Source organism: Amblyomma americanum, chromosome 1, assembly GCF_052857255.1.
Source record: "Amblyomma americanum isolate KBUSLIRL-KWMA chromosome 1, ASM5285725v1, whole genome shotgun sequence".
Lineage (NCBI taxonomy): Eukaryota > Metazoa > Arthropoda > Arachnida > Ixodida > Ixodidae > Amblyomma > Amblyomma americanum.
In genome coordinates this window covers 160,125,422-160,196,365 of record NC_135497.1, presented here as the reverse complement: position 1 = coordinate 160,196,365, position 70,944 = coordinate 160,125,422, and the positions used below count along the sequence as shown (strand labels likewise).

The 70,944-nt window shown below is 51.0% G+C and overlaps 3 protein-coding genes across 3 annotated transcripts; all 3 read left to right on the top strand.

Annotated features, from left to right (window-relative positions):
- Positions 1 to 7,098: 7,098 nt before the first annotated feature.
- On the top strand, positions 7,099 to 26,398 carry LOC144114058 (uncharacterized). The gene is made up of 9 exons (XM_077647515.1): positions 7,099 to 8,652; positions 9,139 to 9,390; positions 13,426 to 13,609; positions 14,367 to 14,624; positions 15,155 to 15,325; positions 19,563 to 19,709; positions 21,357 to 21,481; positions 21,696 to 22,967; positions 24,963 to 26,398. The coding sequence occupies exons 1-9, from the start codon at positions 7,099 to 7,101 to the stop codon at positions 25,209 to 25,211; spliced, it is 4,212 nt and encodes a 1,403-aa protein (XP_077503641.1). The 3' UTR covers positions 25,212 to 26,398.
- Positions 26,399 to 42,967: 16,569 nt separating this feature from the next.
- On the top strand, positions 42,968 to 70,179 carry LOC144114492 (uncharacterized). The gene is made up of 9 exons (XM_077648274.1): positions 42,968 to 44,521; positions 45,008 to 45,259; positions 49,298 to 49,481; positions 50,241 to 50,498; positions 51,029 to 51,199; positions 64,553 to 64,699; positions 66,347 to 66,471; positions 66,686 to 67,957; positions 69,756 to 70,179. The coding sequence occupies exons 1-9, from the start codon at positions 42,968 to 42,970 to the stop codon at positions 70,002 to 70,004; spliced, it is 4,212 nt and encodes a 1,403-aa protein (XP_077504400.1). The 3' UTR covers positions 70,005 to 70,179.
- On the top strand, positions 51,501 to 53,292 carry LOC144116390 (uncharacterized). Its single transcript, XM_077651156.1, has one exon. It carries the CDS (start codon positions 51,796 to 51,798, stop codon positions 53,290 to 53,292), a length of 1,497 nt encoding a protein of 498 aa, XP_077507282.1. The 5' UTR covers positions 51,501 to 51,795.
- Positions 70,180 to 70,944: the final 765 nt, after the last annotated feature.

Genomic DNA, 70,944 nt, shown 5'->3' with positions numbered 1-70,944 from the left:
GTTTGACCACCTAGGGTTCTTTAACATGCAATGTCAGCGCATGTTAAAAAACCCCAGGTGGTCAAAATTTCTGGAGCTCTTCACTACGGCGTCTCTCATAGCCTAAGTCGTTTTGGGACTTTAAACCCCATAAACAAAACCATTGCACGCATGGAGAGGCCGCTGCAAAGGTGCGATGACGTCGTTTGCGCCGCCGAAGGTCCTCAAGGAATGCAATCAGCTTTGATGGGAAGGCCTCAAGCATCACTTCAGCTTGCCACCTCCTCCAACAACCGCACTAAATAAAGGAAGCCCGGCGTCTGGTGACACCGCACCTACTGCCTCTGATATTACATGGCCAAAACTATATCGAAGTCTTGCACGCCCACAGGGTCAGGGACGGTGCCGCACTCACATCATCAGACGCGTATACGACTGAACTAGACAAAAGCCACGATCAGGACCGTGGCCAAGGTCTCCAAGTGATTGCGGTGCTCACATCCTTTATGAATGCATGCGTGCTGTGCTTGCTAGTACACAACGAACTGCAAGTACTTGGTGCGCTACATCCAGTTCTTGCGGCTCGGCTGTAGTTGAGTTCATCAGCCAAGGATTCCCACATGAATGGGCACTGCGGTACCAAAGAAAACCGCACTGTTTTGCTACCTGAGAGCGACTGGCTTGGGGTTCACTTTTGACTGCGCTCCTCACGCCTTCTCTCTTTCCCTTTTCAATCTTATCATTCCTCTTCCCCAGTGCAGGATAGCCAACCGGAACACCCTTCTGGTTAACATCCCTACCTTCACTCTCCTCTTTATCTCTCTGCCTCTAGCTGCACAAGGTTAAAGAAGTAAATCGCGCTTACCAGATAGGTCAAAGCAGGGACAAAATTTTTGTGTTGACTTGGATTAAAAATAATATGCCTTGACGCTTGCTGCCCTTTAACGCAGCGACCTATGTGCATGTGAGCCGCCTAGGAGAAAAAAACACGCCTAGGCGCGCAGCTCTTATCACTAAGAAGATGAATGAAGGAAGAAGATATTAAGTAAGAAAAAAACGAAGCTTAATAAAAGAGGACCTGGGGTGAAGAAGAAGAAGAAGAGGTCCGGACGAACGCCATTGGGGCAACTGCCGAGGTGACGTTACTGAAAGGTGATAAATACGGGCCTTTTCTGCAGGTTATTCATTTACTGACGCCCACCAGCGAGCGGCTGAAATTCTCGGAGGTGAGTACACCGCGCCCACCAGTTGGAAGCGATTTTATGTTCTCTTATTACCGAGCTGGCTGGTTAGTAATGGCCTTTTACGCGGCCTGCAGCGCCGGAAGGGAACTGTAGGTATTGAGGGACGCCGAAGTAGTGGACCCCGATCTTTTTCGACCATATCGAGCGTGTGCCGGCACCTCGACACACGGGCGTTTTTGCATTCCAATGGAGGCGATGTGCGAAAGCAGCCGTGTGCAGAGGCAGGCATACGGGGTCGCCTGATGGACTAGGTGATGGCTTTATTAGAGCTGTGGGTACTTAACCCTGACTAGGCTTGCTCTACGGTTTGGTGCCCGTGCGTTGCTGTCAGCGTCGGTAGCGGTAAGCAGGCGCTTCGTAAAACCGTGAGAAACGGTGGAAGAATGCACGCTATAGATGGACCCGCTCATATCGTTTGCCTTCCGGCACGTATTTTACTAGCGCGGTGCACGGGCTTGCAATTATGAGGCGTTTTTGCGACCGATGAGGCAAGTGCACGCCAATTGGTCGAGAGTGCTTAATCGTGCGACGGTTAGCGCAGTGTGGTATATCTCGCTTCGCGCTTCTTAGCGCCTCTCGAGCCGTTCAACCCTGCTTAGACCAACGCCGCCTCGTCGCCGCCCGCTTCTGGGACGGGCACCTTGGATATAAGCGAATTGTGGGGCTGCCACGCTATACATCAACGGACGACGCCCAAGGCAATCCACCATTTCCCTCGTTTTTGCACATCTATATCGCTTATCGCGTTACGGACAGCGTCCTGAACAAGCGCCACTGGTGCGCCCTCCTCCGCGTCGCAGCGTCGCCGAGGTTCATATGACCTATAGAACAGCGAACATCGCTACCTGCAGTTGTTGAAGTTGCCGCATTGTACACGGGACCTCCTTGCTTGCGAGTTCGAAGGCTGGCCTGAACTCGGATCTCCATTCCCTGGGCGCTCCTTCGCAGCTCCGCTTTCTACCCTACCTACCACGACCTGAAGCAGATTTGCTGTGCTGCCTAGGCCTGGCGTTGCGTTCATGAACCAATACTCCTTTTCAATCGGTATTGCGGATAGCCCTGCCGGCGCTAGCTACAGGCGTGACGAGACTGTACAACACGTATACATTGTGCTATAGCCTTGCACGTATTAGCGAGACGATCGCTATGCTGTGCCACGGACCGTTTTTATCCTTGCCCGCTGACGGAGACGATTCTCGGATCGTGGCCGCAACGATTGTCGGCGCTGAAAGCTTTCCATGCACTGTCCCGTTTCTTGAGCGATTTGCGCCCGCACGATACGCTATATGGCTTTCCCGTAGTCAATCACGCTTGTCTCGAGTGGCTCGATCGGCGCCCTAAGCTGCGCCTGCGATGCCTGGCTGCAGCCACCGGTTTCGAGATCGGTTGACCCATTAATGGCTCCACAAGCGTGTACATTGTCGGCCGACAGGTACAGGCCTGCGTGGTTCGCGGGCACCGGCTCTTTTCCCCTGAAAGATCACTGCCGGCTGAGCAGCGAACCTGCCACGCTGCCGCCACACATCTCATCGTGCGAGTCCATGGCGCACTGCGAGCAAACGCCGGGAACATTTTCTCTGTAGAGGTGTGCGAATATTCCGAAATTTCGAATACCGAGTCAGATGTCCTCCTATTATATTATTCAAACGAATCAATTAGTGCATGCTGAAATTATCCGAAACGAATTGTGTATGTCCTCGAATTCTTCTGGAACTGGCGCGAAGTTCGAATAAGGCCTGTCGTATTTTTCTCCCTCGGCTGCTCCAAAAACAGGGGCCACACACGCCGGGTACCAGCTGCCGCGATCGGTATGCGCGGAATGGAGAGTTCAGCGCCACAGTGCTGCCGGTGCGGTCCATTCGCGTGGCGTTGTTCATATTCCTCGTACGTGGCCTCAGAGACTGGGCGATACGGCAGGGCCCAAGCAGGTTCAGCAAACCCGGCCTTTATGCCTGACCTCGGAGGCCATTCCTCATACGTAGCTCTCGTCCGTCTCATGTACTGAGGTGTGGCGCTAGTTTATTACCTTTCGTTATGAACAGCAAAAGGTACTTCTCCTATGCGCGTAATGTAGCAATGGTAAAGTTAATACACCTACTTCGTGTTGCGACCCCCCTCTTGCAGATCAGTGTCGAGTCTTTTAATCGATATAGCTATAACTGCGAAAACAACGCTTCGCTGTTTCTTCCCTTGTGGCCACCGAAGCGGTGGCCTTGTGGTAGAGCATCCGTCTCTCATTCGGGAGGTGCTGGGCTCGATTCCCCGCCGCCGGGTATCCACCGGGTACAATATTTCCCCCGGCCAGGTGCTCGGCGCTTCTAGGGTGAGATGCCCGGGAAAAGGGTCTTCGACCAAACCGTTGCCTTCAAGGATCAGAGATAAGTTCTGCCGTCAAGCAACCCTAAATCCGCCTCGTGCGGTAGAAGCCCATCTTGTGGCCGGGGGAAATCTTGTACCCATTAAAAAACCGGTGGGTACCCGGCGGCACTATGGATTGAACCCAGCACCTCTCGAATGGGAGGCGGATGCTCTACCACAAGGCCGTATATTACCACAAGTAGCGTATACTCATAAAAAAAATATTCGATTCGGTTCTCACTATTCGATTCGGTTCGGTAGCACAGCTACACTATTCGATTCGGTTTGGAAAAAATACTATTCGCACACCCCTAGTTTCTTGTCATGCGCGTTCCGGCTCTCTCGCCAGTGGTCTTTCAGTGACAGAGCCGGCGCTCGCGACCCGGTGAGCACTCATGCAGCAGCATCCATGCTCGTGACTCTCTTGATGAAGCGGTATCTGACCCATGGACTGCCTGCCGCCAGGCGTCACATGCGCAGTGTGTCATCGACTAGGTACTTCCGAACGCAACGTCTTTGCTTCCTTACTTCGCTCTTCATTCGAGCTCCTATTTTTCTCGTTCTCATTTTATCCCCCTTTTCTTTCAGTGAAGTGTTGTAAGGCAGTACCTTCTCTTCTTTAACCTCCCCACTTCTTTCTGCCTTCTGTCCTTGCGTTCGCAGGTATTAGGCGCGTGTGAAAACCATTGAGTTCTCATTCGCAGCTGTGGCTGAGCGTGGACATGTGTATAGACGCTGTCTGAGTGCCAGAATCGCAGGACGGAGCGAATATTTAGTCTCGATGGTCGGGAAGAATGCCACCTAAGTTCATATTCGTTCAAGGCTAGGAATGTCCGCAACAACGAAGACGAGCAAAGCCGCTAACTGTGAAAGTGTGTAACTGTAGATGCTTTGTAGCTGCCGGCGTTGGGTAAGTTGCACACGTGGGAATGGAGAGTTTGGATGCCTTCTTATTAACCTATGGTGCCCAACGTCGCGGGTTCGAACCGGTTTCAGCGGCCGCATTTCGATAAAGGGGAGATGTCACCGCATGTTAAAGAACCCTATTGCAGTCTAAATTATTCCGGAGCCCTCCATTACGGGGTCTCTTATACCCCATTAGTCTCTTCGAGACGTTAATCCTGAATGCCAAGTATCATAACCTAGGGTGCGAAGCACAGGCGGCTGCATCCATTGGCAGGGTGGAAATTTTAAATACCTTTTAGAGAGATCGTCGCGAGGAACTAGGGCGTTTCACTTTTCGGGAAGCGAAGGAATAGAACAAAAAAAAACTGGACGTTCAAAAAGTACAGCGTACTCCTTAAAGTTCTGCACGTCAAATTTAATCTTTTTTTCTTTATCGCCGCCAGCTTCCTCCTCTTCCTCGCGCGAGGACAGTATCTTTCGTACGCGCCCTAGACCCGGTAGTACCGCTCTGAAAGGATTTGTCACGCAAGACCTCTTCTGCTAAGTTAGGGGCAGATCGCGACGATGTCCGCGCATGTCTGGAATTTTCAGTCGTTAAATGCGTAGGCCGCGGCCGAGAGCGACTGATTCTGATCCCGACGGCCGGTCGTGCGCGTTCGCGGCGGCCGCCGCGATAAGCGGCCACCGCTGAGTTCTCTTCTTGTTTCGGCACAAGTTCGTCCTGGCAAAGTTTGGACAACGCCTGTTTGTCGATATTCTCTCCGCCTATGGTACCAACAAATGACAAAAGACGAGCAATACAGGAGTGATTTTTGCCTTGGATCAGAGGGCTACCGACAGGACGATTCTTTATGCAGGGTAAAGCCGACGACCATTTTTTTTTCTTATTGCCCCGGACCAACGGGAGAGAGAAAATAATGTTTACCCACATACTTTCCACTGACGCGACGCAAATTTGTGGTCGCAGGGGCTAAATACGAAGTATGTCCGAAACGTAATGTCAGTGAGTCGATTAAAGAAAAATTGATCAGATCGGTTCAACACATTGAAAGGTTTCAAAAAAGGCTCCTCCTGCGTTGATACATCACTTCCTGCGAGATTTCCTGGTATCGAAGGTGTCATGGTAGGACTCCTCCTGAATGTCCTTTTAATCTGCCAGGAAGCGGGTCACGAGGAACGTGGTGTGGGCTGGTACGATGTGATGGTGAAGTTTCAAAGTGCCCGCTATGCCAGGTCAGACACGATTAACCCTTCGTTTGAGTCTCTTGAGCACTTACACGGAGAATCTGACGTTGGCGGATCTGCCATGTGGTACGAACTCGTGGTGAACGAGACCCCTAATGTAAAAAAAAAGCATGATCCTGAACTTCTACTCGCTCATTCTGGCCTTCTTGGTGCGAGGGGATACCGAGGCGTGCCACTCGGCACTTCGCTGTTTCGTATGCTGCATGCTTTGGTGTCGTACAGGTATTCAGCACCCAAGACTCGTCACCAGTGATGACCTTTTCTAAAAAGTGGGGTCACTTTCATACAGGTCAAAAGCTCCTGGCACGTTTCAACTCGGCGCGATTTTTGGCCGTCCGTTAAACTTTGGCCACAACCTTCGCGCACACATTTCGCATCTGCAAATTATTCGTCTCAATCTCATGATTTTTTTTTTTTTGGGGGGGGGGGGAATGATTAAATTATAGGCCACTGAATGGACATTGAAACGATGGTCTCAGCTCAAAAGATCTGTCAAACGCGCCACATTCTGGTCGGAGAGGGTCGTTGATGGCCGTTCAGCGCGGGCTTCATCCACGGCCTTCTAAAAAGACCTTGTGCACCAATAGACTTGCGTTTCTGACACACTTATTAACAAAGAACATCTTTATCATGCGGAAAGTTTCCACTGCGCACTTGCAGAGTTTCATACAAAATTTGATTCCAATCCGATTTACCAACGGGCGCTGCATTACGGCTTGCACGGGAGATGAAAACGAGTTTCAGGAAAAGCCTGTACTTCATCTCCAGACCGGCGCACAGACTGCGCGACCGCGCCCGCGTAGGCTAACTTCCCCTCAACCATTCCCAACCGGTCCTAGCGCACTGTGACATATAGTTGCTCCCCGACATAATCACGGACATTATTTCCCGACAAAATAACCCTACAGTGTATGGCTAGCTCCTGCGACCGCAGTGTTCAGTCACGGCAGTGCAAATGTGCTCGAGTAGTTCTGTTGCACCAGCGAACTGTTGGTATTTTGCTTGAACTGCTTACCTCGCTTTAAAGAAGGGGTCGTTTACATGCTTAACCTATCGGGAACGCAAGGAATGGTACGTACTGTCAAGTTTTATTATGCTCAAAATAAATTTCCGAACATGATAAACAAGCGTCCGACTTGTAGCTCGGTTGTACAGAGTTTGTCCCCGCAGTAATCTCGAATTATATGCTATGGCTTTCGGCAGGTCAACACGTGTATAGTTGCCTGTTCGTTTGTCTCTCGCATTTCGGTCGTGAGTACACATAGCGGTATACTGAGCCGTTTCACTCTTTGTTAAAAGCGCGCGAGTGTATATGCCAAAGCCCTTTCCTCGCCGATTGAAATCCTCCTCTTTCAGGCTTTCCGAGATGGGGGACAGCCTCGATTTCCTCGCTGTGTGGAAAGAGCAAACCAGAGGGATCGACGACTATGTCTCGCTGCTACACAGATTTTTCACGACCATCGACATCCCCTTGCGCGCGCGCTTTCACATCAGCTCTGTCGCCCAACAGCCGGGTACCCACACGGAGGAAAGATATTACCAGGCCGTGTGCAAATACACGTTTCCCGACACAGGCAGCAGAGCTGTTCCCACGAGCGCGCTGCAGGCCGTAAGCGCAAGGGTAACTCAGCAGTGGTGCCTTCTGGGCAGAATGATGCCGTTCAGGGGCCATCTCCAGTGGCTGATCCCGGAGCGAGAGCATGGGTTTTGGTGCAGGTGGATGCCGCACGAAGCCGACATTCAGCTTGCATCTCTCTCTTTCGGCACCTTCGCTGGGCTCTGCCTTTTCGCCCAAAGCCACGTCTTTTATTCAAAACCTGGCGCCCCAGGGTACACCCTGAGTTGCGCTTTCAAGCACGACGAACGGCTATTGCAAGTGATGCTCAAGCTAGTCCACAAAAACAGCTGCAGTCATACTTGCAGCTCATACAAGTTGCAGATACCGTACCACAGCATTTTCCGAGTCGTTCTGAACGAGGCTGAAACCCACCACGACGCACTAGGCATCTACCTTCAACTCGTCACTGCCCCGCTGTTGTACCGAAGTGCGTACGACGTGAATGAGTGGGAAGCATCCACAGGAGATGGCGTATGGTACGACCGCGTTTTCCAACTGGGATGTCCTTGCTGGTGGGTGATGCGCAGCTACGACATTGGCGGGAGCTCAGTCGTCAAGCTGACTTTCCGGAACAAGCTGAAAGCGCGACAAGCGATAAGTCGCCTCAGTGCGCGCTGCAAGCCAGAGACCACTTTCCAGTACAGCCCCATGCTTACGAAGAAGGTTGGCGCCAAGCTGAGAGAGATCAAGATGCGATGCCACAGCAAGATTAAGCCGAATCTTTGCTTCCCAACGTGCTACGCCTTCAGCGCTGTCCTACAGCAAGGACACGACGGATTCGCTCAAATGGCTTTACTTGCTTGTGAAACACTGGAAGAGTTCGAAGAGCTGTTGATAAGGCTTCTCCACATTAGTGGTCCTGCCCTCGAGTTGGCTCTGTACGCCATTCGAAGCGCCATCGAAGAGCACGAGATTGTCGACATAATTTCATGCCTGCCGAAGCTGTTCGCAAAGTTCTGCACCCCAGCCGCCGCTCTCTCAAAGGCGCCCGCTGGTACTTGCCTGGTTCGACGCTGCATCGTCACTCCGTCGAAGGTCATTTTGCTTCCTCCGCAGATACACTGCCAGAACAGGATTCTTCGCAAGTTTGACCCGGAGTTCTCGCTGCGTGTGTCATTTCGCGACGACAACATGCAGAACTTGTCCTACTCGCTCATGTCCAGTCACTGTCGGCACATGGTCATCGAGCGGGTTGTCGCAAGGACGCTCCGCGATGGCCTGGTCGCCGGAAACAGGCGGTTCAGGCTCCTGGCCACTTCGTGCAGCCAGCTTCGAGACCATGGGGCCTGGCTTTACGCAACGGTGAGTTGGCAGTTCTCAATTCCCAGGTTTGTTACGATCGTGCCCTGGAAAGTGCTAAGGCGTGGATTGCACCGCTTCTTGCCGAAGGTGCCTTTAGGTGCCTTTGTGATAACAGTAGCGCAAGTGTAGTGTTCCATTGTCTTGTTCCTTGCAGTCGAGATAAGAAAAAGCAGCTTTTGACACCTTGCTCGTATCTGAGTGCGAGTGAGCAGCATCAGCGAATGGCGCTTCCGTTTAACAGCCAACTGTTTGTTCGCGCCTCGGCTGAGTGAGCCGAGGAAAACCATGCCCTACACGAGGCAGGTGAAGGCTATACTAGAAAGGATCATCAGTGAAAATGGACTGCCTTCAATGAGACGATGTTTTCGCAATAATGCGTTGGGGAATGTGTGCGACGCCTCTGCGTAACCGCAGCATGCGATCCAAAACTAATTTTACTAGTCTCTCGATTGTCTTACGGTCATTACGTTTCGCGCTTTTTCTTAGGACGCAAAGGGCTACTCGAGCGAGATGATTCGCCACTGGATGGGTGACTTCAGCGGCATTGCGAGCACTCCCAAAAAGATGGCACGCATGGGACAGTGTTTCTCCTCTACGGAAGAATCTGTACACGTTCCCCTGCTCAGCAACTCTGTGCGGGAAGTCCCCGACATCTTGGGAGGAAAGCATCCAGTCACTGCCGAACATTACATCTTCTCTGACGGCATCGGCATGATTTCGCCCGGGCTCCTCAAAGAGGTAAACCATATTTTTATAACGTCCACCACCGAACTATCGTAACGTCAAGGTGGTGAGCGAGGTTATTAGCTCAAATACCTGCTTAAACTGGTGCTCCTGATAAACTCCTAAATTGCTAAAAATTTGCGGTGGTTTAGCTCTGGTTAAACCTGGAGTGACGCGATAGCTACAGCTTGCCGGATGGAACTTGCTCAGTTGAATTGCAAAGTCAGTCTTTCGCCGCTGTGTTTCGTTGGGCGTTCCTTCATCCTCGTCCCACTTCACACGGCGCATGCGCACAGCTGTTGCAGCTCGGTTTCGCCGGCGCGCCGCGCCACCAGCAGCTGCAGCTGCTCCGCACACGTGGCTGGTCGCGTGACAAACCACGTGACGAGGCACGTAATCAGCCACGGTGCCGTGCCGCCGGCAGCTCCTCCACGCCACGTGACCAACCACGTGACGGCGTGGCGGCGCTGCCACGCTGAAGGTTCGAAATACTACCATAATGTAGCATGTGCAGTCAAGAAAGTAAAAAATTAAAACCCGCGCGCGCAACACTTTGCACACAACAGCTGGGGTGGGGCGCCCAGCTGTTATTGGTCTGAGGTAGTTCATGCGGAGCGTTCTGTCACTGCGCTTCCCTACCTGGCGCAAAACAGACGGGACGTCAAGCCCGTCTGTTCGAGAAATTCACAGAGGCTCACCAAGGTTCGCTCACGTGTGCGCGCACTACCCTGCGGCCACAATAGCGTCTTGAGCGAGTCTGGGAGTATGCCCTGCGCCGCGAGCATATCACGACGAGCGTCAGCGAACGCGGCACAGCGAAGGATCAGGTGCTCCAGTATCTCCACTACACCGCATCCATCACACACATCACTCGTCGCGAGTCCGTGACGCACCCATCGTTCCCCAGGCCACACGCAGCCGATGCGCGCGCGGAGGATCATTGCGCGTTGCGACCGCGAAAGAGCGCAGCAGCTGTTGATGCTGGCGATGCGCTCACCTCCGGCGATCCGTGGGTCAGGGTGCTGCCGTCGGAGATGGTCGTGGATGACCTCACGCACGTCCTCCAGCGCAAGGGGGAGATCACTTGGAGGTAGTTGGTGTGCGGCGGTCGCGAGTTCGTCGGCCTCCTCGTTGCCAGCGATGCCGCAGTGGCGGGGCACCCACTGTGCACGCACAACGCATCCTTTCTGCGCGAGGCACTCGATGCTTGCGCGAATGCCGCGCACTAGTGGGGTACCCCGGCCATTGCACTGCAGGCGGATGAGGGCGGTGCGGGAGTCGCATAGCAGAGCACTCCTGGGCGGCGGAGGGACGATGGAGAGCAGCAGGTCCAATCCCAGCTGGATCCCCATCAGCTCCGTCGTGGTGCAGGAGACCAGGAAGGTGGCGTGTCTGGCTGTGCAGACGCAGGGCGGGGATGGTAGCCGCCGCTGCGAGGGAGCGGCTGTCGCGGACCACTGAGCCGTCGGTGTACACGAGGAGATGGTCCTGAAGCTCCTCGTGTATGACGGCTTTGGCCAGCTGCTGCACAGCGCAGAGGGGTGTGCTCCGCTTTCCGGCGATGCCGACGATCTCTCGCTGTATCTCCGACGCAGCAGTCCAGGGCGGGCAGGGGCCGTAGGGGGGCGTCTTCTGTTAGGCGCTCATATTCCTGCAGCGCCGCACCCATTCGTGAGCGTGGGTACGTGCGCATCCGCTGCAGTAGCGAGCCACCGTCCGGTGCGCGATGGGGCCGGTCTATGTGATACAACGCCCTGCGCGCTGCTTGGAGCTGGAGCGGCAACGCTCCTGCCTTGGCCAGTGAGCCAAGGTGGTCGAAATTAACTCTTAGCACATTCCGCTACTGCCTGCCTGAAAGCACATTGGTGTTGCTATGGCGTGCAAGAATCGATCATCCTACACTTGTCGAAGGCTTCATTGATGCCGAAATTTTATTTTCGCGAACCTTACAGCTAGATCTTCAGGAAAAGTTCCATGCATAATGACGACCAGTAAACCAAACGCTAATTGTATTGGCGACTCAAACCATGCACAAATCCTTATAGACGAAAATTAAAGGAGTATAGACACCTAATATTGGTCGCATGTTTTCTTCTCTATAATGATGCGGAAGACGGTACTACGAATGAATCGCCACGTGATATTCATCTACAACTGCTAAATAATTTATAATCGAATTTATTCTGTCATTCTTTTTCGGTTTTAACAACCCAAATATAGTTGTGACGTCAAAGAGTGCTTTTGTTTCAAGTGAGGCATGAAAAAACGTCCATAAAATCGCTGCTTTATTGTTTTAACTTACAGCAGTGCTGAAGCCAGACTTCCTCACGAGCCGGAATGACAACGAATGAGGAAGCAGCGATTATATTGGTTTTTTTATGTCACGTAACCTGTAAGTACAAGTTGACGTCAGTCCTCATTCGGCTGTTGAAATCGAAACAGCACGAAAAAAATGTGGTTATAAATTATTTAGTGGTCGTAGAATATCTGGTGGTAATCCATGTATATTAATGCCTTACGCATCATTACAAACAAGAAAACGAGCACCCAAAATTTAGGTGTCTGTACTCCTTTCAGAAAGGTTCAACGAAAGTAGCATTTTTTTTTATGTGACGCTCCCGTTTGTCGGGGGTCGCTCACAAAGCAACCTAATTAGTTGCTATCTACGGGTCCTGCTGAAGCGAGGAGAATTGAGCCAACAAGGCCGTAACTCGGCAAAACATTATTTCTCTGCCTGAAGGAGAAACGGGGGGTCCGCTCACCGCTGGTTTTTAGAACTGGTCGTCGTCCGGCAGGTCGGGGCTTCACTCCGCTCATCTTGCGTGGGCGGGCCACGGCGGCCTCGGCTCTACCGTGGTCTGCCTCTCTTCCCGGCGGCTGGCTCTCCTGTGTCTTCCCGCCGCGACCAACGCGTCTCGCTGGAGATTCTCGGCTTCTCTTTCTCTCTCAGGGTCCTCCTCGCCCAACGGTGTTTTCGCCTTCGCTGCTCCTGCAGCCGGCCAAGAAGGCATGCCCAATTCTCAGAAACCACGCCCGTTACAACGGGAGGGCCGATGGCCTCGTTGGGATGTCTCGCGCGGATCAGGTGTCAATCGCAGGGCAGCGCTTTCCTGCAGCCAACGTCTCGCCTCCTCTGCTGGCAGCCCGTATGGTGCCAGGCTCCGACTTCCTTCGGCACTTCGAGCCGTTACGCCCTCTGCTCCTGGTAGGGAAGCGTGCCGCCACGCACGCACGCACAAACGTGATCGTCCGCCCGCTCCCGCGAGGCGGGGGGAGAACAACGGCACAACATACCGCAGGGAGTCCGTTGTGAGCATCGGCAGCGTCGGGCACCGCACTCGGCCTCCCGCCTTCTACCTGCAGCTTTCTGTGGCGGTCTGTCCGTAGCTCCCGCTTCTTTCTACACCAGCGCACTCGCAGGCATGTCGAGGTCTATAATTCTGCACACAGGTGCAATGTCGCTGGCACAAGTCGGCGGAGCGAGTTCTTGGAATCCTGATTGTGAGCAATATATAGTCCTCATGTATTCAGTCCTTCACATAATGCGCGTGCATGTTGCAAAGGGGGTGGGGGGTGGCGCCTTGCCGTCTGTGCCTCTCCTCGTTGCTGCGAACACAACTCATTCATGCAGCTTTAGTTACATGAGCTGCCCTTCCGAGTCATTCGTCGCTTTCGGGACATTCAAACGTTGCCTTGTGGCTAGGAACGGTCCCCCTGCCGTGTCTTTCACCTGGTTAAATTCTGGTGATTTCGCCTTTTCAGTGCTCGATCAGAAACCAGCTTCCGACCGCCCACTATTATAGGAAGCTGTGAAGCATTGCGGTTAATTTTCTGCCTAATATGATTTCATTTTTCTGTGAGGCTCCAGAAAGTAATGAGTCGCTCGCACTGCTGGGTTTACATGGGTATTTGCCGCGTAGGGTAACGGCAGGCTAATGCCTTCATGCATAGATTAATTCTCTCATGCGTGTGCCGCAAGATTGAGGTAGCTGCAGACACCTGCGACATCAACCCCCATGGTGCGGGCCGTGACTTGTCTTTCTCCAATAGGTGACCGATAAGATCGGCCTCACTGTCTCCCCGTCTGCCATCCAAATTCGCTACGCTGGCTACAAAGGCATGCTCTGCGTCAACCCACTGCTCAGCGGAAGGCAGATAGTCCTGAGGAAAAGCATGCGCAAGTTCAACTGCGTCAACTCGGAGTGCATTGAGGTCATCAAAATTTCAGCTCCGCGTAAGTGCACAACATGCCTTTTCTCCATATTTCATTCCACACGCGTCGCAATTTTAGTCGGGCGTAACGAAACTTCGTGCTTGAAGAAATGTTAATGGAGCGCACAGCGTATGCGACGCGCCTCAACAGGAGGTAATCTCAGGTCATGCATATACAGGTGTTCCCCAAAAGGAAATTATACAATAGCTGTATCTTGCCATCACTCGCTTGTGGTGCAGAAACATGGCGTCTAACGAAAATGGTTGAAATTAAGCTAAGCACAGCGAAACGCGGTACGCAGAGGAAAATGATACGTGCAACGTTAAAAGACGGGGATTGAGCAGAGCGGGACAAGAAATAAACGCGAGTTAATTCCTATTTCATGTCATGGAATGAGTAGGGCATGTAATGCGCGAAGGCAGCCTTTGGTCCCTTAGAATAACGACGTGGCTTAAGGCAGACGTTGCAGGTACACCTGACTCAGTCAGGTGGGCGGATGAGATTAGGAAGTATGCGGGGATAAGGTTACCGCAGGTCCCGCAGGACGTGGTTATTCGGGGTCAGCGGGTGAGGGCTGTGTCCTGTAGTGCACCTGTTGGGCTGATGTTTCTACAGTTCGGCAGGCGCGGCATGTTTTTTTTTTTCCTCGAGTCTGATGTAATCCAAAGCGCGTACACGCAACTTTAGATGTGCGCAAGCTACGTCAGGCTCGGTTGTCGTACGAGTCGCCCCATGCAGCGTACTCTGCAACCGTCCATCACGTGCCCCGTTCTGCCAGGTCCCGTGTTCCTGAACCGGCAGCTGATCACACTGCTCGAGCAGCTGGGCGTCCCCAGCCGGGTGTTCTTCTGCCTGCAGCAGCGCATGGTGACCCTGTTCACAGAGGCTCTGGTCAGCGACAGCGTCGCGCTGCAGGTTCTCGAGACGTACGTGGGCCCAGCGCTCCCTTTCGGCCAGCTGCTGCGCCACGGCTTCTCGCTCACGCGGGACCCCTTCGTGCGCTCCATCCTGTTTGCTGTCTACAGGACATCCATGGGTGAGCCAGACCTTCCTGCCGACGCCGCCCCTCCAACAGTGCGGCCTTCGGCAGCGATAGTTCCAAGAATCGCAGTAGCTAGCTGCGAATGATTTGACGCGCTAGCAGTTGTACAGCACTCGCGCTGTTTTCAAACGCATCGGGCGCTACGCCGATTTTACCGGAAAAACTGCGTAGAAACTGTGCAGTATGAAGTACGCCGCCGCGGTGGCTCAGTGGTTATGGCGCTCGGCTGCTGACTTGAAAGACGCGGGTTCGATCCCGGCCGCGGCGGTCGAATTTCTATGGAGGCGAAATTCTAGAGACCCGTGTACTGTGCGATGTCAGTGCACGTTAAAGCACCCCGGCAGATCTAAGTTTCGGAGCCCTTTACTACGACGTTCCTCGTAGCCTGAGTCGCTTTGGGGCGTTAAACCCCCCATAAACCTATGCAGTATTTGTACGAAGTAATGAATTCGCGTATATAGCAGTTCTGGAGTCGATACGTAAAATATTTTTAATGTACGCTTCATTTTTTTTCTTTATTCCAGAGTCTCTCCTGTCCAAGACTCGCATCGCTGTACCGCGCAACTTGGGTCGAAACATGTTCGGTGTGCTCGATGAGACCGGGACGCTGAAGTACGGCCAGGTGTTCGTGCAGTTCACTTCACTTGGTTCGTCCACCCGACAGCAAAATGGCCCGCCGGTATTCATCCTGTCAGGTACCCGTCGCGGTGGCTGTGGCTACACCATTCTGCTGCGCACGAGTGCGCTAGCTGGGACCGCGTTTAAATGTGGGCGACGTGCAATGATACCAAATGTGCAAAAATACTGCAAAATACCGTGGGATTGGAGCTCCCAGGTTCCAGATTAGCTATATTGTGCCCAATGTCGCGGCTTCGAATCCTGCTTCAGACTTTTCGCTCTATTTATCAGAACTAGAGCTCTGGACTACTTAAATAAATATAAGAAAATAAGAAACAAACTAGGACATGACATTAAAAAAGCGCGCCATTCCTACTACGAAAACACGTTTGCAGGTGTCATCAACATGGCAAACCGCAAAAATGTGGCAAAAATGGCAAAAATTTGGCAAACCGCAAACCATCTCATGTCAAATACTCAGAAGAAAGAACTCAAGGAATTGAATATTGAAGGCACAACTTATACGGGAACCTCGCTAGCAAATAAATTCAACAAACACTTCCTAAACGCAGGAGCATTTAATACGAACAACGCGGATAGCTCTAACCTTGACTGCAAATCATATATGGGTTCGGCTGTTGCGGGTTCAATCTATTTGACTCCTACTACAGAGGCAGAAATATTTACGCTACTAAAAAAGCTAAATAACAGTAGTGCTTGCGGAGTGGATAACTTGAAAGCGCAACCAATAAAATCAGTTGCACATCTATTAAGCCGCCCTTTGTCGCATATATGCAATTTGATCCTAAGTTCGGCTGTCTTTCCTGATAAACTGAAAATCGCAAGAGTATCCGTTGTTCATAAAGGAGGTGATAAATGTAGCCTTAATAACTACAGACCTATCTCTGTCTTGCCAATCTTTTCTAAAATAATAGAACAAGTTATAAATACACGCCTTCTAAACTACTTCCAGCAAAACGACGTCATAGTAGAACAACAGTATGGGTTCCAAAAATGTAAGTCAACGGAGACGGCCCTTCTATATATTAAAGATCAAATAATAGATAACTTTGAGCATAAATTGTACACAGTAGGTTTGTTTCTTGATTTCAAAAAAGCATTCGACTCTATCAAACATGAAATCTTACTGCAAAAGTTACCCAACTACGGAATTAGAGGCGTTGCTCTCGACTTAATTAAGAGTTACCTGTCAAACAGATTTCAGTACACAGCGGTAGGCAAAGCGCAGTCAGATATTTGTGTTATCGCATATGGGATACCACAAGGGTCTATACTTGGTCCATTATTGTTTCTGTTATATATCAATGATATTGTAAATATTCCACTAACCCCGCAAATTATCCTGTATGCTGATGACACTAACGCCTTTTTTTCTGGTGCGAATATTGTAGATATTGAGAGGCAGGCGAATGTCTGGCTGTGTAACCTATCGGTATGGCTCGACGTAAATAAACTAGCCCTAAACACGAACAAAACAAAATATATTGTATTTCGACCAAAAAATAAATGTATGTCAGACATTCTTCTGCGCTTCGGCAATGAACAAATCGAACGCGTTGCATCGCATAAATTTCTAGGTGTAATCTTTCAGGAACACCTAAACTGGTCTGCACATGTCGCAAAAGTTCGAACAGATATCTCAAGAACGATTGGGCTCACCTATAAACTAATGGATTTGCTACCACTATGGTTAAAAAAGCAATTGTATTATGCTCTAATACACTCCCGTCTGCACTACTGTCTTCTTGTATGGGGTACGACCACAAAAACAAATTTAGAAAACCTACATGTACTACAAAAACATTTTCTGCGCCAAATAGAAAATGTCCCACGCCGAACTCATACAGCACCGTTATTCCAAAAACACTGAATCCTGACTATCACAAACATCCTATGTAAAAAACTAGCAGTAGCTATATACACTCAAATCAAACAGAATGCATCATCGTTCACAGAGAAATATCTTCATAAAGAACACATGTACAATCTCCGGCATACCATTTATAACAGAGACAGGATTCGTACAAACTACGGAACACAAAAGTTAACATATCAGATTCCTGACTTCTTGAATAAGCACGCCATGGTTATGAATATTATTACTGACAGTTCTTCAGCTCTAGCCTTTAACAGAAACATTAACCCATTTTTTTTAGCACACAATTTTGACTATTTCCTTTTTTTTCTGGGTTCCAAGTAGACACCAGATGGTTTTTTTGTTGTGAATGTTTTATTGTTCCCGCTTGTTTATTTTCTCTGCCTATTACTGCATGCGATTTATATTGGCTGTTTCTTTCCTCGCAGTATGACTTAGCCCTGTATGCTATGCTGTATTAATGTGTTCCTTTTATGTTGATCGAAACTTTGTTCAACGATGTGACTGTACCTGCTGTTGAGTGATGTGTTTGGGAAGGGGGGAAGGGAGCCGACACTGAGTCAGGCATTAATTTGCCTTTATGTCTGCCTCCTAGGCACCTATTACTGCTGCCTGAATAAATGACTTTGACTTTGACTTTGACACTGTATTTCGATGGAGGAGAGATTTCTCCGCACTTTCAGGACCCCCGAGTGGTCGAAATTAATCCGGAGCCCCCCACACTACATAGTATTCCGTAGCGCGTGCGCACCTTCGAAACGTTAGTCTTCCCGCTATGCCATTATCTCGGGTGTCTTCTGACGTCGGGTTTCCTTGAAAGGTGTTGTGAACTTCAGTTATAATAGATATTCCTTAAACCTCCTAACTGTTTGCTTAGTTATACGCATATTCCTAACACCCACTACGCCCGCGCTCATCGGATTTTGGGTCTCATATTGCGCGACATCAAAAGGAGCTCATTCTGCTGAAAACCTGGCGTCGGCCGACGTCCTTCATCAGTCGGGAAAAAATCCCAAAAGTCTTAAATAAAAAAACAAACTAGCCGGCACTGGGGCTCGCACCCAGACCCTTTGATTTCTAGGTGGGCACGCAGCGCGTAGTGCACGAATTGTCATTAGTTCAAGTGTGTTAGGGGGACACCTAGTGAACGCGTTGTGGTGTGTGACATAGTAACGCAGTGAAACAAATGGTACGTATGGGTATGTAGTGGTGTAGCATGTGTTGCAGTGTAGCCCATATAATGATTAGTGACTTGTCATCGATAACTGTGGTTGGTAATTGGTATTGTAATCAATGAACGTCATCGGTAATGCGATTGTAGCTTGGTAATCGGTGAGAAATGAGAAATAAAAAGTATAGAAAGGAGAGTAGACGGCGATAGCCCTTCGTTTTTTAAGGCGAAGCTTAGCCGTCCTCCTAATGTGTTCAAGCACCCCTCCTTAGCCAGACCTCCCGGGAAAACTAGAGAAGGTTGAGGCCGAAACACTTCTGCGCGTTTTCCAAAGAGCCCTCACACCGTACGTTTAACAAAGCCGTCCTCATTCCATTGCCGCACCATCCTGAAGCCTATCCTGTGAATTTTCTTCTGGCCTTATCTTGAGAAGCGGTCCTCCTCACTTCAATTCGGTGCTCACGTTTTTAATCTATGCTCCTGTGGCAAAACTGGTGTTATGAACTCGCACATGGCGACTGAAATGTATTCGCTGCGCCTCGTGCGTACTTTTCACATACGTCAGGCCTTATATCCGGGAAGCTGATCTCAGGTTGTGCCCACTGACATGCTTGCAAAAGCACTTGGAGAAACGACCACCACTGCACGTTTCCTTGACGCTACTTCTTGCATGCAGGACAATGCGGTATATCGCAGGCTTGGTACGCCGCTTCACGCAGAGGCTGCCGCCTTGCGGTGCCACTGCTTGTCACTCTACTTTTATCTGGTTGCTAGGGGATGCCCGGTACCCGTGCTGTTTTTAACGCCCTTTTTTCTAGCCCTCCATGCCTCTTGCTGCCATGCGAGTGTTTCGCTGGCGAACGATGCAGCAGTGCCACTCTGTGCAGGTGGCGTGTGTGCTGTGCCACTGCATTGTGAGCATCGCAAGGAAATTTTCTCCAGGATGATTTTTCTTTCACGCACGCATACGCTCGTGGTGCCTGTAATCCGTCGTCATTAAGTTCAAATCATGGGCTCAGGGACCACACTATACGAATGATGAATGTCGCACAGTGTAGAAGTATGTTCCCAAGTTTTTCAGGCAGCACACGTGTTGACGTTACTCTTCAAAAAATAAAACGAAAGCTACGACTTTGATGTGAACTTTATACATATGCGCCACTTCTTTATGCAGTGTTTCACCTCCATTCGCTTGCAGACAACCGTTGCGGTGCAGTTTCGACGAAGCGTGCCTGCTTTTTTACAGGAACCGTGCTCGTGACAAAGTGCCCCTGTCTGCACCCCGGCGACGTGAGGAAATTCACCGCAGTGAATGTCCCGGCCTTGCATCACATCAAAGACTGCGTCGTGTTCCCGGCAAATGGTTTCAGGCCACACTCCGACGAAATGGCAGGCAAGCATGCAGCGAACCGCTTTTCTGCGCAAGCCGGTGCGCTTTCTCTGGTCGCCTTTAGTACGGCCGCGCCCTCTCCGTACGCGTGCAGTGCATGGTCAAGGCTTACTCGGTCACCCGTGATTGACTTTAAGAGCCGCCACTACGGTTTCAGTGCTCTCAGCTGCGCCCATTGACCCTAGTCGGCGTCGCTTCAGACGAGCTCTGACGGTAGAACGCGCTGCAGCAGGACACTAAAGCGGCGAGCGCATTTCTTCAAGCCACGTACCGACGGCCGCACTCAAGAAGCGCGCAATTTGAACAGGTTTATTTCATTCTGTAGGGGGCTAGTACTGCTGCCGTTCACTTGTACTGCCATTTCATTTTACAGCCTGTGTATGCGCAACCTTCCGGCGCTGCTGTCGACACGGCAAACTACCTGGAACACAGCTTAATTAGCCAGAGGGGCAAGCGGTTTCTGGCGCGCACCCGTAGTGCATTTCCGCGCTGTCTGCCTGCGCTTATAGCCACGAGCTTCCACACTCTGTCGAAGCCACACGTGGCGCGCGCGTCAGCCAACTGGGCTACGTCGACAGCACTTTGGCAAGAAATGTGATCAGCCAAACGCGCGCCTCTAATCGTTCAGAACGTGGTCACTCGTTTTTCGCCGCCCAATTGGCTGACCGCAGCTTTTTTTTTTTTTTTACGTGCGCGGCGGAACAATTTCAGCGCCACCTGGGCACTGCGGACTGCCTATACTCCAATTCTGCGTAGCGAAGTGTGCGGAAGCTGGCAGGTATATTCGGTCAAGAGTACCTCCGCTAGGTCTAATGTCCTACAAAAAAAGTAAAGTAATTCTACAGAAAAGTATGTGGCTGTGTTTACTGTGCGGGTATCGCATACATCGTTACCATGCGTTTTACTTTCCTAAACAAGCGCGCTGTGACGCCTAGGGCTTGCCCTGTGCTGGAGACCAGAAGTACCGAAAACTTGTAACCCTGTAATCAGTCACGTATGCAGGTAGCTCCAGTATGAATGCAAGCAGTCGGTTTGTCAACGAGAAAAAGTTCTGCTTCTGCACTGCGAGTAATGCATCGGGAATCACATTTCAATGCGCATTACCCGCACTTCTCGCCATATTTCTCAAAACGATGTCTGTAATCGCCAGCAAACTAGAAGGCTTTCTGCTACACCAGCGAGGGGTGTGGTCGTTCTGGATTGTCAATACTAATTATATGAGAGTGAACTACTTCGATATCTGAGCGTGTAAAAACTCAATCGCAGTGCAATGCTTTCCTCGGTAAATGAGCTCCTTGCGTTGCCGCACTTTGAGCATTTTGCGTTGCTGGCTTGTATACAAAGTTCCGAGCCTTCGTTACAGTTTTTTTGTTGCCTGACCCATACATCGACTGGCCATCAGTATCGCCCTACAGCTTCCAGCTATGTCATCTCCCGCAGATAAAAAAAGGCACGGCAGAGCCATATTCAGTCGCTTGTTCCAGTCTCTCTTCCGAGCTCGTCACTGGGCTCCGGAGCACAGGCTCTTGGTAATAAGAGGAGGGAATATGGGGAAACGCCCATGATGAAGAGAATTGAAATAATGAAGCCACCAACTCCATTTCGATAGCTAGTGTCGCTGCGTACATATTAAATACCATCTTTTTGCAGGTTCCGACTTGGATGGAGACGAGTACATTGTCATTTGGGACAGGAATCTGTTCTTTCCGGGACACAACCAAGAGCCCATGATTTACGGACAAAAGGTTCAACAGCAGCGTTCTGAACTGAGTCTGGTAATTACGAAAAAGATGGCTCTTATTTTGCTATTGGAGTCAAACAAAATGCACCGAAGCCAACTACGACTGCTTCCTACGAAATGTAATATTAATTTACATGCAAGCTGCAGGGGGTGGATGCTAACATTTACTTCTTCCGGTTCTACTCATTACTCCGTTCCAGCGGCTGAAATTGGGTATTGATACCAACTTTATCTTGTACTCCTTCCAGGTAGATGGCATGGCGAAATTCATATCGGACTTCATCAAGAACGACAACGTTGGCGTGATGTCCAACGCGCACCTAGCAATGGCAGACAAGCTTAAGGACGGCGTGTTTTCGAAACAGTGTCTCTCCATAGCGGCCAAAATCTCCACCTGCCTAGACTTTGCGAAGACCGGGGTGGCCGCCGTGTTGGAGAAACACGAAAGGCCCCGAGAATACCCGGACTTCATGGCAAAGGGATGTCACAAGAACACTTATCGTTCAAACCGCGTTCTTGGCCACCTCTACAGATTCCAAAGGTTCTTGGAATCTGTAGTTAGCACCAGCTTCAACAGCCAACTAGTCGACGGCAGAAGCAACATAAAGCTGCTCGAATTCCACGGCTGGATGAGCTACAGGAGCGTTGTGGAGGAATTGCGAGCGGCGTACGAGTCCGATATGGACCGCATACTGAAGCAGTACGGCATCAAGACTGAAGCAGAAGTTGTGTCCGGCTTCATCAACGACACCTCCAGCTTCAACAAGAGCAACTACGAAAAGAGCAACGTGGAAGTTCTCGTCACTAAGCAGTACCGTGCCATAGCGGATTCGACAAGGAAGAGATTTTTCAAAAAAGTTGAAGAGGCGTGTTACCTGGAAAGCGCTTTCTCTACCGAGGAGCAAACGACGATTCTGCTAAGAATGGCGTCCGCATGCTTCATGGTGACGTACTCTAATGCACAAAAGACCTGCTCCAGCTTTCCCTGGATATTTTCGGAGCTCATTCTCTTGGTTATGGCGAGTGCGTCTCGACGCGAGATGCCATACCGGCAAGGCAACCTTCTGATCGCCTGCCTGGACAGTCAGCTGCCTCCTGCTTCATCACAGCTGTCTGCCAAAAGCATCGCCCTTGAAGTGGTGCTAAAATGGGCTGTAAAGGAAGACTTGCTGCTTCAGGACGCAGGTGTTCGCTGCGCCCGCATCTGTAGACATTGTTTGGAGACTCTCTTCATCAACTCAGCAAGAGCTGAAGACGCTATAGCTAATGGCGAAGGGGCACCCTCTCCTGGCTGTTACGTGACATCCTTTTTCCGTTACGTCGGCAGTACGTCTGTCGTCTTCCCCAAATGCGACTCCTGCAGCTGGTCATCTCAAACACACACGCTCACAATGGCCGCGCTCAGAACCTACAGCCTGCTAGCTATCTTCTGCGATCTGTGCCATCTGGGCCTCCCTTGCGACGCCAGACTGCATGAGCCTGTGCAGGAGATTCAGGAAGGCAACGACGTGCGCATCAAGGTGAGCCCTCTCTACCCCGTTGTTTTTTATTTACTGGTGCATCTTGCATTGAGCATTGTATATTTTGAGTGCAGAACTCATAAAATTGCGTTCACGGTTGTCGCCACTGTCCCAAAGTGGGGCATTGGAGTTTCATACTACATACATTACACGTTGCACTAAGGCTATACCTATACTTGGGTTAGGGCTTGTGTTTATACTTGGTTTTTCTTAAGGCAAAAGTCCACGTCAAGAGTTGCAGCTTTTAAATTGACGGCGCGTTTCTTGTGTGGCCTCTTGCAACTTTCCTCATGCAGTCACTTTCACTTGGGTTCAGTTCGGCCAAAGCCCAACTTCATATTTCCCACACAGCTATTCTCTTTAACACAATGGAATCCTTCACATCTTGCATGCCAGGTATATATATTTGCATTCAAAATCGGCACGAACTTCAAAATCTCAATACAGAAGTCACTTGCTCTTTCGAAGTTCAGGAACAATATTACGAAGTTCAGAAGAGCAAGGTTCCGGGCTAGTTGGTAATGCATTTTAGGGGAGAAACAGCGCAATAAAACACGGACACACGAAGAACGGACACACACGAGCGAAAAAAAAAACAATATTACGCCCACTGCAAGCGTGGAACGTATGCAGCATCCTGTCTAGCATTTTTGGACAAAACTTTTGAATATTGCGAAATTACGAGGTACTGTCATTACCAAACTGAAGGTAATGGTCCATTCTTCCGATACGTACAAAATCTTTCAAGCAATCTTTTCCATATCGCTCGCATGGAGAAGTTAAGACTACCATAGAAAACTAATTGTGGAGGCTTTTGACGATCGCAAAAACGTTAATAGCAAAAAAAAATGCGCGCCTGTGGATGAAATTTGCGAATATAGGGATTGTTGTAAAATTTCATTACAATATATGAAAATTATATTCATAAGCTGTTTCACAAGTCAACACTCATACCGAACAATTCTGGACAAAAGTTGCTGAACGCGAAACGATAAAGTTTCCATTTCTAACCTCTGTCAAGGTGAATAGAGTGTTCAGTGTTCTAGCCCGTGCATGGTCTGACAATAACGGCATGCCCTTTTCTCTTTCCTTCACGTCCTCATCTTACCTTTTTCTGACCGTCAACTTCATGAGGCTCCGAGAGCGACGTGGGTAAGCAGCCCGGTACGCAACAATTTACGATTAATGCTATAAGTTGCATGCATATACAGCGGTGATCTACGCCTCGATTTAGATCACCATTGCGAGCATCTCCTCGCCAGCAAAAGAGAATGCGGTGTGCTATTAAACTTCCTGTCCTCATTCGAAATTTCCCTACCTCTGGCCCGCTAGCCACAGGTTGCCCAACACTGTCTCACGTACGCCGTCCTTACTTTTTAGAGCGAAAGCTCTACTCTTCCCGCGCAAAGCTGAAGCTCATATGGCTGTGAAATTTGACCTCAAAACCAGGAGTGGTGGCTTGGCTCTGACGTCATGCCACGTGACTCGCCACATCTGCGCGCGTTGAGCCAACAGCGTTCGCTAGCCTCGAAACTAATCCCGTGACTCGCTGCGCCTCTCCACAGCTGCGTATGCGGAGCCGCAAAATCGCGTGACGCACCATTCGCTACATAAAACCGTGTGATGAGTGTTTACCTTTGTGTGCTTACCTTGACGGTGCTTTCGCTCGTCCAACTAGGTTCAGCCCCGTTGAACCACAGCGATTTTTTTCAATCCTAACATGAAGCCAAAATTTTTCGCTATCATCTGAGGCCGGTCCTTCAGTTACGTAGTGCTCTTAGCTGGGCACATGTTGCAGCATTGAGTAGCGCCGAGGGCTCCTAGATTCTCGGGAGGCCCGTACCCAGTTGGCAGCATATATCCTGCGTGGTCATGTCCCCTCAAGTAATCCGTTGCCGATAGCACACACCGCTACCCAACACCACGATAGTGCGTCCTTCCCTTTCTTCCATCCGCGGCGGTTGGTGCATCATGAGACTGCCCGTTGCGCTGCAGGTGACCAGTCCGGGCTTCCGGGACATGTTGCTGCACGGCCAGGACGAGGTGGTCAGTCTGCTGGCAGTCTGGTCTGGCGTGCACGAGGTTCGCATTCGGCGCGGCGCGGACCGCGGGGGCGGCCGCGACATCGTCGTGTCCTCGGTGGGCCGCGACTGGCAGCGCTGGTTCCTCGAGGAGCTCCTGCTCCAGCCCTGGCTCGCCACCGCCGTCGAGAAGCGCAGCCTCGAGCAGTTCATTCGCGGCTGAGTTGCCCTTCTCAGAGCCTGCTGCCTTGGCGCGTCGCTGGTGCGGGGCCAGACTTTAGTTTTTCATTAAACATTCACTTAACACTTTTAACCTTTGACAGGCTAAGCGACCAATTTTGCTATTTTTTAGCTCTTTTTAATATAAGGAAACGTTGGGAGTGGAAGGGGGAGCACTTTCGGGCAAATAACCTTGACGATGGCCTCGCTGCAGTTCTTGCTTGTGCGTTTCTGTATTTTTTGTTTGTTTTCCTTTCGTAGCACAAACTGTGCTCTTGTCTATTTAGCCGGTATCAGCCTACCGATGAGCACAATTTTTCGAAACCCGGCTGCCGCGCGAAAAAAATCGTTCTTTTCTTTTTTTTTTTGCGGCATGGGCTCAGCTTGAAGTAGTCTTGGTATCGTCTGCATGCACCAGTGCTGATTGAACCTCTGATTTCTTTGAATCATGCCTGGCGGCTGTATTCTTCACGGCAGGCGTGTTCCGAAAGTCTGTGCGCACACTTGTACTTTTCTATCTTAATGGTTTCACTTCTGTTCCACGTTAGGGCAAGCACGTTACAACCGCGACTAAAGCTAATCGATGCGTGTCTCTTGGTTACAGATACTGATCGTTTCGTGCTGGTTTCGTGCAACTAGTTTTTTTTTACTTCAGTATGTAATCATCAGTACGTAGCCCAGTTACGTTCGCTGCAGGACAAAGGCAGGGGCCCACCAATGGTGCGCCGACCGTGAAATCATGCACAGACCTTTTCCACTCGCATGGCATTTGAACAGCGGCAACCGCGTGCGCTAGTCTTGTGCCTCAAGCCTGCATTCTACGTGCTTGTTTCTCCCCAAGTCCACCACTGGTACCAGCCGTTCGGCTGTTCAACACGATGGCGAGACGGGCGAGTTGGTGTGGTGATACGTAATTCTGGGAAAATACCGCAAAAGACGAGAACAACAAGGTCATGTTGTTTTCTTTTCTTGTTGTCCTCGTCTTTAGCGCTATTTTCCTAGTAGTTGGGTTGTTCTTCAATAGGCACACACCTGCTAATCACTGACCTCACCACTGCAACCCGATCTGCATTACTCCAGACCACGCTTCCATTCCTGTCGTCTCCAGAGCGACTGTAATAAAACAGCGGTTCTCTGTTTGCATTGCATCTCGTGCCCACGTGCATTTCTTCCTCCGAGCCAGAACTACCGTATCGGCTCCCGGTTGTTCTCCCTTTTCCTGCGGCTCTCCTGTGTCTCGTCGGTTCGTGCGCCTTCCCCATTCTGACCCGGGGGCCAGCAACTACTGTTTCAGTGTGCTGCAGTTTCAGTTAAGATTTCTCCGGCACAAAATCCCAGCACAGTGGCCGCCACCACGATGCGGATTTCGGAAACCGGATGGTTGTGCACGGGGAAAATAAAACTCTAACACAGACTAAGATAGTACATGACTCTCGCAGGCTTTCCAATCAGTAATGAGCGAAACCGTGCGGAACGTACGACAGTAACGCTACACACGGGTCATTTGCCCTTCCGTGTTTACCCACGAAACGGACGAAGCTGAGTGCAACACATCCATAACATAATTCCCACAGGTTGCGCGCAAAAGCACCGGTATTTTATCGAAGCTACATTCCTCGGTTCGTTCTTGCTATTCAAGGTTCACGAGGATTACATGGATAACCTGCCTATGTTGAGTGCATAACTTACGATTTTAACGACTCGGGCGGCTTCGCTGGAGCGGAATCGTAAACGAAAAATGTGAAGTGAGCGAAAACCGGGCGTGCATCGCCGGAGGAATCGTACTCCATCGTTTGTGCAGTGCCGACACTTGGCGGTGCAGTACTCTCTGCATGCGCTCAACCGGTGGCAGCGATGCTCTTCGAGCGGACGACTCTGCATGCAGGGCGTGGAAGCACAACGTTCAATATTGCTCACAATTTCCCGTCGCAGCAATCAAAATGAAATCACTATCCTCGTAGAGAAAAAGTCCAGTACCTGCCTTCAAACTTGCTGGGCACCTATCAGCATCATCATCAGCGCGACTATGCAGCCGCAGTGCCTCAGTTGTAATGGCGCTCGACTGCTGACCCGAAAGACGCTGGTTCGATCCTGGCCACGGTGGTCGAATTTCGATGGAGGCGGAATTCTAGATGTGAGACAGCTACTGCGTCATTTCCTTTCCCCAAAAACAAATTTTCCAAATTCTAGAGGCCCGTGTACTGTGAGATGTCAGCGCACGTTAAATAACCCCAGGTAGTCGAAATTTCCGCAGCCCTTCACTACAGTGCCCCTCATAGCCTGAGTCACATTAAAACGTTAACCCCCATAAACCAACGTGAATATATGTACGCCCACTGCAGGACAGAGGCCTCTCCCGTGTCTCTCCCATTAACCCTGTCCTTTGCAAGCTGCGCCCACCGTATGCCCGCAAACTTCTTAATCTCGTCCGCCCACCAATCTTTCTGCCGCCCCCTCCTACGCTTTCCTTCTCTTGGAATCGACTCCGTTATTTTTAAAGACCATTCCGCTTCATTACCCATTCATACCAACCAGGCCTAGTGTAGTCGGCTAATAGAAGGCAGTCCGAAATCCGGTTAACGCTTTCGCTGGCTATTAAAGTTAAGAGATGGATGATAAGATTACATTTCCTCCGGTATATAGACTCCCTACCAGCTATATCACTGCCGATATCGCAAGCTTTGAAATGACGGTTCTGTCTCGTCCAGGGACGTCTACCATTCACGCTGATATTTTCTTGTTCTACGCGCAAATAATTCCTCTCGCCGAGTGGTCCGTGCGCTTAAAGAACTCGGCTTTATCGAAATTCAGACTGCACCCGCCATTTCTGTGATGCGTTGCAATGAAGCACTCTAGACCTGTGCCAATTGAGCTAACTGCGAACGGCATCCCTCTTCGCATTATTGCATCCGTACTAAATGTTTTTCGGCCAAGTCCCCCCTCCCACTGCTGTTATAGTCACGTGGAAAGATTCAGGCTGAACTGAGGCAAACGAGAGCGTAAGATGCCGGCCACAGAAATCAGATTGCAGTTATTCGGTAAAATATACTCGATAAAAATTCCATAAACGGCTCACTTTCTGTGTATTTGGAGCACATTGTTAATTCTGTAGCAGAGTGCGCCGAGGTCTTGGGTAATCAGTGGAATCATATGATCCGAGAAGTGGTCGAGGTTTTGTGCACGAAGTCTCCACGAGACTGAGCTGTCATTGATACAAGCGTGCGACACCGGCAGGGACATGGCTTGTTTTACGACCTCGTTTTTGTAGCGATAGGAACATTACGGTGGCATTTCGAGCCTTCAGCGTTGCGGCGCCGCCGCGCTGTCACGTGGGTGGTCACGTGGTTAGGAGCAGCTGCTGGCGGCGCCGCGCGTGGCTGATCACGTGGTTCGTTACGTGTTGGTCACGTGACCAAGTTCCACTCGGCCAGCTGTAGCTGTAGGCTCACTGCAATATCGGTTTCAACAAAAAGTTTCGTAGAGAATACGTTATTGAAGTACATACTCCTTATTTCTAGGTGTCAATCTGCCATGCAATAAAATCAAAAGCGATTACCATTTCTACAAGTTTAAGCACTCCAATGAGGCTGAAGCAGTAGCGGTAGTTCAGACGCAACACGGTCTACAACGCAGCGTTCCCATTCGATGTGCCGGGAAGAAGTGGCTTGCTGCTGCTTTCCATAGTGATCGCCGTTGTTTACACTTTCGTAAATCACAATGTACACATGATTTAACCTTCAGCCTCGCAACATCCCGCACCAAATATACGCAGCGAGTTCTGCCGCCAGCACATTTCGCAAATAGGAGTGCAATATATCCAGTCTGATTCGCACTTGATCAGAAAAGGCGCCGTATCTCCGTTGCGAGTGGTGTGACATTGCGACACATTCCTAGCAGCTTTCCACGTAAAACCGCAACCGATAAAGTCTAGTCAGCACCGGAACGCGCAGCACAACAGACAATGTTCAGCGACGGCGATACCGTAGCGGCCACAACAGTTTCGTGCTTTTTTTTTCCTTGAAGACGACAAAATAGCGCCCAGGCGCGCAGAGCTTTATTTTCACGTGATACGTGCCAATACCATTCGGATGAATTCGGATCGACGTACCCCTGAATGGCGGCGAAATCTACGGGTCTATGCGAATATAAGGAAGTTCAAATATTCGCAATTTTAGAATGGCGAATCGAGTTTCTTCTTATTTCTGCGCCAAGATGCGGTCTATCCGTGGATGGATGGATGGATGGATGGATGGATGGATGGATGGATGGATGGATGGATGGATGGATGGATGGACGGACGGACGGACGGACGGACGGACGGACGGACGGACGGACGGACGGACGGACGGACGGATGGATGGATGGATGGATGGATGGATGGATGGATGGATGGATGGATGGATGGATGGATGGATGGATATCGGATGGATGGATATCGGATGGATGGGTGGGTGGGTTGATGGATAAGTGGATGGATGATAATAGCTGTACCCTTTGTATCGGACGGCAGCTTGCGTCACCTTGCCTATACTTCATCCATTGTTTATTACTTTTTTCTTTCCTTTACCTACAATTGCGCTCTTAAAATGTCTAGTTTGACTATCTTTTTCCTCTCCAAACTCGCCCCTCCTTTGATTTCCACCACCAATTTCGTCCAACCTCCCCTTCGTCAATGTAGCGCTTTTCTCATCCACTCGCCCGTCCTCCCCAGCAAATCCCAGCGCTCTACGTATGTTGCTGTTCCCTCGGGGAGGGCTGAGCGGAGTTCTGCGCAGCTCTAAACCAAGTGCTGTTAGGAAAATTGGACAATTGGTTTCTGGGGAAAGGAAATGGCGCAGTATCTGTCTCAAATACTGGTTGACACAGAAAGGGGTGTTTGAGCTTGACATTAAAATGCTTGCACTATGTAGAGTACAGGCCACCGAGCGTCCATGCCGCGTACGAGACCTCAAAAGCGAGCGGGAAATTTACAATACATGTTTAAAAATTCCCGATTTCGCACCTCGCCGCGAGGCGCGGTGGCGGGCTTCCGCGCAAAACCTGGCAGACGACGTCACGTCTTGAAAATGACGTCGCACCCGGGGCTTATCATTGATTCACAGCGCCAAATTCTTTATGACGTCATGCGCTACCGCGGCCTCGGCCACTCCGCGCGCTCCGCAGCCGGCGGAGGTAGGGTGCCTGGATGCCCGCCAGCAGCGGCGCTGGCCCATCAAGGCACCCTAGGCGGAGGTAGGGGAGAGGCCAAGTGAGAGGGGCCAGCGGAGGAGCGCCGCCGTTATGGCGTGCGAGCGGAGAGGAAAAGGGGCGAAGACGCGGAAGTTCAAATTTTGTCTGCGTATAACTCAGCTTCCACAAAACGCATTATTCTTGCTGGAGGATAATTATGAACCGTCGTCTTTTAGCATCCCAGACTTATCGCACCTTTATTGAGAGCCCCTTTCTGGGCCCCTTTCACGTCCCTGTATTTTGCATACTGAACTCCCTCGCCGCACACCCGCCCCGCCACATGGAGCTCATATGGGTGCCTGCCCACTCCGGGAATCCCGGAAACGAGGCTGCCAACGCTTTAGCTCGAGGTTCTCTCAACCGGGTTCTCTCAACCATCTAGGGTTCTCACGGGAGCGCATGCATTCATTCAGTAAACTGACGCAGGCCTGCAAAGCCGAGCGTCGGCTCAACCCCCCACCCTGTCCCTCCCTCGACAATTATCACCAGACACTTTGGAGGCGGCTCCAAACACGCACCTTACCCTCCCCTTATATACGCTCGCGCTATCACCAAGTCCCCACAAACCCCTCTTGTGCCCTATTCCACCACCCCAAAGCCACTCTCGATCATATCCTTTTCTTCTGCCCGGCGGATCCTCCCCCGCGGGGCCTGGATCACCTTACCACTTGGGAGGCTTGGGAGAACCTACTGAGCTCCGAGGACCCGGTCAAGCAAGCCATCGCCACAGGCCGGGCTGCCAGCGTCATGAGCATCCGGGACATGAACGTTTGAGTGCAGTGGAGCCGTGCAGGGGCCCAAGGACCTGCGTGTCCTAAACTCCCCTGTGTCCATTAAAGTTTTCACCACCACCAAGCAAAGCCGCGTCTAGTTGCCCGATACACCACTGTTAAACAACTGGTATTTTTTTTAGAAAATTTGGCGGAATATTAATAATAATAATATTAATAATAATAATAATAATAATAATTGGTTCTTGAGGAAAGTAAATGGCGCAGTATCTCTCTCATATATCGGCCGACACCTGAACCGCGCCGTAAGGGAAGGGATAAAGGAGGGGGTGAAAGAAGAAAGGAAGAAAGAGGTGCCGTAGTGGAGGGCTCCGGAATAAATTCGACCACCTGGGGATCTTTAACGTGCATTGACATCGCACAGCACACTTGCGCCTTAGCGTTTTTCCTCCATAAAAACGCAGCCGCCGCAGTCGGGTTCGAACCCGGGAACTCCGGCTCGGCTACTCCGGCTCGGTCGAAGTGATCGAAGTGAGCTGATTGGTGTTGTTTGTCATGATTTTAAAAGGGGTGGCTATCAGGTGCTCATTTCATCTCGTTTCTTTGTTAGTTACTGTAAACAGTTTCCGCCTTGCTTGCTTCTTTGTCTCTTGTAAACAAAATAAAATATAATAAAGTTTTGGTGAAATTTGCCTTCGAGTAATACGACTTACATCGCATCACATCGCATCATAAATCTAACCCTAGTGAACATTATTCAGCTGGAAACCAAACTATCTGAATGATCTTGTAGTTGAACAAGCCCCTAATGGAAGAAACTTGGAATATTAACTGCGCAAGAATAGTCATTATTTCGCAGCTCATCCTCCGTGCTGCTGATATACCCACAAACTGGCCTCGTGAACAGTCTTTACGACGGAACAACGAGTGCAGTATAATCCTACGCAGTTCGGTGACACGGTTACTCTATATACGAATACTAAGGAAAACGAAATAGCCGCGATCAATTTTAGTGCAGTTAGCGCTCTGGGAGGGGGGGGGGGGGGAGAGGACAACCGCTCATGACAGATTTTCGATCTCAGCGAAGTCGCAGCGCGTGCATCACTTATAAAACACTGCAAAAAAGCCAGAACCTTACTGTGTGGGGACCTGCCCTGCAGCCCCCTGAGTTTGCTTTCCCGCGAGGCACCGTGCAGCGGCGGTCTCACCCAATACCACCTAGACTAAAATTATCTAGGTGGTATTGTCTCACCTCGAGCCTGAGCGCATTCCCTTGTGAGTTACATTAACTGGCAAGAGAGGGCGCCAGCATCGATGCGCGGAGACTGCCAAAGCCCGCGCGCGGGAGAGGGGGCAGGGGGGCTTCGGCTGGGATCGTCGGCCTGAGCGGACGCGTCGCTCGCGGTTCCGCTCTTCGCCGGAGGGGCGAGGAAGCGACGGGGAGACAGGCTCCCGTACTCGTCCCGTCCGGCCTGCGGAGTTTATATCCCTTGCCCTAGCGCGGGCGAACATTCGCTCGGAACCTTGCTGGTGAGTCGGACGACCTCGATTCATTAGCGTACCTTGTTGCTAGCTGGCGTTATTGTTGCTGTAGCAATAAAGCCTGTTTGTGTCAGCCAATGTGTCGGTCCTTTGTTCCCTCAGAGCAAGTCCCGCCGTGGTTGGCGTGCGCTCGGTAGCGTACGCGAACACGGGCTGGTTTCCGGGCGGCTTTGAACCGTGCCAGCCGCGATTGAGTGGGGAGAACTTACTTATCTCCCCATTCAAACCCCACAACTGCCACGAACAAAACACCTGCTGCCTCTGTCCAATTCAGTCACATTATTTCAGTCACCACGCCACCGCACAGAAGCCACACCCTACGCACAGCGCGCAGTTCGCAACTGGCGAGTGGGACCCAACATGCCGCCGCGAGGGGAAAAGGACGATGCGGGATGGCACATGTATACCGTGGCTCCTAGAGTGGTGCGAAAGGCTATCTCCACCCGGAAACCGGAGGCCCAGGCATCGAGGTGCCCGGAACTCGTTTTTCGGACGTCGCTTGGCTCTGGACACGTGATAACAGTGGTCACGCGTTGCAGACAGATTTTCAGTGCGAAAGCACTACTTGAAGCGCTTCCGACAAAAAAAAGTTTAATGAGGGTTCAACGTCCCAAAGCGACTCAGGCTATGTGGGATGCCGTAGTGGAGGGCTACGGAAAATTTCGACCACCTGGGGTTCTTTAACGTACACTGACATCGCACAGCACACGGACCTCTAATATTTCGCCTCCATCAAAATGCAACCACCGCGGACGGGATCGAACCCGCATCTTTCGGTTCAACAATTGAGCAACTTAGGCACTGAGCCACCGCGACAAGGCGTACATAACGGCAGCAAGCCCTTTAAATCCGTCAGCCAACGTGACAGAAGAGGCTAAACGCGGAACTTGCGGCGTGGCCCATTCTATTCAGTCCGCGACTCTACAAGCTATGCCGCCCGCGCGTAAAGCAGTGGGAGGTGCGAGTGCACGCCAGCAGCTCGCAGAGATGGGCGCTAATACCCTACATAGTTTGTTAAGCTGGATGAATGGGCTCGTACGTTGGCAGTTGATCGGGACGGAAAAGCGCAGACGACACGAGCTCCGTCGTGTTCTTTTCTTCGTCCGAGTATTTTTCTGCGCTGTTCCATTACCATTAGCGAAAAATATGCACCCCGTCCATCACGAAGGAAGACGCAAGGCCAGAGCAAAAGCCCTAGCTAAGAAACTTGAGGGCCGACAGGACGTAGTCTGCGTAGACGCGGCAGCTTACCCAACGCCCGAGAAAGCATTCACGATAGCCGCGGTGACCGAGGAAGGCCAACTCACGCGACAGTACGCGACAGTACGCACAAACTGTTCAGAAATGTTCAGAAACTGTTTCTGTGACTTGGGACCCTTAACGCTGTCGCGTTAAAACGACACCCGCGGCGCCGTAACTGCGGCTACGAGGAAGGTGGTCAAAGAGCAAATAAAGAGCGCCGTTGGACAAATCGTGCATGAAGGCGCATCGGCGAGAGGAGGCCGGAAGCGGAAGGGGGGAGGGTGTACTTTGCGAGCGCATGGCACCAGCGTTGCGGCGCGCTCGAGTCGTCGCTCCTGTCTTATTCGTGATGGCATCGCATGCTTAGTTTATGTTATGCTCTTAAAAGGCTAAGAACACTCGGAGATGTTGAGCAGTGTCATAAAGACTTGAAACGTCGCAGTCTTGCATGGGAGGCAACAGCGCTGCGCCAGCTTCTCAGCCCCCCCCCCCCTCCTCCCCCTTGAAAAGCAGTCACCGCAGCGCGCCGGTTGGAAGAGTATGAAGGCGCCCTAAAGTGGCTCGAAAATGTGTTCCTAACCTGATCTGTGGCTTTGGGTTCGTTGTTGCATGCTCACTTCATCCTGACAACATTAGTTTAGGCTTTATTGTTACCAGTAGTATCCTATGTTCTTTATTGCCATTATAATTTACGCCTTTTACGTTCTAGATGCTTTGCTATTGTCGGGTTTGTATAATTGGTAGCTTTTAAGAAGGACTGAGCGCCTGTTTCTGAATTGCTCAGGTATTTTGTTGCCAATAAACACTGCCTCTTTTACTGCACATATGGCCTTGTTTCTTCTTCTTCTGCCCCGAAATTGTGATATTATCATTTGCCCAACGTTACACTGGAACGTACAGGTAGAAGCAATGTGAGAGGAAACACGGGAGCGCGTGGTTTCCGGGCTTCGCAAAGCACTGCTGCCGACAGACTATACGAGAAAGGACGGCACCAAGGGCATGCGCGGAAAGTCTCAGCCAGCCATGCTTACTGGGCGTGCGCCTTTGCCGCCGATTCTCTCCGCCTTTCGGCGACAGCGGTCTGCAAAGTGCGGCAGCCACGCGCTCCCGTGTTCCCTCTCATATTGCTTCTAGAGTAAACCCCTACAAAAATGTTATTGCCATTGATGCTAAGGATCGGAGCGCACTTGAAAATTTGACCGCAATTACCAAACTCGGCAGTATCAGCGTACGCCCTCTTAACCTTTAAGACAGCGGCACTACGGCCGGCGTACTAAATTTACAACGTCGACACCGCCATCTGTGACGCCTGTTTTCCATCTTTAACAAGCCGGCGACCAACAGCATTTCGATAATCCACGTTTAGCACCTCGGAAGGCCTATATGCGTCAAGCTGACCTCGAAGGGTGACTGTATACCATCACACGTGAAGTCTGGGCATTTTCGGCACCCAGTTCGACATTTCGTACCTAAGCTGCTACAGTGAACGAAGTGCATGAGGAGCGGCGTCTGCAACAACTCCATCATGTACCCGAGATTCTCCGAGCCGCACAGCGGCGACATTTGGCGCGCGACTGCCTTGAAGTGCGCCAACTGCCGTGGCCCTCACGACTCTGCCTCGAAAGACTGCCCCCGTCTATATATTAAACAGGGGGTACTGGAACAAATGGTGCGAGACCATTCCACGCACATAGCCGCCGCGGTGGTCGAATTTCGATGGAGGCGAAATTCTAGAGGCCCGTGTTTGACCACCTAGGGTTCTTTAACATGCAATGTCAGTGCATGTTAAAAAACCCCAGGTGGTCAAAATTTCTAGAGCCCTTCACTACGGCGTCTCTCATAGCCTAAGTCCTTTTGGTACTTTAAACCCCATAAACAAAACAAAACCATTGCACGCACAGAGAGGCCGCTGCAAAGGTGTGATGACGTCGTTTGCGCCGCCGAAGGTCTTCAAAGAATGAAATCAGCTTTGATGGGAAGGCCTCAAGCACCACTTCAGCTTGCCGCCTCCTCCAACAACCGCACTAAATAAAGGAAGCCCGGCGTCTGGTGACGCCGCACCTACTGCCTCTGATACTATATGACCACCACTATATCGAAGTCTTGCACGCCCACAGGGTCAGGGACGGTGCCGCACTCACATCATCCGACTCGTATACGACTGAACTAGACAAAAGCCACGATCGGGACCGTGGCCAAGATATCCAAGTGATTGCGGTGCTCACATCCTTTATGAATGCATGCGTGCTGTGCTTGCTAGTACACAACGCACTGCAAGTACTTGGTGCGCTGCATCCAGTTCTTGCGGCTCGGCTGTAGTTGAGTTCATCAGCCAAAGATTCCCACATGAATGGACACTGCGGTACCAAAGAAAACCGCACTGTTTTGCTACCTGAGAGCGACTGGCTTGAGGGTCACTTTTGACTGCGCTCCTCACCCCTTCTCTCTTTCCCTTTTCAATCCCATCATTCCTCTTCCCCAGTGCAGGATAGCCAACCGGAACACCCTTCTGGTTAACATTCCTACCTTCACTCTCCTCTTTATCTCTCTGCCTCTAGCTGCACAAGGTTAAAGAAGTAAATCGCGCTTACCAGATAGGTCAAGGCAGGGACAAAATTTTTATGTTGACTTGAATTAAAAATAATATGCCTTGACGCTTGCTGCCCTTTAACGCAGCGACCTATGTGCATGTGAGCCGCCGAGGGAAAAAAACACGCCAAGGCACGCAGCTCTTATCACTAAGAAGATGAATGGAGGAAGAAGATATTAAGTGAGAAAAAAAACGAAGCTTAATAAAAGAGGACCTGGGGTGAAGAAGAAGAAGAAGAAGAAGAGGTCCGAACGAACGCCATTGGGGCAACTAGCGAGGTGACGTCACTGAAAGGTGATAAATACGGGCCTTTTCTGCAGGTGATTCATTTACTGACGCCCACCAGCGAGCGGCTGAAATTCTCGGAGGTGAGTACACCACGCCCACCAGTTCGAAGCGATTTTATGTTCTCTTATTACAGAGCTGGCTGGTTAGTAATGGCCTTTTACGCGGCCTACAGCGCCGGAAGGGAACTGTAGGTATTGAGGGACGCCGAAGTAGAGGACCCGGATCTTTTTCGACCCTATCGAGCGTGTGCCGGCACCTCGGCACACGGTCGTTTTTGCATTCCAATGGAGGCGATGTGCGAAAGCAGCTGTGTGCAGAGGCAGGCATACGGGGTCGCCTGATGGGCTAGGTGATGGCGTTATTAGAGCTGTGGGTACTTAACCCTGACTAGGCTTACTCTACGGTTTGGTGCCCGTGCGTTGCTGTCAGCGTCGGTAGCGGTAAGCAGGCGCTTCGTAAAACCGTGAGAAACGGTGGAAGAATGCACGCTATAGATAGACCTGCTCATATCGTTTGCCTTCCGGCACGTATTTTGCTAGCGCGGTGCACGGGCTTGCAGTTATGAGGCGTTTTTGCGACCGATGAGGCAAGTGCACGCGAATTGGTCGAGAGTGCTTAATCGTGCGACGGTTAGCGCAGTGTGGTATATCTCGCTTCGCGCTTCTTAGCGCCTCTCGAGCCGTTCAACCCTGCTTAGACCAACGCCGCCTCGTCGCCGCTCGCTTCTGGGACGAGCACCTTGGATATAAGCGAATTCTGGGGCTGCCACGCTATACATCAGGGTTCGCGGTATCATCTTTACTGTATTTTTCTTTCGCTGTTACCATAACTCAACCCACTCCTCCGGTCGTAAACAGCGTCGTGTAGAGCGCTGTTGACTACCTGTAGAACGTTCCGCCCTCGTGTCCCTGTTTTGTTGTGCTCTAATGGTTGTCAGCAGTGCAGTAGGGCGAATCGTACGCGTCGCCCACTCGCGCCTCGTGTCGCGATCGAACGGACGACGCCCAAGGCAATCCACCATTTCCCTCGTTTTTGCACATCTATATCGCTTATCGCGTCACGGACAGCGTCCTGAACTAGCGCCACTGGTGCGCCCTCCTCCGCGTCGCAGCGTCGCCGAGGTTCATATGACCTATAGAACAGCGAACATCGCTACCTGCAGTTGTTGAAGTTGCCGCATTGTACTCGGGACCTCCTTGCTTGCGAGTTCGAAGGCTGGCCTGAACTCGGATCTCCATTCCCTGGGCGCTCCTTCGCAGCTCCGCTTTCTACCCTACCTACCACGACCTGAAGCAGATTTGCTGTGCTGCCTAGGCCTGGCGTTGCGTTCACGAACCAATACTCCTTTTCAATCGGTATTGCTGATATCCCTGCCGGCGCTAGCTACAGGTGTGACGAGACTGTACAACACGTATACATTGTGCTATAGCCTTGCACGTATTAGCGAGACGATCGTTATGCTGTGCCATGGACCGTTTTTATCCTTGCCCGCTGACGGAGACGATTCTCGGATCGTGGCCGCAACGATTGTCGGCGCTGAAAGCTTTCCATGCACTGTCCCGTTTCTTGAGCGATTTGCGCCCGCACGATACGCTATATGGCTTTCCCGTAGTCAATCACGCTTGTCTCGAGTGGCTCGATCGTCGCCCTAAGCTGCGCCTGCGATGCCTGGCTGCAGCCACCGGTTTCAAGATCGGTTGGCCCATTAATGGCTCCACAAGCGTGTACATTGGCGACCGACAGGTACAGGCCTGCGTGGTTCACGGGCACCGGCTCTTTTCCCCTGAAAGATCACTGCCGGCTGAGCAGCGAACCTGCAACGCTGCCGCCACACATCTCATCGTGCGAGTCCATGGCGCACTGCGAGCAAACGCCGTGAACATTTTCTTTGTAGAGGTGTGCGAATATTCCGAAATTTCGAATACCGAGTCAGATGTCCTCCTATTAGATTATTCAAACGAATCCATTAGTGCATGCTGAAATTATCCGAAACGAATTGAGTATGTCCTCAAATCCTTCTGGAACTGGCGCGAAGTTCGAATAAGGCCTGTCGTATTTTTCTTCCTCGGCTGCTCCAAAAACAGGGGCCACACACAACGGGTACCAGCTCCCGCGATCGGTATGCGCGGAATGGAGAGTTCAGCGCCACAGGTACTTCTCCTATGCGCGTAATGTAGCAATGATAAAGTTAATGCACCTACTTCGTGTTGCGACCCCCCTCTTGCAGATCAGTGTCGAGTCTTTTAATCGATATAGCTATAACTGCGAAAATAGCGCTTCGCTGTTTCTTCCCTTGCGGCCACTGAAGCGGTGGCCTTGTAATAGAGCATCCGCCTCTCATTCGGGAGGTGCTGGGCTCGATTCCCCGCCGCCGGGTACCCACAGGGTACAATATTTCCCCAGGCCTGGTGCTCGGCGCTTCGATGGTGAGATGCCCGGTAAAAGGGTCTTCGACCAAACTGTTGCCTTCAAGGATCAGAGATAAGTTCTGCCGTCAAGCAACCCTAAATCCGCCTTGTGCGGTAGAAGCCCATCTTGTGGCCGGAAAAATCTTGTACCCATTAAAAAACCGGTGGGTACACGGCGGCACAAGGGATCGAACCCAGTACCTCTCGAATGCGACGCGGATGCTCGACCACAAGGCCGTATATTACCACAAGTAGCGTATACTCATAAAAAAATATTCGATTCGGTTCTCTCTATTCGATTCGATTCGGTAGCACAGCTACACTATTCGATTCGATTTTGAAAAAATACTATTCGCACACCCTTAGTTTCTTGTCATTCGCGTTCCGGCTCTCTCGCCAGTGCTCTTTCAGTGACAGAGCCGGCGCTCGCGACCCGGTAATCACTCAGGCCTGCATCACGGTCGGCTACGAATGCAGCAGCATCAAAGCTCGTGACTCTCTTGATGAAGCGGTATCTGACCCATGGACTGCCGCCAGGCGTCACATGCGCAGTGTGTCATCGACTAGGTACTTCCGAACTCAACGTCATTGCTTCCTTACTTCGCTCTTCATTCGAGCTCCTATTTTTCTCGTTCTCATTTTATCCCCCTTTTCTTTCAGTGAAGTGTTGTAAGGCAGTACCTTCTCTTCTTTAACCTCCCCACTTCTTTCTGCCTTTTGTCCTTGCGTTCGCAGGTATTAGGCGCGTGTGAAAACCATTGAGTTCTCATTGGCAGCTGTGGCTGAGCGTGGACATGAGTATAGACGTTGTCTGAGTGCCAGAATCGCAGGACGCAGCGAATATTTAGTCTCGATGGTCGGGAAGAATGCCACCTAAGTTCATATTCGTTCAAGGCAAGGAATGTCCGCAACAACGAAGACGAGCAAAGCCGCCAATTGTGAAAGTGTGTAACTTTACATGCTTTGTAGCTGCCGGCGTTGGGTAAGTTGAACACATGGGAATGGAGAGTTTGGATGCCTTCTTATTAACCTATGGTGCCCAACGTCGAGGGTTCGAACCGGCTTCAGCGGCCGCATTTCGATAAAGGGGAGATGTCACCGCATGTTAAAGAACCCTATTGCAGTCTAAATTAATCCGGAGCCCTCCATTACGGGGTCTCTCATACCCCATTAGTCTCTTCGGGACGTTAATCCTGAATGCCAAGTATCATAATCTAGGGTGTGAAGCACAGGCGGCTGCATCCATTGGCAGGGTGGAAATTTTAAATACCTTTTAGAGAGATCGTCGCGAGGAACTAGGGCGTTTCACTTTTCGGGAAGCGAAGGAATAGAACAAAAAAAAGACTGGACGTTCAAATACAGCGTACTCCTTAAAGTTCTGCGCGTCAAATTTAATCTTTTTTTCTTTATCGCCGCCAGCTTCCTCCTCTTCCTCGCGCGAGGAGAGTATCTTTCGTACGCGCCCTAGACCCGGTAGTACCGCTCTGAAAGGATTTGTCACGCAAGACCTCTTCTGCTAAGTTAGGGGCAGATCGCGACGATGTCCGCGCATGTCTGGAATTTTCAGTCGTTAAATGCGTAGGCCGCGGCCGAGAGCGACGGATTCTGATCCCGACGGCCGGTCGTGCGCGTTCGCGGCGGCCGCCGCGATAAGCGGCCACCGCTGAGTTCTCTTCTTGTTTCGGCACAAGTTCGTCCTGGCAAAGTTTGGACAACGCCTGTTTGTCGATATTCTCTCCGCCTATGGTACCAACTAGTGACAATAGACGAGCAATGTAGGAGTGATTTTTGCCTTGCATCAGAGGGCTACCGACAGGACGATTCTTTATGGGGGGTAAAGACGACGGCCATTGTTTTTTCTTATTGCCCCGGACCAACGAGAGAGATAAAATAATGTTTACCCACATACTTTCCACTGACGCGACGCAAAATTGTGGTCGCAGGGGCTAAGTACGAAGTATGTCCGAAACGTAATGTCAGTGAGTCGATTAAAGAAAAATTGATCAGATCGGTTCAACACATTGAAAGGTTTCAAAAAAGGCTCCTCCTGCGTTGATACATCACTTCCTGCGAGATTTACAGGTATCGAAGGTGTCATGGTAGGACTCTTCCTGAATGTCATTTAAAGCCTTGGTGCAAGCCTCTTTGACTCTGTCAACTGCTCCGAAATTATTTCCTTTCATGGGAGTTTTCAAGCGCGGAAGCAAGTCTGGGGGAGCAATGTCAGGACTCTAGGGCGGCTGGAGTACCGTGTGTAGTTTTGAATCTGCCAGGAAGCGGGTCACGAGGAACGTGGTGTAGGCTGGTGCGATGTGATGGTGAAGTTTCAAAGTGCCCGCTATGCCAGGTCAGACGCGGTGAACCCTTCGTTTGAGTCTCTTGAGCACTTACACGTAGAATCTGATGTTGGCGGATCTGCCATGTGGTACGAACTCGTGGTGAACGAGACCACTAATGTAAAAAAAAAACAGCATAATCCTGAACTTCTACTCGCTCATTCTGGCCTTCTTGGTGCGAGGGAATACCGAGGCTTGCCACTCGGCACTTCGCTGTTTCGTATGCTGCATGCTTTGGTGTCGTACAGGTATTCAGCACCCAAGACTCGTCACCAGTGATGACCTTTCCTAAAAAGTGGGTTCACTTTCATACAAGTCCCAAATCTCCTGGCACGTTTCAACTCGGCGCGATTTTTGGCCGTCCGTTAAACTTTGGCCACAATCTTCGCGCACACTTTTCGCACCTGCAAATTATTCGTCTCAATCCCGTGATTTTTTTTGGGCGGGAGGGGTATGATTAAATTCTGTGCCACTGAAAGGACATTGAAACGATGGTCTGAGCTCAAAAGATCGGTCAAACGCGCCACATTCTGGTCGGAGAGGGTCGTTGATGGCCGTTCAGCGCGGACTTCATCCACGGCCTTCTAAAAAGACCTTGTGCCACCAAAAGACTTGCGTTTCTGACACACTTATTAACAAAGAACATCTTTATCATGCGGAAAGTTTCCACTGCGCACATGCAGAGTTTCATACAAAATTTGATTCCAATCCGATGTACCAACGGGCGCTGCATTACGGCTTGCACGGGAGATGTAAACGAGTTTCAGGAAAAGCCTATACTTCATCTCAAGACGGGCGCAGAGACTGCGCGACCGCGCCCGCGTAGGCTAACTTCCCCTCAACCATTCCCAACCGGTCCTAGCGCACTGTGACATATAGTTGCTCCACAACATAATCACGGACATTACTTTCCGGACAAAATAACCCTACAGTGTATGGCTAGCCCCTGCGACCGCAGTGTTCAGTCACGGCAGTGCAAATGTGCTCGAGTAGTTCTGTTGCACCAGCGAACTGTTGGCATTTTGCTTGAACTGCTTACCTCGCTTTAAAGAAGGGATCGTTTACATGCTTAACCTATCGGGAACGCGAGGAATGGTACGTACTGTCAAGTTTTATTATGCTCAAAATAAATTTCCGAACATGATAAACAAGCGTCCGACTTGTAGCTCGGTTGTACAGAGTTTGTCCCCGCAGTAATCTCGAAATATTTGCTGTGGCTTTCGGCAGGTCAACACGTGTATAGTTAGTTGCCTGTTCGTTTGTCTCTCGCATTTCGGTCGTGAGTACACATAGCGGTATACTGAGCCGTTTTACTCTTTGTTAAAAGCGCGCGAGTGTATATGCCAAAGTCCTTTCCTCGCCGATTGAAATCCTCCTCTTTCAGGCTTTCCGAGATGGGGGACAGCCTCGCATTGCTTGCTGTGTGGAAAGAGCAAACCACAGGGATCGACCAAAATGTCTCGCTGCTACAGAGATTTTTCACGACCATCGACATCCCCTTGCGCGCGCGCTTTCACATCAGCTCTGTCGCCCAACAGCCGGGTACGCACACGGAGGAGAGATATTACCAGGCCGTGTGCAAATACACGTTTCCCGACACAGGCAGCAGAGCTGTTCCCACGAGCGCGCTGCAGGCCGTAAGCGCAAGGGTAACTCAGCAGTGGTGCCTTCTGGGCAGAATGATGCCGTTCAGGGGCCATCTCCAGTGGCTGATCCCGGAGCGAGAGCGTGGGTTTTGGTGCAGGTGGATGCCGCACGAAGCCGACATTCAGCTTGCATCTCTCTCTTTCGGCACCTTCACTGGGCTCTGCCTTTTCGCCCAAAGCCACGTCTTTTATTCAAAACCTGGCGCCCCCGGGTACACCCTGAGTTGCGCTTTCAAGCACGACGAACGGCTATTGCAAGTCATGCTCAAGCTAGTCCACAAAAAAGGCTGCAGTCATACTTGCAGCTCATACAAGTTGCAGATACCGTACCACAGCATTTTCCGAGTCGTTCTGAACGAGGCTGAAACCTACCACGACGCACTAGGCATCTACCTTCAACTCGTCACTGTCCCGCTGTTGTACCGAAGTGCGTACGACGTGAATGAGTGGGAAGCATCCACAGGAGATGGCGTATGGTACGACCGCGTTTTCCAACTGGGATGTCCTTGCTGGTGGGTGATGCGCAGCTACGACATTGGCGGGAGCTCAGTCGTCAAGCTGACCCTCCGAAACAAGCTGAAAGCGCGACAAGCGATAAGTCGCCTCTGTGCGCGCTGCAAGCCAGAGACCACTTTCCAGTACAGCCCTATGCTTACGAAGAAGGTTGGCGCCAAGCTGAGAGAGATCAAGATGCGATGCCACAGCAAGATTAAGCCGAATCTTTGCTTCCCAACATGCTACGCCTTCAGCGCTGTCCTACAGCAAGGACACGACGGATTCGCTCAAATGGCTTTACTTGCTTGTGAAAAACTGGAAGAGTTTGAAGAGCTGTTGATAAGGCTTCTCCACACCAGTGGTCCTGCCCTCGAGTTGGCTCTGTACGCCATTCGAAGCGCCATCGAAGAGCACGAGATTGTCGACATAATTTCATGCCTGCCGAAGCTGTTCGCAAAGTTCTGCACCCCAGCCGCCGCTCTCTCAAAGACGCCCGCTGGTACTTGCTTGGTTCGACGCTGCATCGTCACTCCGTCGAAGGTCATTTTGCTTCCTCCGCAGATCCACTGCCAGAACAGGATTCTTCGCAAGTTTGACCCGGAGTTCTCGCGGCGTGTGTCATTTCGCGACGACAACATGCAGAACTTGTCCTACTCGCTCATGTCCGGTCACTGTCGGCACATGGTCATCGAGCGGGTTGTCGCAAGGACGCTCCGCGATGGCCTGGTCGCCGGAAACAGGCGGTTCAGGCTCCTGGCCACTTCGTGCAGCCAGCTTCGGGACCATGGGGCCTGGCTTTACGCAACGGTGAGTTGGCAGTTCTCAATTCCCAGGCTTGTTACGATCGTGCCCTGGAAAGTGCTAAGGCGTGGATTGCACCGCTTCTTGCCGAAGGTGCCTTTAGGTGCCTTTGTCATAACAGTAGCGCAAGTGTAGTGTTCCATTGTCTTGTTCCTTGCAGTCGAGATAAGAAAAAGCAGCTTTTGACACCTTGCTCGTATCTGAGTGCGAGTGAGCAGCATCAGCGAATGGCGCTTCCGTTTAACAGCCAACTGTTTGTTCGCGCCTCGGCTGAGTGAGCCGAGGAAAACCATGCCCTACACGAGGCAGGTGAAGGCTATACTAGAAAGGATCATCAGTGAAAATGGACAGCCTTCAATGAGACGATGTTTTCGCAATAATGCGTTGGGGAATGTGTGCGACGCCTCTGCGTAACCGCAGCCTGCGATCCAAAACTAATTTTACTAGTCTCTCGATTGTCTTACGGTCATTACGTTTCGCGCTTTTTCTTAGGACGCAAAGGGCTACTCGAGCGAGATGATTCGCTACTGGATGGGTGACTTCAGTGGTATTGCGAGCACTGCCAAAAAGATGGCACGCATGGGACAGTGTTTCTCGTCTACGGAAGAATCTGTACACGTTCCCCTGCTCAGCAACTCTGTGCGGGAAGTCCCCGACATCTTGGGAGGAAAGCATCCAGTCACTGCCGAACATTACATCTTCTCTGACGGCATCGGCATGATTTCGCCCGGGCTCCTCAAAGAGGTAAACCATATTTTTATAACGTCCACCACCGAACTATCGTAACGTCAAGGTGGTGAGCGAGGTTATTAGCTCAAATACCTGCTTAAACTGGTGCTCCTGATAAACTCCTAAATTGCTAAAAATTTGCGGTGGTTTAGCTCTGGTTAAACCTGGAGTGACGCGATAGCTACAGCTGGCCGGATGGAACTTGCTTAGTTGAATTGCAAAGTCAGTCTTTCGCCGCTGTGTTTCGTTGGGCGTTCCTTCATCCTCGTCCCACTTCACACGGCGCATGCGCACAGCTGTTGCAGCTCGGTTTCGCCGGCGTGCCGCGCCACCAGCAGCTGCAGCTGCTCCGCACACGTGGCTGGTCGCGTGACAAACCACGTGACGAGGCACGTGATCAGCCACGGTGCCGTGCCGCCGGCAGCTCCTCCACGCCACGTGACCAACCACGTGACGGCGTGGCGGCGCTGCCACGCTGAAGGCTCTAAATACTACCATATTGTAGCATGTGCAGTCAAGAAAGAAAAAAAATAAAAACCCGCGCGCGCAACACTTTGCACACAACAGCTGGGGTGGGGCGCCCAGCTGTTATTGGTCTTAGGTAGTTCATGCGGAGCGTTCTGTCACTGCGCTTCCCTACCTGGCGCAAAACAGACGGGACGTCAAGCCCGTCTGTTCGAGAAATTCACAGAGGCTCACCAAGGTTCGCTCACGTGTGCGCGCACTACCCTGCGGCCACAATAGCGTCTTGAGCGAGTCTGGGAGTATGCCCTGCGCCGCGAGCATATCACGACGAGCGTCAGCGAACGCGGCACAGCGAAGGATCAGGTGCTCCAGTATCTCCACTACACCGCATCCATCACACACATCACTCGTCGCGAGTCCGTGACGCACCCATCGTTCCCCAGGCCACACGCAGCCGATGCGCGCGCGGAGGATCATTGCGCGTTGCGACCGCGAAAGAGCGCAGCAGCTGTTGATGCTGGCGATGCGCTCACCTCCGGCGATCCGTGGGTCAGGGTGCGGCCGTCGGAGATGGTCGTGGATGACCTCACGCACGTCCTCCAGCGCAAGGGGGAGATCACTTGGAGGTAGTTGGTGTGCGGCGGTCGCGAGTTCGTCGGCCTCCTCTTTGCCAGCGATGCCGCAGTGGCGGGGCACCCACTGTGCACGCACAACGCATCCTTTCTGCGCGAGGCACTCGATGCTTGCGCGAATGCCGCGCACTAGTGGGGTACCCCGGCCATTGCACTGCAGGCGGATGAGGGCGGTGCGGGAGTCGCATAGCAGAGCACTCCTGGGCGGCGGAGGGACGATGGAGAGCAGCAGGTCCAATCCCCAGCTGGATCCTCATCAGCTCCGTCGTGGTGCAGGAGACCAGGAAGGTGGCGTGTCTGGCTGTGCAGACGCAGGGCGGGGATGGTAGCCGCCGCTGCGAGGGAGCGGCTGTCGCGGACCACTGAGCCGTCGGTGTACACGAGAAGATGGTCCTGAAGCTCCTCGTGTATGACGGCTTTGGCCAGCTGCTACACAGCGCAGAGGGGTGTGCTCCGCTTTCCGGCGATGCCGACGACCTCTCGCTGTATCTCCGACGCAGCAGTCCAGGGCGGGCAGGGGCCGTAGGGGGGCGTCTTCTGTTAGGCGCTCATATTCCTGCAGCGCCGCACCCATTCGTGAGCGTGGGTACGTGCGCATCCGCTGCAGTAGCGAGCCACCGTCCGGTGCGCGATGGGGCCGGTCTATGTGATGCAACGCCCTGCGCGCTGCTTGGAGCTGGAGCGGCAACGCTCCTGCCTTGGCCAGTGAGCCAAGGTGGTCGAAATTAACTCTTAGCACATTCCGCTACTGCCTGCCTGAAAGCACATTGGTGTTGCTATGGCGTGCAAAAATCGATCATCCTACCATTGTCGAAGGCTTCATTGATGCCGAAATTTTATTTTCGCGAACCTTACAGCTAGATCTTCAGGAAAAGTTCCATGCATAATGACGACCAGTAAACCAAACGCTAATTATATTGGCGACTCAAACCATGCACAAATCCTTATAGACGAAAATTAAAGGAGTATAGACACCTAATATTGGTCGCATGTTTTCTTCTCTATAATGCTGCGGAAGACGGTACTACGAATGAATCGCCACGTGATATTCATCTACAACCGCTAAATAATTTATAATCGAATTTATTCTGCCATTCTTTTTCGGCTTTAACAACCCAAATATAGTTGTGACGTCAAAGAGTGCTTTTGTTCAAGTGAGGCATGAAAAAAAACGTCCATAAAATCGCTGCTTTATTGTTTTAACTTACTGCAGTGCTGAAGCCAGACTTCCTCACGAGCCGGAATGACAACGAATGAGGAAGCAGCGATTATATTGATTTTTTTATGTCACGTAACTTGTAAGTACAAGTTGACGTCAGTCCTCATTCGGCTGTTGAAATCGAAACAGCACGAAAAAAATGTGGTTATAAATTATTTAGTGGTCGTAGAATATCTGGTGGTAATCTATGTATATTAATGCCTTACGCTTCATTACAAACAAGAAAACGAGCACCCAAAATTTAGGTGTCTGTACTCCTTTCAGAAAGGTTCAACGAAAGTAGCATTTTTTTTTATGTGACGCTCCCGTTTGTCGGGGGTCGCTCACAAAGCAACCTAATTAGTTGCTATCTACGGGTCCTGCTGAAGCGAGGAGAATTGAGCCAACAAGGCCGTAACTCGGCAAAACATTATTTCTCTGCCTGAAGGAGAAACGGGGGGTCCGCTCACCGCTGGTTTTTAGAACTGGTCGTCGTCCGGCAGGTCGGGGCTTCACTCCGCTCATCTTGCGTGGGCGGGCCACGGCGGCCTCGGCTCTACCGTGGTCTGCCTCTCTTCCCGGCGGCTGGCTCTCCTGTGTCTTCCCGCCGCGACCAACGCGTCTCGCTGGAGATTCTCGGCTTCTCTTTCTCTCTCAGGGTCCTCCTCGCCCAACGGTGTTTTCGCCTTCGCTGCTCCTGCAGCCGGCCAAGAAGGCATGCCCAATTCTCAGAAACCACGCCCGTTACAACGGGAGGGCCGATGGCCTCTTTGGGATGTCTCGCGCGGATCAGGTGTCAATCGCAGGGCAGCGCTTTCCTGCAGCCAACGTCTCGCCTCCTCTGCTGGCAGCCCGTATGGTGCCAGGCTCCGACTTCCTTCGGCACTTCGAGCCGTTACGCCCTCTGCTCCTGGTAGGGAAGCGTGCCGCCACGCACGCACGCACAAACGTGATCGTCCGCCCGCTCCCGCGAGGCGGGGGGAGAACAACGGCACAACATACCGCAGGGAGTCCGTTGTGAGCATCGGCAGCGTCGGGCACCGCACTCGGCCTCCCGCCTTCTACCTGCAGCTTTCTGTGGCGGTCTGTCCGTAGCTCCCGCTTCTTTCTACACCAGCGCACTCGCAGGCATGTCGAGGTCTATAATTCTGCACACAGGTGCAATGTCGCTGGCAAAAGTCGGCGGAGCGAGTTCTTGGAATCCTGATTGTGAGCAATATATAGTCCTCATGTATTCAGTCCTTCACATAACGCGCGTGCATGTTGCAAAGGGGGTGGGGGGTGGCGCCTTGCCGTCTGTGCCTCTCCTCGTTGCTGCGAACACAACTCATTCATGCAGCTTTAGTTAAATGAGCTGCCCTTCCGAGTCATTCGTCGCTTTCGGGACATTCAAACGTTGCCTTGTGGCTAGGAACGGTCCCCCTGCCGTGTCTTTCACCTGGTTAAATTCTGGTGATTTCGCCTTTTCAGTGCTCGATCAGAAACCAGCTTCCGACCGCCCACTATTATAGGAAGCTGTGAAGCATTGCGGTTGATTTTCTGCCTAATATGATTTAATTTTTCTGTGAGGCTCCAGAAAGTAATGAGTCGCTCGCACTGCTGGGTTTACATGGGTATTGGCCGCGTAGGGTTACGGCAGGCTAATGCCTTCATGCATAGATTAATTCTCTCATGCGTGTGCCGCAAGCTTGAGGTAGCTGCAGACACCTGCGACATCAACCCCCATGGTGCGGGCCGTGATTTGTCTTTCTCCAATAGGTGACCGATAAGATCGGCCTCACTGTCTCCCCGTCTGCCATCCAAATTCGCTACGCTGGCTACAAAGGCATGCTCTGCGTCAACCCACTGCTCAGCGGAAGGCAGATAGTCCTGAGGAAAAGCATGCGCAAGTTCAACTGCGTCAACTCGGAGTGCATTGAGGTCATCAAAATTTCAGCTCCGCGTAAGTGCACAACATGCCTTTTCTCCATATTTCATTCCGCACGCGTCGCAATTTTAGTCGGGCGTAACGAAACTTCGTGCTTGAAGAAATGTTAATGGAGCGCACAGCGTATGCGACGCGCCTCAACAGGAGGTAATCTCAGGTCATGCATATACAGGTGTTCCCCAAAAGGAAATTATACAATAGCTGTATCTTGCCATCACTCGCTTGTGGTGCAGAAACATGGCGTCTAACGAAAAGGGTTGAAATTAAGCTAAGCACAGCGAAACGCGGTACGCAGAGGAAAATGATACGTGCAACGTTAAAAGACGGGGATTGAGCAGAGCGGGACAAGAAATAAACGCGAGTTAATTCCTATTTCATGTCATGGAATGAGTAGGGCATGTAATGCGCGAAGGCAGCCTTTGGTCCCTTAGAATAACGACGTGGCTTAAGGCAGACGTTGCAGGTACACCTGACTCAGTCAGGTGGGCGGATGAGATTAGGAAGTATGCGGGGATAAGGTTACCGCAGGTCCCGCAGGACGTGGTTATTCGGGGTCAGCGGGTGAGGGCTGTGTCCTGTAGTGCACCTGTTGGGCTGATGTTTCTACAGTTCGGCAGGCGCGGCATGTTTTTTTTTTTTTCCTCGAGTCTGATGTAATCCAAAGCGCGTACACGCAACTTTAGATGTGCGCAAGCTACGTCAGGCTCGGTTGTCGTACGAGTCGCCCCATGCAGCGTACTCTGCAACCGTCCATCACGTGCCCCGTTCTGCCAGGTCCCGTGTTCCTGAACCGGCAGCTGATCACACTGCTCGAGCAGCTGGGCGTCCCCAGCCGGGTGTTCTTCTGCCTGCAGCAGCGCATGGTGACCCTGTTCACAGAGGCTCTGGTCAGCGACAGCGTCGCGCTGCAGGTTCTCGAGACGTACGTGGGCCCAGCGCTCCCTTTCGGCCAGCTGCTGCGCCACGGCTTCTCGCTCACGCGGGACCCCTTCGTGCGCTCCATCCTGTTTGCTGTCTACAGGACATCCATGGGTGAGCCAGACCTTCCTGCCGCCGCCGCCCCTCCAACAGTGCGGCCTTCGGCAGCGATAGTTCCAAGAATCGCAGTAGCTAGCTGCGAATGATTTGACGCGCTAGCAGTTGTACAGCACGCGTGCTGTTTTCAAACGCATCGGGCGCTACGCCGATTTTGCCGGAAAAACTGCGTAGAAACTGTACAGTATGAAGCACGCCGCCGCGGTGGCTCAGTGGTTATGGCGCTCGGCTGCTGACTTGAAAGACGCGGGTTCGATCCCGGCCGCGGCGGTCGAATTTCTATGGAGGCGAAATTCTAGAGACCCGTGTACTGTGCGATGTCAGTGCACGTTAAAGCACCCCGGCAGATCTAAGTTTCGGAGCCCTTTACTACGACGTTCCTCGTAGCCTGAGTCGCTTTGGGGCGTTAAACCCCCCATAAACCTATGCAGTATTTGTACGAAGTAATGAATTCGCGTATATAGCAGTTCTGGAGTCGATACGTAAAATATTTTTAATGTACGCTTCATTTTTTTTCTTTATTCCAGAGTCTCTCCTGTCCAAGACTCGCATCGCTGTACCGCGCAACTTGGGTCGAAACATGTTCGGTGTGCTCGATGAGACCGGGACGCTGAAGTACGGCCAGGTGTTCGTGCAGTTCACTTCACTTGGTTCGTCCACCCGACAGCAAAATGGCCCGCCGGTATTCATCCTGTCAGGTACCCGTCGCGGTGGCTGTGGCTACACCATTCTGCTGCGCACGAGTGCGCTAGCTGGGACCGCGTTTAAATGTGGGCGACGTGCAATGATACCAAATGTGCAAAAATACTGCAAAATACCGTGGGATTGGAGCTCCCAGGTTCCAGATTAGCTATATTGTGCCCAATGTCGCGGCTTCGAATCCTGCTTCAGACTTTTCGCTCTATTTATCAGAACTAGAGCTCTGGACTACTTAAATCTCGGTGGCTGTGCAAGCGTGCACACCACTAATCCGTTTGTCTACATCATGCAGGTGTTCGCCTTCGTCGCTAATGCCCTGCTTCCGGCGTTGTTGGCCCTTCCCCCAGCAAGCACGTCATCCACTGCAGTTTACTGCAGTGACGATCGCATCTTCGCATGGCCCCAACCCGACGTCATCACTTCATCATGCCCGGCAGCGCCTTTCCCTGGATACCATTTCCCCGGCCCATCCTGGAAAGCCTCATCACCAGCAACATCAGCCACGGGATATATAAGCAGCGATCGACCGCCTTCGCCGCTTTGTGGGCTCGGTGGCTGTGCAAGCGTGCACACCACTAATCCGTTTGTCTACATCATGCAGGTGTTCGCCTTCGTCGCTAATGCCCTGCTTCCGGCGTTGTTGGCCCTTCCCCCAGCAAGCACGTCATCCACTGCAGTTTACTGCAGTGACGATCGCATCTTCGCATGGCCCCAACCCGACGTCATCACTTCATCATGCCCGGCAGCGCCTCCCCCTGGATACCATTTCCCCGGCCCATCCTGGAAAGCCTCATCACCAGCAACATCAGCCACGGGATATATAAGCAGCGATCGACCGCCTTCGCCGCTTTGTGGGCTCGGTGGCTGTGCAAGCGTGCACACCACTAATCCGTTTGTCTACATCATGCAGGTGTTCGCCTTCGTCGCTAATGCCCTGCTTCCGGCGTTGTTGGCCCTTCCCCCAGCAAGCACGTCATCCACTGCAGTTTACTGCAGTGACGATCGCATCTTCGCATGGCCCCAACCCGACGTCATCACTTCATCATGCCCGGCAGCGCCTCCCCCTGGATACCATTTCCCCGGCCCATCCTGGAAAGCCTCATCACCAGCAACATCAGCCACGGGATATATAAGCAGCGATCGACCGCCTTCGCCGCTTTGTGGGCTCGGTGGCTGTGCAAGCGTGCACACCACTAATCCGTTTGTCTACATCATGCAGGTTAGTTATCCGCATTCCTTGTATGCTAAAAGAAGTAGCAATTATTTCCTAGTGCAGCTGCCGAGCCCGCAATGCTGCATTTTTCTTGTGCTTGAATGCGCTCATGTTGTTCGCTGCTTGCTGATCTTGGCAGGCGATATTGAAACTAACCCAGGACCTAACAATCTCGAGGCTGTATTCGCAGAACTAAAAAAGTTATCCGCCGGTCAAACTCAACTAATCTCCGAAGTGCAAGGTCTCAAAAACCAGCTCATATCCACTGACGGTGCTATAGCTGGTTTAAGTAAGCGCATGACCGATCTTGAGACACATTTGGAAGCCATGACAGCCATAAAATCTGAGTTAGAAATTATAAAATCTGAAAATACTCGGCTATCTCGTCAAATTGAAACCCTTGAGACCCGCATTGACGATAGTGAAAATAGATCTCGCCGTAACAACCTCATATTTTATGGAATTCCGGATTCTAACCCCTCCGAAACGTTTGCGGACTCTGAGGGAGAGGTCATTCGTCACTGCGCTCAACACTTGAGCTTAACCATTCATCCTGAGGAAGTAGAACGTGCCCACCGACTCGGCCGCCATGAACCCAACCGCTCTCGACCAATAATAGTCAAATTTAATTCGTACAAAATAAAAGACACAATACTCTCTAACGGCCGCAAATTTAAAGGAACGAAATTCAGTGTCGGCGAAGACTTCTCCCACAGAGTTCGTAGCGCCCGCAAGCAGCTAGTCACCTTTGCTAAAGCTAATTCCGACAAATTTGCCCTACGCTACAAAACCTTGCATATCGGTCCCAGGCGCTACATTTTTGATGAGATCTCGCAAACTGTGAAAGAAATAACAATTGCTACACCACAATCAGATTAGCAATCATCTCTAAGCAAACAACTAAAAACCCGCCCCAAAAATATTCCCCTGTCCGCTGTGTTCACCAACATACGTAGTTTCCTTTCCAAGCGCGAACTTATTTCCAATATTGTCTTGTCATCTAGCAGCAATCTACTGATACTAACCGAAACCTGGTTGAACAGTGCCATCGCAGATAGCGAAGTACTAACTGACTTGCCAGACTTCCAAGTCTTTCGGAAAGACCGCCAGGACTCACGAGGAGGGGGAGTACTGATAGCGGTGAGCCAGCAGTTATCAATGTCGATAATTGACGACTCGTCCGACCTGGAAATCTTATGGCTCCACTGCCACGCTGTACCACACACGATTTTACTCGGTGTCTGTTATAGGGCTCCACATAACTCTCGTGATTTTTCCTGTCAGCTTAATAATTCCGTAAGTAAACTTATCACGAAGCACCCTAACGCACACATCTTCCTCTTTGGCTACTTTAATTTTCCAGCACCAGCCCGCACCGACAACTAATAATGGCAAAGCAAGGGAATTTCTAGATTTCTGCTACAATTTTAACCTTACTCAAGTAATATCCAAACCTACGCGCGTAACACAAAACTGTGCGAACATTTTAGACCTATTACTGACTAATTGCCCAGGTAGCGTTCAGCCCATTACGTACCTCCTTGAGATTAGTGATCACAAAACTATGCATGTCAACATCGACCTTAAAGCAATTAGGCGCCCAAAATACAATAAAACAATCCGCCTTTACAACAAAGGTAATTATGATATAATGAATGCCGAACTGACAACGTTTTTCGTAAGTTTTTCCTCAAGTTTTCATTCACGAAGTATTCATGAGAACTGGCTAGCATTTAAGAATAAACTTGATGCCCTAGTCAATGAATTCATTCCCCAAATAACTTTCCACGCTAATCCACTCAAACCATGGTTTACTAAATGTCTTAAAAGGTTGGAAAATAAAAAGAAACGCCTGTTCCGCTCAGCAAGAGCCCATGGAGCGCAAAGCGCATGGGCGAAGTACCGCGCTGCCGAAAAATCGTATCAATCTGCTATCCATAACGCCAAGCACAACTTTTTTCATCAAGACCTTCCTAATATGCTCAGCGATAACCCCAGGAAGTTCTGGCAAGCCGTTAACCCTCATCATGAACACACGATTACCCTCAAAGACGAATCAGGCATGGCTATGACCGACTCTGAGTGCGCTACTTTATTCAACGCAGCGTTCTCATCCGTCTTTACTAATGAAACCGATACGCAACTTCATACATCTAATTTACTCTTTGAGCATGCTATGCCGGTAGTCGCATTTTCCTCACTGGGTATTGCGTCCTTAATTAGAAACATGGAAATCTCATCTTCATCTGGTGTAGACAATATTAACTCGAAACTTCTAAAGAACACTAATGATATTTGTGCCGAGTTCTTATGCTTACTTTTTACCCAGTCACTCTCAACAGGACAACTACCGGACGATTGGAAAACTGGAAAGGTCGTTCCAGTCTACAAATCAGCTAACAAAGATTCCCCGTTAAATTACCGACCCATTTCCCTTACTAGTGTGCCCTGCAAACTAATGGAACACGTCATCTATACTCATATTATAAACTTCCTCGACTCGAACAATTTTTTCCATTCGTCTCAACACGGTTTTCGGAAAGGTTTTTCTTGTGAAACGCAGCTAGCCCTATTCATTCATGATTTACATGCTAATCTCGATTCTAACCTACAGACCGACGCCATTTTCCTGGATTTTGCAAAAGCATTTGACAAGGTACCTCATAAACGCTTAATCCTAAAACTTTCCCGTTTGAACTTGCCCCCCGACATAGTAAAATGGATAGAAGAATTCCTGACTAATCGCTCACAATTTGTCGTTGTTAACAATCAAAATTTCAATCCGCTAACAGTAACATCAGGCGTCCCTCAAGGTTCTGTACTAGGGCCGCTTCTATTCCTAATTTATATTAATGACTTAACGACCAATGTGTGCTCTAATATTCGCATGTTTGCGGACGACTGCGTCGTTTATCGCACAGTCACTAACGCCTCCGACCCAACATACCTTCAAGATGACCTAAACCGCATACAGGAATGGTGCGACCGTTGGCTAATGGAACTGAACCCTCATAAATGTAAACGTTTGTCCTTCCACCGCCGCCGTAACCCGCTTGATTTCCCATATGTAGTCGCTAACGTTCACCTGCAGTCCGTTTCATCATACAAATACCTAGGCGTCACACTGTGTAACAACTTATCATGGGCTACACACGTTACTAACGTCATTTCCTCGGCTAATAAAACTCTCGGATTCTTACGACGTCATCTTCGCCACGCCCCACAACAGGTAAAATTACTAGCATATAAAACTCTTGTCAGGTCAAAGTTAGATTACGCATCGCCAGTTTGGAACCCTCATCAAGTTTACCTTATCAATGCGCTCGAGTCACTTCAAAACAGAGCAGCCAGATTCATTCATTCCTCCTATTCGTACGATATCAGTGTAACATCTTTAAAAGCGGAATCCAGTTTAGCGCCCCTTTCACTTCGTCGTCGTATTTCTAGCCTCTGCCTATACCATAAATTTTTCCATAGTTCGCTGCGCTGCGCTCCCTACATTGCCCGGCCAGCCGGCATATCCCACCACATTCGTCATCCTTTCCAAGTGTTTCGCCCCCGTGCCCGTACTGTTACCTGTGCCGCTTCTTTTTTTCACCGTGTTTCTATAGACTGGAACGACCTCTCCAATGACATCGCTACCATCTCATGCCCATCCACATTCGCCGAAGCTGTTACCAACCATTTTTAAACATAACACTTGTTCATTTGACTGTATGTACCCATCCCTTATGTAATACCCCCAGTGGGTCTTTAAGGTATTAAAATGAAATGAAATGAAATGAAATCAATATAAGAAAATAAGAAACAAACTAGGACATGTCATTAAAAAAGCGCGCCATTCCTACTACGAAAACAAGTTTGCAGGTGTCGTCAACAACCCAAGAAAAATGTGGCAAACCGCAAACCATCTCATGTCAAATACTCAGAAGAAAGAACTCAAGGAATTGAATATTGAAGGCACAACTTATACGGGAACCTCGCTAGCAAATAAATTCAACAAACACTTCCTAAACGCAGGAGCATTTAATACGAACAACGCGGATAGCTCTAACCTTGACTGCAAATCATATATAGGTTCGGCTGTTGCGGGTTCAATCTATTTGAGTCCTACTACAGAGGCAGAAATATTTACGCTACTAAAAAAGCTAAATAACAGTAGTGCTTGCGGAGGGGATAACTTGAAAGCGCAACCAATAAAATCAGTTGCACATCTATTAAGCCGCCCTTTGTCGCATATATGCAATTTGATCCTAAGTTCGGCTGTCTTTCCTGATAAACTGAAAATCGCAAGAGTATCCGTTGTTCATAAAGGAGGTGATAAATGTAGCCTTAATAACTACAGACCTATCTCTGTCTTGCCAATCTTTTCTAAAATAATAGAACAAGTTATAAATACACGCCTTCTAAACTACTTCCAGCAAAACGACGTCATAGTAGAACAACAGTATGGGTTCCAAAAATGTAAGTCAACGGAGACGGCCCTTCTGTATATTAAAGATCAAATAATAGATAACTTTGAGCATAAATTGTACGCAGTAGGTTTGTTTCTTGATTTCAAAAAAGCATTCGACTCTATCAAACATGAAATATTACTGCAAAAGTTACCCAACTACGGAATTTGAGGCGTTGCTCTCGACTTAATTAAGAGTTACCTGTCAAACAGATTTCAGTGCACAGCGGTATTCAAAGCGCAGTCAGATATTCGTGTTATCGCATATGGGATACCACAAGGGTCTATACTTGGTCCATTATTGTTTCTGTTATATATCAATGATATTGTAAATATTCCACTAACCCCGCAAATTATCCTGTATGCTGATGACACTAACGCCTTTTTTTCTGGTGCGAATATTGTAGATATTGAGAGGCAGGCGAATGTCTGGCTGTGTAACCTATCGGTATGGCTCGACGTAAATAAACTAGCCCTAAACACGAACAAAACAAAATATATTGTATTTCGACCAAAAAATAAATGTATGTCAGACATTCTTCATGCGCTTCGGCAATGAACAGATCGAACGCGTTGCATCACATAAATTTCTAGGTGTAATCTTTGTGGGGACCTGCCCTGCAGCCCCCTGAGTTTGCTTTCCCGCGAGGCACCGTGCAGCAGCAGTCGTACCCCGAGGATGAGCGCGTTCCCTTGCCAGTTACATTAACTGGCAAGAGAGGGCGCCAGCGTCGCTGCGCGGAAGACTGCTGAAGCCTGCCCGCGGGAGATGGGGTCTCTTGGGCCGGGATAATGACCCTGATCGGACGCGTCGCTCGGGTCTCCGCTCTTCGCCGACGGGGCGAAGAAGCGACGGGGAGACAGGCTCCCGTACTCGTCCCGTCCGGCCTGCGGAGTGTATATCCCTTGCCCTAGCGCGGGCGAACATTCGCTCGGAACCTTGCTGGTGAGTCGGACGTCCTTGATTCATTAGCGTACCCTGTTGCTAGCTGGCGTTATTGTTTCTGTAGCAATAAATGCCTGTTTGTGTCAGCCAATGTGTCGTTCCTTTGTTCCCCCAGAGCAAGGCCCGCCGTGGTCGGCGAGCGCTCGGTAGCGTACGCGATCACGGGGTGGGGTCCGGGCGGCTTTGAACCGTGTCAGCCGCGATTGAGTGGGGAGAAAGTACTTATCTCCCCATGTCAACCCCACATCTGGCAGCCCAACGTGGGGCCTGCTCTTGGAACATTGGACGACTGTCGGTTCGGTTCGAGGAACGCTCTTTGTCCGGACTTGACAAGTGCTAGGCCTAGAGTGAATTTTGATCGCTAGGACCTGCGGCATGCTTTCTTGAGTGCGAGGTGTATTGCGCTGCAGCATGTTTGAACTTTTCGACATGCTCAGCACATTTTTTTTCCCTGGAGTTTCTTCGTGAGAATGACTTGGTCCGCATCGAGGGAGTTCGAGGCCTAGCGCCCGCGGAGTCGCCGAGCCCGAAGCGAGTGAGTACGGAAGCCGCGTGGGTGGTCCGAGTTTCTGTATATATTTTCTCTACTATCTCTTTTTCGACTCTGGGAGTCGCGGCTCCGGGAGCCGGGTGGCCTGGGGCCACGGGTGCCGCTACGAGCTCGCTGGTATTGCAGCTCGGCACCGGGCGCTCCGACACCGTCCGATACGGTGGGCGCCGACCGCTCAGAAGCTGCTTTGTGCAGTGAGCGGGGTAGGACCACCCCACAAAGCTGATGTCTCCTCGCGGCTGCGCGCACAAAACCCGTTTCGGGTCTTTCTTGTGGTCACGGTCGTTGTCGGAGTGGTCGTTAGGCCTGAGGCTTTTCGGAGCTGCCTGCACCACATTAAAAGAGACATGACCACCGGACCGTGACGTTGAGAGGGGGCGCACTTTGCTGCCCGTCCGTTTTTTTTGTAACCTCGCACGAACTGAGCAGTCTCGTTCAACTCAAGAAAGGGCTTTGTTCACTCGAACTTTGCGTTTGCACAGCCGCCGACACGTTTTGCTAGCGAGTTAGGCATTGTGCCACGATGCCCTTGCGGATGCCGTTTCCCCTCCCGTGACCTACGTTAAAGGCACGCCGAGAGCGTTTCGACAATTTTGCAGATCCGGTGGAGCCACCCAGGCTTGCTGACCGGTGCACATCGTCTCGCTGCCACCTGCTGCGACGGAGCGGCCTGTATCCTGTTCGCCGCATCCATCCGGGGCAGCTGTGGCGAGACCAGTCAGCAGTCACCTCCGGCTGCTGCTGCCCTGGCGACTACTGCAGGATCCTGGCCTGCAGTTTTCCCACCGGCCTTCGATTCGCGGGCCTGCGGACACGGTAGTCCGCGGGCCATTAGAGTCATCCCAGCGGAGACCGTCACGCCGCCTTCGGAATACCGCGGAAGTCTGCGTGGACGCTGTCGGCGTGACCTCCGCTGCAAGACGTGCCTCAAAGACATGAAGACCAGGAGACTCCTCCATAGCATGTACTTTCAGGCGCGTGGGTCTATTTAAGGTTGGGGGGATGTGGGGACCTGCCCTGCAGCCCCCTGAGTTTGCTTTCCCGCGAGGCACCGTGCAGCAGCAGTCGTACCCCGAGGATGAGCGCGTTCCCTTGCCAGTTACATTAACTGGCAAGAGAGGGCGCCAGCGTCGCTGCGCGGGAGACTGCTGAAGCCTGCCCGCGGGAGATGGGGTCTCTTGGGCCGGGATAAGCGCCGCGATCGGACGCGTCGCTCGGGTCTCCGCTCTTCGCCGGCGGGGCGAAGAAGCGACGGGGAGACAGGCTCCCGTACTCGTCCCGTCCGGCCTGCGGAGTTTATATCCCTTGCCCTAGCGCGGGCGAACATTCGCTCGGAACCTTGCTGGTGAGTCGGACGTCCTTGATTCATTAGCGTACCTTGTTGCTAGCTGGCGTTATTGTTTCTGTAGCAATAAATGCCTGTTTGTGTCAGCCAATGTGTCGTTCCTTTGTTCCCCCAGAGCAAGGCCCGCCGTGGTCGGCGTGCGCTCGGTAGCGTACGCGATCACGGGGTGGGGTCCGGGCGGCTTTGAACCGTGTCAGCCGCGATTGAGTGGGGAGAAAGTACTTATCTCCCCATGGCAACCCCACATCTGGCGCCCAACGTGGGGCCTGCTCTTGGAACATTGGACGACTGTCGGTTCGGTTCGAGGAACGCTCTTTGTCCGGACTTGACAAGTGCTAGGCCTAGAGTGAATTTTGATCGCTAGGACCTGCGGCATGCTTTCTTGAGTGCGAGGTGTATTGCGCTGCAGCATGTTTGAACTTTTCGACATGCTCAGCACATTTTTTTTCCCTGGAGTTTCTTCGTGACAATCACTTGGTCCGCATCGAGGGAGCGCGAGGCCTAGCGCCCGCGGAGTCGCCGAGCCCGAAGCGAGTGAGTACGGAAGCCGCGTGGGTGGTCCGAGTTTCTGTATATATTTTCTCTACTATCTCTTTTTCGACTCTGGGAGTCGCGGCTCCGGGAGCCGGGTGGCCTGGGGCCACGGGTGCCGCTACGAGCTCGCTGGTATTGCAGCTCGGCACCGGGCGCTCCGACACCGTCCGATACGGTGGGCGCCGACCGCTCAGAAGCTGCTTTGTGCAGTGAGCGGGGTAGGACCACCCCACAAAGCTGATGTCTCCTCGCGGCTGCGCGCACAAAACCCGTTTCGGGTCTTTGTTGTGGTCACGGTCATTGTCGGAGTGGTCGTTAGGCCTGAGGCTTTTCGGAGCTGCCTGCACCACGTTAAAAGAGACATGACCACCGGACCGTGACGTTGAGAGGGGGCGCACTTTGCTGCCCGTCCGTTTTTTTTGTTACCTCGCACGAACTGAGCAGTCTCGTTCAACTCAAGAAAGGGCTTTGTTCACTCGAACTTTGCGTTTGCACAGCCGCCGACACGTTTTGCTAGCGAGTTAGGCATTGTGCCACGAGGCCCTTGCGGATGCCGTTTCCCCTCCCGTGACCTACGTTAAAGGCACGCCGAGAGCGTTTCGACAATTTTGCAGATCCGGTGGAGCCACCCAGGCTTGCTGACCGGTGCACATCGTCTCGCTGCCACCTGCTGCGACGGAGCGGCCTGTATCCTGTTCGCCGCATCCATCCGGGGCAGCTGTGGCGAGACCAGTCAGCAGTCACCTCCGGCTGCTGCTGCCCTGGCGACTACTGCAGGATCCTGGCCTGCAGTTTTCCCACCGGCCTTCGATTCGCGGGCCTGCGGACACGGTAGTCCGCGGGCCATACGAGTCATCCCAGCGGAGACCGTCACGCCGCCTTCGGAATACCGCGGAAGTCTGCGTGGACGCTGTCGGCGTGACCTCCGCTGCAAGACGTGCCTCAAAGACATGAAGACCAGGAGACTCCTCCATAGCATGTACTTTCAGGCGCGTGGGTCTATTTAAGGTTGGGGGGATGTGGGGACCTGCCCTGCAGCCCCCTGAGTTTGCTTTCCCGCGAGGCACCGTGCAGCAGCAGTCGTACCCCGAGGATGAGCGCGTTCCCTTGCCAGTTACATTAACTGGCAAGAGAGGGCGCCAGCGTCGCTGCGCGGGAGACTGCTGAAGCCTGCCCGCGGGAGATGGGCTCTCTTGGGCCGGGATAAGCGCCGCGATCGGACGCGTCGCTCGGGTCTCCGCTCTTCGCCGGCGGGGCGAAGAAGCGACGGGGAGACAGGCTCCCGTACTCGTCCCGTCCGGCCTGCGGAGTTTATATCCCTTGCCCTAGCGCGGGCGAACATTCGCTCGGAACCTTGCTGGTGAGTCGGACGTCCTTGATTCATTAGCGTACCTTGTTGCTAGCTGGCGTTATTGTTTCTGTAGCAATAAATGCCTGTTTGTGTCAGCCAATGTGTCGTTCCTTTGTTCCCCCAGAGCAAGGCCCGCCGTGGTCGGCGAGCGCTCGGTAGCGTACGCGATCACGGGGTGGGGTCCGGGCGGCTTTGAACCGTGTCAGCCGCGATTGAGTGGGGAGAAAGTACTTATCTCCCCATGTCAAATCCCACATCTTTCAGGAACACCTAAACTGGTCTGCACATGTCGCAAAAGTTCGAACAGATATCTCAAGAACGATTGGGCTCACCTATAAACTAATGGATTTGCTACCACCATGGTTAAAAAAGCAATTGTATTATGCTCTAATACACTCCCGTCTGCACTACTGTCTTCTTGTATGGGGTACGACCACAAATACAAATTTAGAAAACCTACATGTACTAGAAAAACATTTTCTGCGCCAAATAGAAAATGTCCCACGCCGAACTCATACAGCACCGTTATTCCAAAAACACCGAATCCTGACTATCACAAACATCCTATGTAAAAAACTAGCAGTAGCTATATACACTCAAATCAAACAGAATGCATCATCGTTCACAGAGAAATATCTTCATAAAGAACACATGTACAATCTCCGGCATACCATTTATAACAGAGACAGGATTCGTACAAACTACGGAACACAAAAGTTAACATATCAGATTCCTGACTTCTTGAATAAGCACGCCATGGTTATGAATATTATTACTGACAGTTCTTCAGCTCTAGCCTTTAACAGAAACATGAACACATTTTTTTTAGCACACAATTTTGACTATTTCCTTTTTTTTTCTGGGTTCCAAGTAGACACCAGATGGTTTTTTGTTGTGAATGTTTTATTGTTCCCGCTTGTTTATTTTCTCTGCCTATTACTGCATGCGATTTATATTGGCTGTTTGTTTCCTCGCAGTATGACTTAGCCCTGTATGCTATGCTGTATTAATGTGTTCCTTTTATGTTGATCGAAACTTTGTTCAACGATGTGACTGTACCTACTGTTGAGTGATGTGTTTGGGAAGGGGGGAAGGGGGCCGACACTGAGTCAGGCATTAATTTGCCTTTATGTCTGCCTCCTAGGCACCTATTGCTGCTGCCTGAATAAATGACTTTGACTTTGACACTGTATTTCGATGGAGGAGAGATTTCTCCGCACTTTCAGGACCCCCGAGTGGTCGAAATTAATCCGGAGCCCCCCACACTACATAGTATTCCGTAGCGCGTGCGCACCTTCGAAACGTTAGTCTTCCCGCTATGCCATTATCTCGGGTGTCTTCTGACGTCGGGTTTCCTTGAAAGGTGTTGAGAACTTCAGTTATAATAGATATTCCTTAAACCTCCTAACTGTTTGCTTAGTTATACGCATATTCCTAACACCCTCTACGCCCGCGCTCATCGGATTTTGGGTCTCATATTGCGCGACATCAAAAGGAGCTCATTCTGCTGAAAACCTGTCGTCGGCCGACATCCTTCATCAGTCGGGAAAAAATCCCAAAAGTCTTAAATGAAAAAAGAAACTAGCCGGCACTGGGGCTCGAACCCAGACCCTTTGATTTCTAGGTGGGCACGCAGCGCGTAGTGCACGAATTGTCATTAGTTCAAGTGTGTTAGGGGGACACCTAGTGAACGCGTTGTGGTGTGTGAAATAGTAACGCAGTGAAACAAATGGTACGTATGGGTATGTAGTGGTGTAGCATGTGTTGCAGTGTAGCCCATATAATGATTAGTGACTTGTCATCGATAACTGTGGTTGGTAATTGGTATTGTAATCAATGAACGTCATCGGTAATGTGATTGTAGCTTGGTAATCGGTGAGAAATGAGAAATAAAAAGTATAGAAAGGGGAGTAGACGGCGATAGCCCTTCGTTTTTTAAGGCGAAGCTTAGCCGTCCTCCTAATGTGTTCAAGCACCCCTCCTTAGCCAGACCTCCCGGGAAAGCTAGAGAAGGTTGAGGCCGAAACACTTCTGCGCGTTTTCCAAAGAGCCCTCACACCGTACGTTTAACAAAGCCGTCCTCGTTCCATTGCCGCACCATCCTGAAGCCTATCCTGTGAATTTTCTTCTGGCCTTATTTTGAGACGTGGTCCTCCTCACTTCAATTCGGTGCTCACGTTTTTAATCTACGCTCCTGTGGCAAAACTGGTGTTATGAACTCGCACATGGCGACTGAAATGTATTCGCTGCGCCTCGTGCGTACTTTTCACATACGTCAGGCCTTATATCCGGGAAGCTGATCTCAGGTTGTGCCCACTGACATGCTTGCAAAAGCACTTGGAGAAACGACCACCACTGCACGTTTCCTTGACGCTACTTCTTGCATGCAGGACAATGCGGTATATCGCAGGCTTGGTACGCCGCTTCACGCAGAGGCTGCCGCCTTGCGGTGCCACTGCTTGTCACTCTACTTTTATCTGGTTGCTAGGGGATGCCCGGTACCCGTGCTGTTTTTAACGCCCTTTTTTCTAGCCCTCCATGCCTCTTGCTGCCATGCGAGTGTTTCGCTGGCGAACGATGCAGCAGTGCCACTCTGTGCAGGTGGCGTGTGTGCTGTGCCACTGTATTGTGAGCATCGCAAGAAAATTTTCTCCAGGATGATTTTTCTTTCACGCACGCATACGCTCGTGGTGCCTGTAATCCGTCGGCATTAAGTTCAAATCATGGGCTCAGGGACCACACTATACGAATGATGAATGTCGCACAGTGTAGAAGTATGTTCCCAAGTTTTTCAGGCAGCACACGTGTTGACGTTACTCTTCAAAAAATAAAACGAAATCTACGACTTTGATGTGAACTTTATACATATGCGCCACTTCTTTATGCAGTGTTTCACCTCCATTCGCTTGCAGACAACCGTTGCGGTGCAGTTTCGACGAAGCGTGCCTGCTTTTTTACAGGAACCGTGCTCGTGACAAAGTGCCCCTGTCTGCACCCCGGCGACGTGAGGAAATTCACCGCAGTGAATGTCCCGGCCTTGCATCACATCAAAGACTGCGTCGTGTTCCCGGCAAATGGTTTCAGGCCACACTCCGACGAAATGGCAGGCAAGCATGCAGCGAACCGCTTTTCTGCGCAAGCCGGTGCGCTTTCTCTGGTCGCCTTTAGTACGGCCGCGCCCTCTCCGTACGCGTGCAGTGCATGGTCAAGGCTTACTCGGTCACCCGTGATTGACTTTAAGAGCCGCCACTACGGTTTCAGTGCTGTCAGCTGCGCCCATTGACCCTAGTCGGCGTCGCTTCAGACTAGCTCTGACGGTAGAACGCGCTGCAGCAGGACACTAAAGCGGCGAGCGCATTTCTTTAAGCCGCGTACCGACGGCCGCAGTCAAGAAGCGCGCAATTTGAACAGGTTTATTTCATTCTGTAGGGGGCTAGTACTGCTGCCGTTCACTTGTACTGCCATTTCATTTTACAGCCTGTGTATGCGCAACCTTCCGGCGCTGCTGTCGACACGGCAAACTACCTGGAACACAGCTTAATTAGCCAGAGGGGCAAGCGGTTTCTGGCGCGCACCCGTAGTGCATTTCCGCGCTGTCTGCCTGCGCTTACAGCCACGAGCTTCCACACTCTGTCGAAGCCACACGTGGCGCGCGCGTCAGCCAACTGGGCTACGTCGACAGCACTTTGGCAAGAAATGTGATCAGCCAAACGCGCGCCTCTAATCGTTCAGAACGTGGTCTCTCGTTTTTCGCCGCCCAATTGGCTGACCGCAGCTTTTTTTTTTTTTTTTACGTGCGTGGCGGAACAATTTCAGCGCCACCTGGGCACTGCGGACTGCCTATACTCCAATTCTGCGCAGTGAAGTGGGCGGAAGCTGGCAGGTATATTCGGTCAATAGTACCTCCGCTAGGTCTAATGTCCTACAAAAAAAGTAAAGTAATTCTACAGAAAAGTATGTGGCTGTGTTTACTGTGCGGGTATCGCATACATCGTTACCATGCGTTTTACTTTCCTAAACAAGCGCGCTATGACGCCTAGGGCTTGCCCTGTGCTGGAGACCAGAAGTACCGAAAACTTGTAACCCTGTAATCAGTCACGTATGCAGGTAGCTCCAGTATGAATGCAAGCAGTCGGTTTGTCAACGAGAAAAAGTTCTGCTTCTGCACTGCGAGTAATGCATCGGGAATCACATTTCAAGGCGCATTACCCGCACTTCTCGCCATATTTCTCAAAACGATGTCTGTAATCGCCAGCAAACTAGAAGGCTTTCTGCTACACCAGCGAGGGGTGTGGTCGTTCTGGATTGTCAATACTAATTATATGAGAGTGAACTACTTCGATATCTGAGCGTGTAAAAACTCAATCGCAGTGCAATGCTTTCCTCGGTAAATGAGCTCCTTGCGTTGCCGCACTTTGAGCATTTTGCGTTGCTGGCTTGTATACAAAGTTCCGAGCCTTCGTTACAGTTTTTTTGTTGCCTGACCCATACATCGACTGGCCATCAGTATCGCCCTACAGCTTCCAGCTATGTCATCTCCCGCAGATAAAAAAAGGCAGGCAGAGCCATATTCACTCGCTTGTTCCAGTCTCTCTTCCGAGCTCGTCACTGGGCTCCGGAGCACAGGCTCTTGGTAATAAGAGGAGGGAATATGGGGAAACGCCCACGATGAAGAGAATTGAAATAATGAAGCCACCAACTCCATTTCGATAGCTAGTGTCGCTGCGTACATATTAAATACCATCTTTTTGCAGGTTCCGACTTGGATGGAGACGAGTACATTGTCATTTGGGACAGGAATCTGTTCTTTCCGGGACACAACCAAGAGCCCATGATTTACGGACAAAAGGTTCAACAGCAGCGTTCTGAACTGAGTCTGGTAAATACGAAAAAGATGGCTCTTATTTTGCTATTGGAGTCAAACAAAATGCACCGAAGCCAACTACGACTGCTTCCTACGAAATGTAATATTAATTTACATGCAAGCTGCAGGGGGTGGATGCTAACATTTACTTCTTCCGGTTCTACTCATTACTCCGTTCCAGCGGCTGAAATTGGGTATTGATACCAACTTTATCTTGTACTCCTTCCAGGTAGATGGCATGGCGAAATTCATATCGGACTTCATCAAGAACGACAACGTTGGCGTGATGTCCAACGCGCACCTAGCAATGGCAGACAAGCTTAAGGACGGCGTGTTTTCGAAACAGTGTCTCTCCATAGCGGCCAAAATCTCCACCTGCCTAGACTTTGCGAAGACCGGGGTGGCCGCCGTGTTGGAGAAACACGAAAGGCCCCGAGAATACCCGGACTTCATGGCAAAGGGATGTCACAAGAACACTTATCGTTCAAACCGGGTTCTTGGCCACCTCTACAGATTCCAAAGGTTCTTGGAATCTGTAGTTAGCACCAGCTTCAACAGCCAACTAGTCGACGGCAGAAGCAACATAAAGCTGCTCGAATTCCACGGCTGGATGAGCTACAGGAGCGTTGTGGAGGAATTGCGAGCGGCGTACGAGTCCGATATGGACCGCATACTGAAGCAGTACGGCATCAAGACTGAAGCAGAAGTTGTGTCCGGCTTCATCAACGACACCTCCAGCTTCAACAAGAGCAACTACGAAAAGAGCAACGTGGAAGTTCTCGTCACTAGGCAGTACCGTGCCATAGCGGATTCGACAAGGAAGAGATTTTTCAAAAAAGTTGAAGAGGCGTGTTACCTGGAAAGCGCTTTCTCTACCGAGGAGCAAACGACGATTCTGCTAAGAATGGCGTCCGCATGCTTCATGGTGACGTACTCTAATGCACAAAAGACCTGCTCCAGCTTTCCCTGGATATTTTCGGAGCTCATTCTCTTGGTTATGGCGAGTGCGTCTCGACGCGAGATGCCATACCGGCAAGGCAACCTTCTGATCGCCTGCCTGGACAGTCAGCTGCCTCCTGCTTCATCACAGCTGTCTGCCAAAAGCATCGCCCTTGAAGTGGTGCTAAAATGGGCTGTAAAGGAAGACTTGCTGCTTCAGGACGCAGGTGTTCGCTGCGCCCGCATCTGTAGACATTGTTTGGAGACTCTCTTCATCAACTCAGCAAGAGCTGAAGACGCTATAGCTAATGGCGAGGGGGCACCCTCTCCTGGCTGTTACGTGAAATCCTTTTTCCGTTACGTCGGCAGTACGTCTGTCGTCTTCCCCAAATGCGACTCCTGCAGCTGGTCATCGCAAACACACACGCTCACAATGGCCGCGCTCAGAACCTACAGCCTGCTAGCTATCTTCTGCGATCTGTGCCATCTGGGCCTCCCTTGCGACGCCAGACTGCATGAGCCTGTGCAGGAGATTCAGGAAGGCAATGACGTGCGCATCAAGGTGAGCCCTCTCTACCCCGTTTTTTTTTTATTTACTGGTGCATCTTGCATTGACCATTGTATATTTTGAGTGCAGAACTCATAAAATTGCGTTCACGGTTGTCGCCACTGTCCCCAAGTGGGGCATTGGAGTTTCATACTACATACATTACACGTTGCACTAAGGCTATACCTATACTTGGGTTAGGGCTTGTGTTTATACTTGGTTTTTCTTAAGGCAAAAGTCCACGTCAAGAGTTGCAGCTTTTAAATTGACGGCGCGTTTCTTGTGTGGCCTCTTGCAACTTTCCTCATGCAGTCACTTTCACTTGGGTTCAGTTCGGCCAAAGCCCAACTTCATATTTCCCACACAGCTATTCTCTTTAACACAATGGAATCCTTCACATCTTGCATGCCAGGTAAATATATCTGCATTCAAAATCGTCACGAAGTTTAAAATCTCAATACAGAAGTCACTTGCTCTTTCGAAGTTCAGGAACAATATTACGCCCACTGCAAGCGTGGAACGTATGCAGCATCCTGTCTAGCATTTTTGGACAAAACTTTTGAATATTGCGATATTGCGAGGTACTGTCATGACCAAACTGAAGGTAATGGTCCATTCTTCCGATATGTACCAAAATCTTTCAAGCAATCTTTTCCATATCGCTCGCATGGAGAAGTTAAGACTACCATAGAAAACTAATTGTGGAGGCTTTTGACGATCGCAAAAACGTTATTAGCAAAAAAAAATGCGCGCCTGTGGATGAAATTTGCGAATATAGGGATTGTTGTAAAATTTCATTACAATATATGAAAATTATATTCATAAGCTGTTTCACAAGTCAACACTCATACCGAACAATTCTAGCCCGTGCATGGTCTGACAATAACGGCATGCCCTTTTCTCTTTCCTTCACGTCCTCATCTTACCTTTTTCTGACCGTCAACTTCGTGAGGCTCCGAGAGCGACGTGGGTAAGCAGCCCGGTACGCAACAATTTACGATTAATGCTATAAGTTGCATGCATATACAGCGGTGATCTACGCCTCGATTTAGATCACCCTTGCGAGCATCTCCTCGCCAGCAAAAGAGAATGCGGTGTGCTATTAAACTTCCTGTCCTCATTCGAAATTTCCCTACCTCTGGCCCGCTAGCCACAGGTTGCCCAACACTCTCTCACGTACGCCGTCCTTACTTTTTAGAGCGAAAGCTCTACTCTTCCCGCGCAAAGCTGAAGCTCATATGGCTGTGAAATTTGACCTCAAAACCAGGAGTGGTGGCTTGGCTCTGACGTCATGCCACGTGACTCGCCACATCTGCGCGCGTTGAGCCAACAGCGTTCGCTAGCCTCGAAACTAATCCCGTGACTCGCTGCGCCTCTCCACAGCTGCGTATGCGGAGCCGCAAAATCGCGTGACGCACCATTCGCTACATAAAACCGTGTGATGAGTGTTTACCTTTGTGTGCTTACCTTGACGGTGCTTTCGCTCGTCCAACTAGGTTCAGCCCCGTTGAACCACAGCGATTTTTTTCAATCCTAACATGAAGCCAAAATTTTTCGCTATCATCTGAGCCCGGTCCTTCAGTTACGTAGTGGGCTTAGCTGGGCACATGTTGCAGCATTGAGTAGCGCCGAGGGCTCCTAGATTCTCGGGAGGCCCGTACCCAGTTGGCAGCATATATCCTGCGGGGTCATATCCCCTCAAGTAATCCGCTGCCGATAGCACACACCGCTACCCAACACCACGATAGTGCGCCCTTCCCTTTCTTCCATCCGCGGCGGTTGGTGCATGATGAGACTGCCCGTTGCGCCGCAGGTGACCAGTCCGGGCTTCCAGGACATGTTGCTGCACGGTCAGGACGAGGTGGTCAGTCTGCTGGCAGTCTGGTCTGGCGTGCACGAGGTTCGCATTCGGCGCGGCGCGGACCGCGGGGGCGGCCGCGACATCGTCGTGTCCTCGGTGGGCCGCGACTGGCAGCGCTGGTTCCTCGAGGAGCTCCTGCTCCAGCCCTGGCTCGCCACCGCCGTCGAGAAGCGCAGCCTCGAGCAGTTCATTCGCGGCTGAGTTGCCCTTCTCAGAGCCTGCTGCCTTGGCGCGTCGCTGGTGCGGGGCCAGTCTTTAGTTTTTCATTAAACATTCACTTAACACTTTTAACCTTTGACAGGCTAAGCGACCAATTTTGCTATTTTTTAGCTCTTTTTAATATAAGGACACCTTGGGAGGGTAAGGGGGAGAACTTTCGGGCAAATAACCTTGACGATGGCCTCACTGCAGTTCTTACTTGTGCGTTTCTGTATTTCTTGTTTGTTTTTCTTTCGTAGCACAAACTGTGCTCTTGTCTATTTAGCCGGTACCAGCCTACCGATGAGCACAATTTTTCGGAACCCGGCTGCCGCGCGAAAAAAATTGTTCTTTTCTTTTTATTTTGCGGTTGGGCTCAGCTTGAAGTAGTGTTGTTATCGTCTGCATGCACCAGTGCTGATTGAACCTCTGATTTCTTTGAATCATGCCTGGCGGCTGTATTGTTCACGGTAGGCGTGTTCCGAAAGTCTGTGCGGACACCTGTACTTTTCTATCTTAACGGTTTCACTTCTGTTCCACGTTAGGGCAAGCACGTTACAACCGCGACTAGAGCTAATCGATGCGTGTCTCTTGGTTACAGATACTGATCGTTTCGTGCTGGTTTCGTGCAACTAGTGGTTTTTACTTCACTATGCAATCATCAGTACGTAGCCCAGTTACGTTCGCTGCAGGACAAAGGCAGGGGCCCACCAATGGTGCGCCGACCGTGAAATCATGCACAGACCTTTTCCACTCGCATGGCTTTTGAACAGTGGCGACCGCGTGCGCTAGTCTTGTGCCTCAAGCCTGCATTATACGTGCTTGTTTCTCCCCAAGTCCACCACTGGTGCCAGCCGTTCGGCTGTTCAAGACGATGGCGAGACGGGCGAGTTGGTGTGGTGATACATAATTCTGGGATAATAGCGCAAAACACGAGGACAAC

Coding starts and splice junctions, on each gene's coding strand:
- LOC144114058 (XM_077647515.1), top strand. CDS start 7,099: ATGGGGGACAGCCTCGATTTCCTCGCTGTGTGGAAAGAGCAAACCAGA. Junction 8,653..9,138: donor GGGCCTGGCTTTACGCAACG/GTGAGTTGGCAG, acceptor GCTTTTTCTTAG/GACGCAAAGGGCTACTCGAG. Junction 22,968..24,962: donor GCAACGACGTGCGCATCAAG/GTGAGCCCTCTC, acceptor GTTGCGCTGCAG/GTGACCAGTCCGGGCTTCCG.
- LOC144114492 (XM_077648274.1), top strand. CDS start 42,968: ATGGGGGACAGCCTCGCATTGCTTGCTGTGTGGAAAGAGCAAACCACA. Junction 51,200..64,552: donor GCCGGTATTCATCCTGTCAG/GTACCCGTCGCG, acceptor GCTTTTTTACAG/GAACCGTGCTCGTGACAAAG. Junction 64,700..66,346: donor ACACTCCGACGAAATGGCAG/GCAAGCATGCAG, acceptor ATCTTTTTGCAG/GTTCCGACTTGGATGGAGAC.
- LOC144116390 (XM_077651156.1), top strand. CDS start 51,796: ATGCAGGTGTTCGCCTTCGTCGCTAATGCCCTGCTTCCGGCGTTGTTG.